General features: G+C 35.7%; 1 protein-coding gene and 2 long non-coding RNA genes across 3 annotated transcripts; 2 read left to right on the top strand and 1 right to left on the bottom strand.

The window, feature by feature from the left end:
- The first annotated feature begins 652 nt into the window (after positions 1 to 652).
- LOC128206561 (uncharacterized) lies at positions 653 to 1,682 on the top strand. The gene is made up of 2 exons (XR_008256502.1): positions 653 to 798; positions 1,429 to 1,682. It is a non-coding gene; the product is annotated as an uncharacterized LOC128206561 (long non-coding RNA).
- LOC128206562 (uncharacterized) lies at positions 938 to 1,861 on the bottom strand. The gene is made up of 2 exons (XR_008256503.1): positions 1,776 to 1,861; positions 938 to 1,525 (listed from the first exon to the last, which is right to left on the bottom strand). It is a non-coding gene; the product is annotated as an uncharacterized LOC128206562 (long non-coding RNA).
- Positions 1,862 to 6,925: 5,064 nt separating this feature from the next.
- LOC128204393 (uncharacterized) lies at positions 6,926 to 40,367 on the top strand. The gene is made up of 5 exons (XM_052905809.1): positions 6,926 to 7,046; positions 20,476 to 20,930; positions 21,126 to 21,290; positions 26,075 to 26,486; positions 39,529 to 40,367. Exons 2-5 carry the CDS (start codon positions 20,487 to 20,489, stop codon positions 40,365 to 40,367), a joined length of 1,860 nt encoding a protein of 619 aa, XP_052761769.1. The 5' UTR covers positions 6,926 to 7,046; positions 20,476 to 20,486.
- The last annotated feature ends 31,722 nt before the right edge of the window (positions 40,368 to 72,089 follow it).

The following is a 72,089-nucleotide window of genomic DNA, read 5'->3' on the forward strand; positions in this document are numbered from 1 at the left end:
CTGGCAATTCCTCGCCTTTTTAAGTATTATGGTAAAAAGGTGTTGTCATGGCACTTGTAATTCGGATACAAGGTAGCTAGGCCGACTAAAGATGGCTTCCAATTCGTTCCGTATTCGAAACCAGCGAGTTATTTAGAAAAATGAAAGTGCTGTATCAGACTCTGTGGAAGACCTCATCAACAGCTGAACTTGGAAATTTTGAAAGATCGTTCAAAGGCGAAACATCTATACGTCTGTACAAAAGTATTTTTTTGAACAAAACTACTTATTTCAATCCGCTCAAAATTTATTTAATACTGAAATTGTCCGTGCATGACCTAAATAAGTGTTACTATTTTTAAACTATAAACATCGTACATTTATGCTTTGGCTTGTGTTGTCAAATCGGCATTAATGGCCATTTAATATCAGGTTCAAAATGGACACGATTGATTTCATTCAAGATAGAGGTATTTTTGTTGATACCGTTATGTAGTTTCTATAAACTGCTTTGCTTTCAAAGTAAATCAGGAAATATCGTACAACTAAATTTTTGTCCGAACCATCGCATGCTTCCGAATCTCATCTACTCGTATGGTTCCAATGTAAACAATGGCTTTTGTAGCTGTCATTCCGACGCATTTCATAGATTTCTTATTTTCATATCAGCACTTTGTCGACGGGAAATCCAATCAAGAAAACCCTGTCCCTCAAGCAGCTACTGTATTTGACCAGCTCACACCAGCTAGGCCTCCTCCAAAACTCAGATAAATATTTGAGCCACCAAAAAACGAGAACAGATCGGTCTGAATCGTTAAGGTATTATTTTTCTGTATAAAACAATTTATTTCACTGTACATTTAAATCAATTATTATGTTCATTAGAACTTGATTCTTCCAAACATGTACTGTAAAGACTTAGACTTATTATGAATAAAGAACAAGTCAAACATGTACATATTTTCATTGTTATTCTTATGTTTTGGGCCATTTACGTAAATCTACAATATTTAATGATAGTTCATCCAATGTTCAGAGTCTGGATCACATGCACACTCGATTAACAGTATTCTTAAAGTTGCACTCTCACAGAATTCTAGTTTGACACTGTTTGTCTCAGAATCGGCTTATTTTGGCATTCTTTAAATTAAGACCTAATATATAAATCACAAAGCAAACTTCTCCGAGCCAAACTATGATAAATGCAATCGAATCCTGTGTAAGTTGTCAAAGTGATCAATCTGTGAAAGTGCAGCTTTAACAGTGAAAAATAACTTCTGCTAATGCTATATATTTTAAAATATATTTGCCATTGCAATAAAGAGATATTCACCTACAATATCATACATAAACACCAAAGAAATATCAAAGTTTAAGTAATGTTTGCAAAACAACAATGTATTTAATAAATCTGATATTAAATATGCAACAACTGGTGTTATACTCCAGAACTGAAGCTAACATCATAGAGGTACATCCTTCCAAGAATCCATCAAAACAACATGCTGAACAACTTCAAGAACTCTCTTCAAAAGACCATACTTTCCTGAAATAAATAAATTTAAAAAGATGCCAATATTAAAATAAATCAGTTACATGTATTGCTAAATATTTTAATACTAGCTGTAAATGCTACTGCCTTTGATGTTTGCTTTCTACATGTATATCATAATGAAATATTGACAAGATAATAGCTAATGTTTTGTGGTTGTTGTTTTTCTCTGGACAAATAGTCCATTACTTTTGTACATCAAAGTAAAACTAAATGTTATTAAAAGCTTTAAAATAGGTCCTACCGATTATTTGTAAAACTTGTCATCACTGGTTTTCTCTTGCGGTTGACATTGCCTGGACTGGCAAATATCATGTGTGTGTCAGGGGGGGGGGGGCGGTTTCCGGTCTTATGCTAGGTCCCCTGTGGCGGTAGGCTTGTTGAAGACAATAATAAGGGGACTTCCTTAACTCCATCAATCAGAATACTTTAATGGTGTCAACGGTAAATAGCAGGAGACCCTCCACCAGCCTTAACCGGTAAATGGGGGGAGGGTAGTGTGTGTGGGTTAGAACCAGCTGCCCGGTCAGCTTAGTTGGTTAGAGCGCCGGGCTAGTGTTCTGGTGGTTGTGAGTTCGAGCCCCACACCGGGGGCACTTTTCCTCCCAGGTCTACTTTTACAGCCAGAGTGTGTGAACATGTTCCACAATTTCTGTAAGAACAAAAATCAAAGCATGTGAATGTTTGAGCAATGCAAAAGTTACAGATTGGTATCACCCACGATTGTCACTTGTCAACTATTACATTATTATTCATAAGGGGGAGTGTTCAATCGCTTAGAACTGAAACTTTTTATGCATAACCCCAATAAACCATTTCTGCTCATACTATAGAATACAAGGTTATACTGTATAGCTGGCATGTAACTGTTATTTAATGTCACTTCCGGGTTCCCCATTCGGGCCATTTATGATTTACTCATATTGATTTGTGCGATGATTTAATCTTTGTTTCAACAATACTGTAAGAAGGACCGGTGTTATTAAAAGTTAAACTTACCCTTGTTTGCATTTACAGTATGCGTCACACACACGCTTTTCCTTTTTATCGATGTCAATGTTGACAACATGGCGGCTATCCGATTTTCTCTGACTTGGATAGATTTCACCCCGTAAATGTTAGATATCGTCATTTTCTAAAGATATATCGAGCCTTCCGATGTAGCAGCCAGTTACAAATTCCTTTGACTTCTATTTTTTCGCATTGTAATGTCACATTTATGATAATTTGTCAGGAATATCGGAAAGCGAAACGACGCGAGACGCCTTTACTTCCTCGTTTGTTTGACGGACATAGACAGAGTTCGCTCCCTTGATATCAGGGGGCGTGGCTTAGAAGCCGCTGTCGTAAGGTCAATTTAACCCTCGGTATATTATATGCATGTCTAGATTGACGTTAAATAGCATACGAATCTTGATTGTTGAGTCATTTGCTTGATTGCCTGCATTGTTAGAACCGAACTAATACTGTGATAGGATATGCTCCTCCTGCGTTCTATTCATGATCAAACATTTATATTTCAAGTCTGTGAGACGGGTATCTTAATTGAGTAAAGAAATAAAGGAAAAGAAAACATGTTTACAAATTAATACATTTATTTGAAACTTAACATCTATAAAATCAGTCAACATATGATGACACGCATTATATCACTTGAAATACATAAAGTGAATAATATGACAAATCATTTAGGTAATAAAATAAAAAATTACATAAACGGATAAGAATAATAAGTCATCATAAGTCATGCAATTGATTGTCAACACCATTCTTTTCATTTTTCTACACCACTGTTCGGTTTTCATATGCTTCAGAAAATCATTGCTCTCTAGCACAAGTTTGTGCATATCAATCGTATCCGAGGAAATATTCTAAATGTGCACAATATCTTCCCAACCCTATAGTATACTACTGTCATGAACAGCGTTAAGCATGACGCTGAAGTAAATTTCTATTTCATGTTCATCGTCATCAGGATCTGTACCAATGATACAGTCACCATTAGTTTGGGAGGGGAGATTCATCTGACAGTCATATTTGTCTAGTCACCATACCCATTACCTCACACAATGCTTTTGCCTAAACAAAGTAGGAGTCCATTAGCATCGCACTTGTAGACTCTGGGGTTGGTTGATGAATCTCTATAGAGTCCGTAACTTTCAGATCTACCTTCATTGACATACACTGTTCATCTTCATATACCTCTTGAGATAGTGCCTTGCCTTCACTGCAAGCCATGTTAAGTATTTCTGCTAAGATACGTTCACAACAAAAGCTGAAATTTGAATTGAATTTTCTGTTCAGGTCACCCGACTATATCGTTATAGTGCAAACCTGCCAGAGGTTCGCTTCCTTCCTTTTCCATGGTGCTCGGGATGAGTCATTTGGGGACGAGGATCGAACGCCCTAAAGCTGCCAATAAATGTCGTTTTTATAATGCCCATTGTTTTAAAACTTGGAGAATGTGTTCTTAGTTCTTACAACGACTCGTCCCCTTTCTACCACTGGTGTAATCTCAAACCGCAATAAAAGCATTCTATTGTGTCTTTTCTACCAATATACTAAAATCCGGCTGATGATAATTGGAACTTGTTTGGGGTCTATTTTAAGCGACCAACTGTCGAGTGTTTTAAGCCTGTCTTGGTAAAATATCATGCTTGGAGAGCATTATTCAAACTCTAATAGTTTGGAAGCTGTCATTACGACCGTCCTTTTAAGAATGAAGCAAACAACTGAACACTTTCCTTCATATCACAGAGAGTTTCAAATATATCAAATGGTAATTGTAGACTTTGATGACCATTTTTAAAAAACCCATTATTATAAGTACCTTCCATGGCTGAGAGTGTAAGATAGGTTCATTCCGACCCGAGCGTAGGGTGTTTTGCGGAAACGAGGTTTACCGAGTTTCCGCAAAACACCCTGTGCGAGGGTCGGGATGAACCTATCTTACACGAGCGGCTATGGTAGATGCTTTTTCTCCTACCTCAGTTAAACAAAATTAGGTAAAAATGTATTTTTGCCGGAACTCTTTTGTGCTTAGTAAAAATAATTGCGTACGGATATGCATTAATTCGTGGTTGTCATGGATATTCGCGCAGTGATTCAGAGTATGTAAATTGTCTGATCGGTCTTTAAATAGTTCTAAAAAGAGTGAAGCATTATTTCTTAAAAGGGGCGTGAAAACTGTTTTCTGGTGATATTTGAAGCGAGAAATAATTAATTAGCGTTCTAAATATTACCATAAGACAAGATTTCCATGATGCTATTGACGACAGTCTTCAACAAGGGAGGTAATTACAATGTGGTGACCATTAAAAAGAAGTTCCATACGGGCATTTTATCTTCGCCCGTGGGCAAGATAAGAATATCAAGCATGGTTAAATTATTGGATCTACTTATCTGAGGTGGGAGAAAATGCGTTGCTGTCTCTTTCATAATAACTATGACATATCTACCACAAAGTTATCAAGTCATTTCCCTTCTGATTGGTGACCAGGAGACATTTTCGAAATCAAAATCTCTCCAATGTCTGCAGCTCGTTAGAAAAAGGTTTCTCCCACTTCAGATAAGTAGATCAAAATTTTAACTATGCTAGAAATTCTTATCTTGCCCACGGGCAAAGATAAAACAATTACCCGTATGGAACTTCTTTTTAATGGTAATCACATTGTAATTACCTCCCTTGTTGAAGACTGTCGTCTGTAGCATCATAGAAACCTTGTCTTGTGGCTATATTTAGCATGCAAATTAAATATTATTCGCTTCAAATGTCATCATTAAAAGGTTTTCACACACCTTTCAAGAAATAATGCTTCATTCTCCCCAGAACTATTTAAATTTGACTATTAACATAATCTGAATCACTGCGCGCATATCCATGACAACTACGAATTATCACATATCCAGACGCATTTATTTTCACAACGCAAAGAAGAGATCCAAAAAAGTACTTTTTTTACTCAATTTTGCTTAACTGAGCTGGGAGAAAAAACATCTTCCATAGCCGCTCGTGTAAGATAGGTTCATCCGAACCCACGCGCAGGGTCCGCAAAACACCCGTTTCCGCAAAACACCCTACGCTCGGGTTGGGATGAACCTATCTTACACTCTCGCCCATAGAAGATACTTATAATCTGAGCTTTCAAGAGTAGTTCTGTATTTTTAAACACTTTAGTCAATGTAATTTTGAGAGTCTTGAGCAAAGAGAGATCACTGCTACACAGAACATTTTATATTCACTGTGTTGATCGTTTATAATATGTACCGATTGACAGCTGCACGGACTATGATTGTTGCAAACACAGATATCCGTTTTATTGCCTGGGCACAAAGTTTTCATTGTCTTTTATTTGAAAAAAATGTTGTTAAAAGCGATATGAAATTACACTGGTCTTGCAATTCACCACGACTATTGTAATGATCAATGATTAAATAATGAATAATCAGATCAATATATCGTAACCGAAGAATGCTATTGTTTGTAGCGTATCATATGCCCCACTGAAATGAATACTGTCAATCAATGAACCCGTAGACATTCCGCGGACCCAACAGAAACCCGTTAAAGATGGCCGCTGGTAGGTCAGACCCGCCAGAGCCGGCAAAGCTGCCAAGAGTTACCTTCTTTCACCCTACTGAGGCAATTTAAGGTATCCGACACACAAATGCCGGGCGCCCCTATATTACTTTGGTATCATTCAAAAGGATGTTGTTTACAAAAAATGAAATGTATCATTTTACCGAAATGATTGTACAACCAAGTTATTGTTGGCGTTCAAAGATTGCAAAATATGCCTGATTTCGGTTACGATAAGATCATAGATACAAATTTTAATTAATGTATGAATGATGTTACGTATGGTCATTAATTTTACATGCTAGTAATCGTTAGGCGATACCCTTCCAATTATACAATACTTGAATGAGATCAACATGCATTAAACTTTAACATTAACGTTTATGCCGATAACAGTGAACTAGTTTATTTGTTGGGTCGATGAATTATCGAACGACGGTTGTAGCTCAATAAAAAAATACGATGTGTTTGAAACAAAAGTCTCGCGCTTAACCCTTGGTTTTCAACCCTTAAACATTTCGATCTTTCAATTTTAATCTCTTATAAATTGTATACCCTTTACCAACACTTTAAACCCATAATCTATTACAAAAATCTAAGTTCCTGTCCAAGTTCAATCAACTAATTATTGAAACAATTGAATCTCAAGAAAAAAGACAAGTACGTGACTGCATTTATAACAACTATTAAATGTGGCCCTGGCTTTGTCTAGATTTCAATACAATTCTTTACAACACAATACAACGCTCTATTAAGTAGGTTGTAACTTAATGCAAGGTTTTCAAGAGTTTACAAGATCTCCGTTGCTTCTTCACGTAATGTGTTAGCACAACCTTACCGGAGATCGCTATTCAACTACGATGAACATTGGAGTATTTGAATTACAGCAAGTGAACGATCCAAGAGTTTCATCAAGATAACGTGATTCTGTAAAATGTAAGTATTTACATTTTTTGTCTTAATCTAATAAAGAAATATTTTGTTGCAAGCTTATCACAATTTCTTAGTTATGGAAAATATTATGAAATATTTAATTTCAACTTTCGTGTCAGTTTAGAAATCATCAATAGTCGTTCAATGCTAGACGACACCTTGTAAATATCTATAGTTAAAGGCTTCTTAAAAAGACTTTTTAGATAATATCTGGCTTGATAATCCCTAGCTAACAATTACCCAAATTGCGTATGTTATGTGTACTGGCTAATTGCCATTTAGGTATGTGTTTAAAAGAAATGGGCTGCGCTTCTTCTGCCTTGAGTGATCAATATTTATTAACCTGAGATCTCATCGAAATAACAGAAACCTGGGGGCACTAACGAAATACTTTGTGTTTTACCCTAAAAGTAGTTAGCCTAATGCACCGATCAATTGTAACCACGGCCCCCAGGTCCGGGGGTATACCGGGGATAGCCGGGGACATGGGCCGTGTTTTTACCTTTCAGGTGGCCCCGCAGTGCCGGGTGAATGCGGTGTTTTTTCTTCGCGCAAAATATAGCGGGGAATGGGCCTTACCTAGGGTCCCTTGGGTGCGGGGGCATTTGGCTGGGATTTTACCGTCAGTTAGTCCCCGCAGGACGGGGATTTTATCCGGGGTTGGCTGGACCGAAAGTCAAAGTCCCCGCTATTCCCCGGACCTGGGGGGGGGGGGGGCGTGGTCACAATTGCCTGGTGCATAATCTCTTTAGGTATTTATTTCCTTATGTGTCTGTATATAGCTCCCATTTTGCTTAAAATAGTAAATATTGAAGTCAAATTCCCGGAGAGTTATACGATTATTCTATTAACAGGCTGGGATTTTGCGGGGTCAACGAAATAAACAATTTGAGCTATTGTAACTGAACAATTCATCACTAGTAAACGGTTCAACAAGTATCTCGGGAATTATTGATCATGCTATGGTATTCACAGACTCGGACATCTACACCAAATATAATATACAGATACCAGGGGAAAATGTATATAATAGGACATGACTCTTAAAATTAATATCCATCTGTAAGGGATAATATACAAGTACTCGGATATTACTCTTATACATTACTAGTCATACTAGGGCAGCAAAAAAAAATATACACGTACTCCAATGCGAACTGCAATAATATATACAAACAACGTGACTCTTTATCTATGATGTGGAAAATCTTAAGAAATCGGTTAAGGGGCTAAAGAATGTCTTTCAAGGTGTATTGAATTTTTAAAAAAAGTCATGGATGATAACGCATCTTATAGAAAAATCCCCGTGACCTTAGACTTGGGCATTCACCTGGGACAATAGATTCAACGCCAAGAAGTATTATAATGTTAGTCTAGACAGCAAATGTTCTCATGTTCATTCTTCGTGTGGGTAAAACACGACCGGCAACTTATTTGAACGGGTAGAAGTCTTCTGTTTTTATTTTTGGATTGGTTCCCGACTGCTCAATGAATAATTATCTAAAAGTGCAACTGATAGTTATATTTGTTGAACGTCTGTTTTTTCATAAAATATGCTTAGTTTTTAATTTAAACGTACATGAACGAATCCAATTGACAAAATATTGTTAGATGTTCAGGGGCTTTTTTAACCTTTGTAGAGTACATATATCATCTATATTTTATCAATCAACAGAAAAAATCGAGAATAATTATTATTATAATCTATTTAACCAACCTCTAAAAGGAAAATGTACACATCGACTTGTATTTTAACAGAACTATCATAGCATGTAAATTCTATCATTGATGCGAATTCTATCAGGCTTATTCATTTCTAATCGGACTTATTCACATAACAAGATTATAGGGCTTGTGTAAAATCCCAATTTTGATCACTGATTAGAATTACACATGTAGTTGCAAAAAAAATGCATATGGCACTCTAGTTAAATCCGTGTTGAACAATCAAACCTATGCCGCCAAAAGGTGGAAGGCAAGCTCGAACGTGTCAGGTGAAAAGCTGCAAACAGCATAAAAAATGTACAAAGACATGGACCCGGGCTGTGTTATACAGATGCTTGTAGAACACAAACTACTCTCCAATCCAAGAATGACATAGATAATAATGACTCATGCCGGCTACAATATTGACTATAACAACCCGTTTAAGAAACCAGATACTTGTGATGCTTAAATCAGACAGCGACCTTCGTACATCTTGAATCCTAAGCAGATACTTCGTAAATAATGATAGACCCTTTTAAGTAAACTCGTGAATACCTTACCAACATAATATCTTTTGTCGTAAAAACTGGTAAAGATTGGAAACTGGAAACTAATGTTATCCTCTTGAAGCTTGAACACCTCAAGACCGCTCTACAGAAAAAAGGCTAGCAAATCCCCCGGTGTTTAATTATATCGTAACTGGTCCTTCTTAAGCAAAAGAAGTGACATTCTATATGAACCCTAGTAGATTCAAATAAGGCATCTAGATTTTAAGCTTCTGTTGGAACACAGACATTTATCAATAACACAATGGAAACTACAGGGACAAGCCCAGTAGTCGAAAATAAAAATAAATATACCCTGTTTGGTGGCACAAGAAACAACCAATTCGATAATTAATATCGACCGTTCGAATTTGAACTGTATTGAGCAATACAAGGTCAGTTTCCAATTATGTCTATCAATAGCAGTGCAGTATTATATAAAAACCTGTCAGGGTAAGTTGAATCAGTACAATTTTAAATTGGTGAGTCAGGTGGTGGTGGTGGTAACCATTTACTTCAGCTTGTTCCATCTGCTCATGTTATTTTCTTTGAGCATCACGCACTAGAGGCCAACAATGTTAATATTCAGTTCAACAATCAAGGAAAGAAGTAAGAAATAAGAAATGCACGTTAAATTCTATTCTTGTATCATGTTACAAATATTTATTTAGTCATAGCTCAAGAGCAAAATATCAGAAATAGCAGACAAGATTTTCTATTTAAAACAAACGTACCCTTTGAATACATTGACATATCTTCTTAAGCAATCAAATCAGTTGATTTGTTTTCTGACAATACACACCACAATGAAATAAGAAGACAATTGGACATGACTTTAAAATACGAAGTCTTCTCTTTGTTCGGCTCGTAAAGCAAAACAAAAACACAGAGGATATTTATTTTCCTTTAAAAGAACTGAATTGCAAAAATAAGTCAATAGTTGATGTTGGTTTGAATAGTATAGGATTTGTATATAATAAATATACTCCTCAAAATCCCAGTCTGTCAATCGATTAAAACTCATCTTGAATTAAAGTTTTATAGGCAAAGAAGGAACTTATATGAAAATATGAGGCTTATCATTGCAGTATATATGAGGTTTATTATTAGTTTTAATATTTTCTCAATTGGGAGGAAGGTGGTGTTTAGAAAAGAGAATTGGCCAGTTATTCTTTGACATATCCACATTGATATGAGGACAGTTCAACAGAGGGTTACAAGGATTAGGACCAATACACAACAGTGTGTTTACCATTATGGGGGGGGGGGGGTCACATATATATTAAATGGTTAGCTTAGGTCATTTAGACTGTAGGTAAAAACACATAGTGAATTAGTGAATGACACTATTGATTTTAGCCTGGTTTTCACATAGTGAAACATGGCTAATATAATGTTGCACGTCATCGTTCCGGCGGGCGGGCGGTGTCAAACTTACCTATGAAACATACTAACTTTAAGTGAGGGTTGACATATCTTGACCAAACTCAGTATATGGAATAAGCTAATGGAGATCTTTCATGGGATTGCATTTAGGACCCCCTAGGGTCAAGGTTACTGTTAGCAAAAATAGAAAAAAACGGTTGCAACTAAATAACTTTAGTTAGGGTTGACATCTCCTCACTAAACGTGGTATTTAGGAAGTGTTTATGGGGAATTTTCAGGAAATCAAATTTGGGGCCCCTGCGGTCAAGGTCACTGTTTCTAAAAATAGAAAATGGTTGAAACTGAATAATTTTAGTTAAGGTTGACATATCTTGACTTAACTTGGTATTTAGGAAGAGTTTATGGAGAACATTCAGGGAATTGCATTTTAGCTGAAACTGAATCGAACAATAAAGGCTGAAATTCTTCTGCCAATCTTTGAAAACATAGTTTCGTTGTTTTGCGGCGTTTCTTGTTGTTTATTTCACTGTACATGTTACAGTCCAAATTTATTGTCGTAGGTTAAGAGGTAAATAAGAGGTGACTTTGATAAGGGCACATCGAAGGGAACTAAGAAATATATGTGCAATGGACCTCAAACGTTTCTTATGGACATGTTCATATTGAGGACACTGAATATTTTGAATAAAAAGCCAATAGTTTGCGTTGAAGAGAATGTTAGACAGTAATAGTAAGTTGATATTGTTAAAAATGTGAACATTTGGTAAAGAATTTGAAAAGGGTACACAACGCAAACATGGTATATACTGTAGTTGGTTAATCTATTAAGGAGAATTTGTGAATAAGTTGGCTATGATGTTTATTAAAGTGATTCCTCTATAAGTTTTAGCGTCGTTTATATCACCCTTCTTAAAAACTGGTGCGATTATGCCTGTTCCCCAATACTTAGGATACTTATGTTAAGAAATATGCGATTATATTGTGACCAGACCGATGATTATCTGACCGGACTGTGCATTGCCGATTTTACTTATTGATATCCTTTGGAATACTTCTGTTTTAATCATCAGTTCAGCATGGTTTACTTTCACGGAATCTGATTGGTCAAAGGTTTATGTAACCTTTCTTATGATTGGTTCGTGGATATTTCGCTCACTGTTTCCCACGATTTTCTGCAGTCTCATTTTAGTAACTTTAAAATCCATGCGAGTCTTTTGGAGGTTTGTTTCAAGAGACTAACTAACCATTTCAATCACTGTGCGTGAGGAGAGGTGTACTGAAGCAGTTTTCAATACCACATGATATTGATTACAAATCAAGAACCTGACTTGCGTTGGTTTCTTATACCCGGATAACCATACTGTTATAACTGGCGCCCAACCAAACCAAACCCGTAAAGACCCCGGACAAAGTGAGTGACTGAGGAGCCTGGAAAGAAGGATCCTGGCAGACCCGTACAGATTGAGTGACTGAGATGTCTGGAAGGAAGGATCCTGGCAGACCCGGTACAGAGCGATTTGTTGAAAGGCCTAAAAACGAGGACGTTTTTTGGGAAGGGAGAATAACTCTAGTGATACAAGTTCCCTTATTCGAGCCAATTAGTCCTATCAACATTGTTTATATCAGAACAGAGGATTAAATGTGCATATATATACGTAACAGTGCGTTGTGAAAGGTGCATTTAATTAAGTAACAGTGCTTTTATTAAACAGAGCTATTACCCAAACTTTGTTGCCTACAAACAGTAAGCTGGAGGGATCGAGGCGTATTTCAGAGGACATTACAAGGAGGATTCACCAGTGGACCAGGAGGTTTCAGTGACCACGGACACTGTCATTACTTTTGACATTATTCAAGTGCTAAAATATTTTTTTTTATAATTGCTATATTGATTATTGTGCTAGTGGCTGTTATTCACAATTTGCGAGTGGAGTCGAAAGCATTCTACTGAGGGCGTGATTACATATATTTTGTTGTTTACCCGAAAATTGCAGTTTCGTGCATCTAAATTCACATTAATTACTGTAATTTTACATTTACTGCTGTAATCTCAGCTTAATTCAGCTGTTGCTGCCATTTTCTGGATAACACATATGTAGAAAGATATTGTCAAAAGGAGAGAGATCTCACTGCACAATTAACTCTAACATTATGGGCTTAGGAATATTTAACAACTTCAGTTATTGAAACGAATGTAGGACGAAGTGAACCACTTTCCAAGTGAACAAGGACTAAGTGGACCACTTGGTGAGACGAAGTGAACCATCTATATGTTATATAGGGACTATTATCTTAATGTTATATTACTATGTTTCAGAGTTTATTTTCCTGTTTATAAATGATTTAATATATAGTATGAATAAATTATTAATCATATCTAACTGTTTAATTATAAGAATTTTGTATTTTGATATAACAATGTTTTGAAAAAAAGGAAAAGAAAAATTAAATACCTTTTTATTTAATCCTTATAATGAATATATTATCAAATACATCCTACTTAGTTGAATTTTATTCCATATATGTTAAAACATTTCTCTATGTTTGTTGTTTATTTGAATTGTCATGAAGCTTAAAAGTCTAAGATTTTGGACATGCCTTTTCAATTTTAAACAGCTAAATAAACATCTTTAACGGTGTTGCAAATGTGTCAAGTCTTGCTTTCAAATGGCGATAATTACTAGATATTATATTATCACCTTTCACACAATAGCCACTATATAATACATATGTGGTTCACTTGGTCCTGAAATGGTACACTTTGGAACTGGTTCTCTTGTGAAATGGTTCTCTTCGTCCTGCACCCTATTGAAACTATCATTTCTGATAACTAGCTACAATAATGAGCGATCAGGGATACTCTTTTTATTATTTTGACACTTCTTATGTATCCCTGTAACGCTACAACTCTCTACCATTTAACAACGGACGAAATGATATACTGTAATAATATGCATTGATGTTGAATAATAATGACACAGTTGTTCAATTTTTATCCGACAGTGATCTGAACTCATTTAAATTTGTCATTAGAGTTGTTATTTTCGCATTAATATATCATGGGTCACGAATACCTTTATACATGTACACAACCAGTCAGATTTGTCCCAGATTTACCGATATCGGGATACTTGATAAACAATCGACACTTGTAAGTGTTTTATGATAACTAAACATGTTTTTGGGCATACTGACATCACTTAATATGTGTTTAATAGTAGGCAATAATATTTTCGTAGAAATTTAAATTTATAACGGAGATAATTTCAAAATTGTGGCCGCGATGATTCTCTGCGCAAGGACCGCTTGCTACTTTTTGCTGGGATGGTGGACGTCACGAGTCTGCCATATTAAACAAATTGTCAAAAGACTCGTTGACGGCCAATTAGGTGGACAATTCTGATAACATACTTGGTGTCTAGGAATTTCTACTTATTTCTTGTAATATTCTGCTTTTCGGACATTCCTTATCTCCATTTTAGTTAAATATTTTTATATTTAATTTCTTGTGCTAGATAAATATCTCAGCTGGGACTAAATATACATGCGTTTGTTTTGACATTTGACTTGGTTTGTCTCTTCTGATTGTCTGTTATTAATTAATTAACAGGTCGTAAACATCGGTTCAAAAACATATCTTTTGGATCGTAAAATCATTAGGAATGTGAACTAGCATGATGTATCATTGATTTTGTTTAATTGTTTACTGAAATTCTTTGACAGCGTGCTTTTTGAATTGCGATATTGAGTTTTCATTGGCTGTTCACTGTGACGTATGAATGCGTAATTAGCCCGCTGAATCTTATCTCAAATTCTATTGGTCGTTCTGTGTACAGGTGTCATGTGACGTCACGATTGCTTAGCGACAATACCGAACTTAATGACCTCGCACTTGTTTGCCATACAATATTACGGACGTAATCGAAAACTATCTTGACAATTTTGCCTATTATTCCTTCGTATCGTAGTATTTAGTTGAAAATAGTAGTTTGTAGCATACCACGACCATTTTGTATTGATAAGTTGCGTTTCGTTACCAGTTAATAATTTAGTGGCGATGTAATTGACAAAAACCTTTACGCATTTTACGATTTGCTTACTTTCGGTTTGATTGAAATTTCATTGTTATTTCCACGATATGTAATATTGTTACCCTGTAGAATCGCTTATAAACTATTTAGCTTTATTTTGATTTAAATTGTACACATTTAATTTATTTATTTAACATTTAGTTTATTTAGTTTGATTTTGTGAATTTGATGAGAAATAGCATTACCATTTAATTATTGCTTGATTGAATTTCTGACACTCTGAATAATATTTGTTTTAGTTTCAGCTTATTTGATTTGAATGATTAATTCTGTTTGATTGTGATTTAAATTGGTAATAGTCTTATTTTATTAGAATTTATTTGTCATTGATTGGAATTTTGTCCGTATTTTTTTTTTTTATAATTTTTATGATTATTTTAGGAAAATCTTTGAAATATTTGTTTGACTTAAATAACTTGAATAATTATACATTGATATTCGGTATAGAAGATTGATTTGACTCATTGATTGTGAATTAATTAATTGGTTAACTTTGATGATTGATTTGTACTTTTGCTCATTCCATTGTACTAGAGCACATTGATTACTTTGGATTGCATATTGATTACCCTGTGAAAGATGTGATTACATTTTTTTTTTTAATTAATAGTGGAATTGTGAAGTGAAGGACTCTTATTTGTTTAACACTTTCTTTGAAAGAGAGATGAACTGTGTTAATTAGGTGAACAAGTTTATCAATATAAACTGTGAATACTTGATAGTCATGGCTGCTAAAGAAGAGGCGCCTGAGGAAGTAGAAGCTTCCGGGGGTTTATCCAAAGAAGAAAGCCAAAGGATTGGTTTACTTAGGAGTTTGAAGTTAAAGGCATATGTATCAGATCCTGAAAGAGCTGCCAGACTCAGAAGTGTTAGGTGGAGTAAAACATGAACCCACAAAAGACAAAGATGTGAAGACTGAACCAACACCGAACCACTCTTATCCAAAGTTGAGCATATTTTATGATGAAGAAGGAAAGGGAGAAGGGATAGTTTTAGATACGAAATTGAAGCTTGTTCAAATTATGTTTCACGGGTAAAATGGCCGCGCAGCTGGTGTCTATAAATTTAGATAGCAATATATGGAAAAAAAAAATATCTGCAGACGCAAACCAAATTATCTCAAAATGTCAAATTATGTCCCTGGGGTCAAAACTTGCTTGCATGCCCCAAGGATCACAAGTTTTCTATATACTGAAATAGAAAAACACTTTTACATCTTCTTCTATGAGTCCGCAAAGCCTAGCCACATGATATTTGGTATGAAGCTTCATTTATTAGTTCTTTATTAAGATTAACTTCCTTAAAGGCCTAGATTAATCCTTCTTTAAGTGACCCCCCCCCCCCCCCCAAAAAAAAAAAAAAAAAAAAATCGTGTATAGTACACAACTTCGATGTATTGATCTTTATCTAATTGTATAATTGTCTTATCAGATCTCTGATCTGAGTAACCTGCTGTGCAATTTTTGAGGTTTTATTAAAGAAATGGACCCTTAATGGCCCTGAGCCAATAAACAAATACACAGGAAAATGTGAAACCAGTGATATTAGCAGGAGATGCACAGCAGGGGATTGTCATGCCAAACATTCCTTAAACTAGGCCTTTAACAACCAGTGACTGCCTTAGCTACCACCCTTCCCTAAATTTGCCACGAATTGGACGTGGAAATGGGTGGCAGTTGTTGGAGTACTGGAACAGGTGGCACTTGGTGTAAAATGATGATAAACAGAAGAAAATGGGACTTAGATCTATTTTTTCACCATTTTCCACCAAATGCCACCCAAACGTCGAGTATTGGAACGTTTCCCACCAAATGCCATGTGGCAATATTTTCCACAAAATGCCACCCCAACATGGCAGTAAATGGTGGAGTATTGGAACGTTTTCCACCAAATGCCATGTGGCAATATTTTCCACCAAATGCCACCCAAACGTTGCAGTTGGTGGAGTATTGGAACGTTTTCCACCAAATGCCATGGGGTGGGGTCTGAAAAATAATATGTGTATAATAACATTTCTTTATACATCTTCAACTTTATTGTACAAATTGAAAGATACTTTTTAAACTTAGTACATTCCTATAATGAGTATTATTTTGTCAATTCTTTTGGAAAAAAAGTGAAACATACTTGACAGTACATGCATAAAGCTTATGAATCTCTTAGTCAAGCTTTAAACACAGACTAAGAGCCTAATATGTGTAAAATAAAAACATATATGATAAGTCCTGATCTTATCTGTTTAATAATATGATAAAAAATAGTTACCTTTTAATCAATCCATTTAATTAAACAAAACTGCACGAAAAAATTCTCACTAAAAGTTCCACAAATGCTAGTAACAGTCAGAAGATTCAAATATTTTGAAGAGATTTTCCAGCAGAGAGGTCATTCTGAGTTTAAATAAAAAATGGGATCCCTGTACCTTTGGGGAAATAGCAACAGAGCACATGTACACAGAAAACTGAGTTTAACTCATCATTATCATGATCATGATAATCATCATCACATTGCTGTTGTCATCATGAACATCATCATCATCATCATCATCATCATCATCATTATCATCATCATCATCATCATCATCATCATCATCATCATCATCATCATCATCATCATCATCATCATCATCATCATCATCATCATCATCATCATCATCATCATCATCACCAGCATCACCAGCATCACCATTATCATCAACATGTTGTTGTTGTTATTGTTGTCACCACCACCACCACAATCATCATGATCACCTTCACCACCACCACAAACATCATTATCACCAACACCACAAACAACCACCACCACCAACACAATTGTCAAAATCAACCACCACCACAACTATCACCACCACCACCACCACCACCACCATAATCACCACCACCACAATCATCATAATCACCACCACCACAATCATCATTATCACCACCACCCTCACCATCATCATAATCACCACCAACACCACCACCATCATAATCACAGCCACCACCACCATCATCATAATCACCACCACCACCACCATCATCATTATAATCACCACCACCACCACCACCACCACCATCATCATCATAATCACCACCACCACCACCATCATCATCATAATCACCACCACCACCACCACCACAATCATCATCATAATCACCACCACCACCACCATCATCATCATAATCACCACCACCACCACCACCACCATCATCATCATAATCACCACCACAACCATCATCATAATCACCACCACTACCATCATCATAATCACCACCACCGCCATCATCATCATCATAATCACCACCACCACAACCACCACCACCACCATCATAATCACCACCACCACCATCATCATAATCACCACCACCACAATCATCATAACCACCACAACCACCATCATCATAAACTACCACCACCACCATCATCATCATCATAATCACCACCACCACCACCACCACCATCATAATCATCACCACCACCACCACCACCATCATAATAATCACCACCACCACCACCACCACCATCATAATCACCACCACCACCACCACCACAATCATCATGATCGCCACCACCACCACAATCATCACGATCATTATCACCACCACCACCATCCAAATCACCACTTCCACCACCACGATCATCATGATCACCACCACCACCACCACCACCACCACAATCATCACGATCATTATCACCACCACCACCACCATCATGATCGCCACAACCACCACAATCATCATGATCACCATCACCACCACCACCATCCAAATCACCACTTCAACCACCACAATCATCATGATCACCACCACCACCACCACCACCACAATCATCATGATCGCCACCACCACCACAATCATCACGATCATTATCACCACCACCACCATCCAAATCACCACTTCCACCACCAACTTTTTCACAAAGTGCCACATGTAAAAAAACTGAGTTCAACTTTACACAAAATGCCACCTCCAATTGGGTGGAAATTTCATGGCAATTGGTGAAATTCTTGATATTCCACCAAATGCCAGCCATTTTCCACCAAGTGCCACCCATTTTCCACCAAATGCCACCAAAATCCATGGCATTTGGTGGAAATTGGTGGAAAATTTAGGGAAGGGGATGGCTGTTAATAAAGTCTTTGGTTACTAAGGATGTCATTTGTTGAAAAGGTAGTCTTTGGATTTGGATACTCAAAAGGTAATTGCTAAGGTATTGTATGATTAGGACGTATTTGTTTGCAATAAAATAAGTGGTTGCTATGAAAGTAAGAGGCTGCTTATGAAGTTCATAAGCAATCAATAAATTCCCGGTCAGCAAAACAAGGGCTTACTGGATGTTAAAATTGTACACAATGAAATATATAATGTTTCATCCGCTGTTCATCCACACAGTCATTATGATTTAGGCTTACTCAGCATATCTCACAATTCTGTAAAGGCTTGACGCCAAAGAATATTCAATGAATAATATAAGTGCAAATGGGTCATGATTGCACAATTTTCCGTTAACTAAGAAGTATTTAATTTAGTTAATTGCTTCAGAACTAGGGCGCGTTTATCTTTAAGTATATGTACGAATGCTGTATACGAAATTGATCTCGTAGTTGCAGTTGTATTATTGTGTGTCTCTGTGTATGCTCAACGTGTATCCGTGTGCATTTAAACAAGATAATCACAACAAGGCTTTGAGACGCTCATGCTGTCCAAACCTTTCCTAAAGGCTAAACATGTTGAGTCCTTTTCGGGATATCCTGCCATATAATTATCCCCAATTGTATTACAGGAATAGAGTGATATTGCACAGTTTTTATGCCTCGCACTTCAACAAAAATTGTTAAAAATTAGTAAAAAAAAATGAATGTTCTTGCTATACCTCTGCATCGTCTGCAATATTCATTCGATTCATCCGATGAAAATTTTGGACAAAGTCATAATGGCATGTTAAAAGTCTTCCAAATGTCTCATGTTATGGAAGTTTATTTAGAAAACAATTTCCGGGAAATGAACTTGAAATTTTGAAACTTAATTAAACATTGTAGATTTTCCAGGCATCTTATCACAATGCAAATGGCTTCGATGGCCAAGAGACCAATAAAAAACAGTTATTATTCAGCGTTTGTTGACCAATATTTAAATCAGATTATATGACGATTCGGTAGACGTATATTACCTGTTAAACAGATGAGTGAACTACTTATGAAAGCTTTGTTATATATGCTGTCAACATTGAATGACTACGCCGTGACCATGAAGACGAATAGCAAACAAAGCCAAAAAAATACCACTTTTAAGATCTATATGTCTAAAGGATTTGAACAGCTAGGCACCTTACTGCGTGAATCTGTACAGTTTCATATCGATTAGATCAATATTACTCGTGAATCCATCTGGAATATTGTGCAAAGCGCGATTTCAAATTTAGCACCACTTGTCTACATGTAGGTGCTGCTCTAGCGTGCATATTTCCATAATGTTCAAATGACCATAGCTCTTTAAATACCAGCTATATCTTCATGCAAAACTGCTATACGTTTAAACTGCTATACATTTTTACACTAGATTTGAATGAGTGCATTGAACAGCTTCGAACCAAAGTTTGAATTAATATGAAAAAAAAAATAGAACGAATGTAAACCAAAGAAACTTTTAAAGATGAAATAATAAGAAATTATTATAAACTATAAACTGTAAATAATATTTTCAATTTCCTTATCCTTATCAGGCTATTAGAAGATGGCGGCATATAGGACATTCGCCAGCCCAGAGCCCCAAAACTGGCTGAAACAGTGGAGGGCCGTTTTCATTACGAGGAAAGCTATCTTGCCTTCTGTCAAGACAAAGTCTAGCCATCTGCACACTGATATTTTACAGAAGGCATCGAATGAGCAGACTTGTTCATTAGACCATGGTCGTATATCTGACAACAAACCAATACCTTGTCGATATCATGAAAAACTTCGAAATGAAATCATAGCTATACACAAAAGAACGAAACCATCATGGCGAAACGCTTCTACTGACAAATGGCTAGACTCGTTTGATGTCGCCAAGCTATTCATGCAGTCAGCTGGGTATGAGGATAAATCTTCATTTGATGAAATTGACTTCAACGGACTGGCAGCCTTTATATATAACTGCGGGAAATTCACATCCACTGTGGAAAAACTATCTGATGAGGTAATGATATTCTTTCTTTATCACTCGGTCCCGAAGACAATTAAACATTAACGGCTTTCACACTGGCTATTAACATGATTATAAAATCAAACATCAATTGCCAAATTTTATTTTGTATGTTCAAATGAGTTCATGCTCGATGGACAGTTTAACCATAAGGATTGAACTTTTTTTTAATGTAAATTTAACTTTCAGGCTCGGAATTTCGTGAACAAGATCCGGCATATGCCAGACTTGTGTTCAAAGGCCCTGACAGACCAAGCCACCACTGAGTGTATAGACAGCATGCTTAAGTTGCTGAACGACCCAGATTTCCAGGGAGATCCAGAAATACTGGAAGCAATCAAACAGCTGGATGAGGTAAAGTAAAACACAATAAGGTGGAATATAGATTTGGCGATGAGATAAAAGGTTGATATGCGGACAAAATAGCGACCAATAGGTAAACGATATATACGCGAGTGAAATGAAAATAAATATTTTTACATGTAAAGTGGTTTGGGAGACAAAATATTAAAATGGTGATATAAGAAACTATGACAAACATACAGGCAAGATAGCTTCATAGCTATATTAAGAAGTCAGTTTTTTTATAAACATGTATACATTAATACATTCTTTTTAGAAATATACAAATCAATTATACACCGGATGTTTGTGTCCAGAAAGACGCGGGTAGTTCTGAACAAACACAGCTTTTTCGTCTCATTTTATCAACATATTTCATAAGATCAGATTTTTGCTTAAGAGAACATGATAAAGATGACTTTAAAAGTATTTGAAAACAATATTTAAATTTAGCTTTGGCTTCTTATAAGGTAGAGAGATATTCCTGACTTACGGACAGATAGTAAGAGAGACGTAAGATTGACATACAAAGGCTGGCTGAAAAATACTGATTCTATCTTGTCGTAGACACATGTCTTATGATTGCATTGTTTATAATAATCATGTCACATTCAGAACCCGATATTGGTGCACCTTTTCAAATCCCGGGGTGCTTATATTGGTGTAACAAAGCCAATACCTGTGACACTGATCCTTAAAAATCTTTTTTCGCATTTCATTTTGATCGAAATGTTTTTTTCGCTTTTTTAACGTATATAATATCAACCTATCGTGTTACACCATGTATCAAGCCCAGACCGCTGATTTTTAGCCATCTTTGACAAGCTTCATTCCTATTATGCCCCATATTGTAAAAATCTTAGGAAATTACATATTTGTAGCTGTGACTGTAATTAATACACATAACACACGGAACTGGTTGTAACAAGATTTTATATTAAAATACATGTGCTGTAACTTATGTAGTATCAACCTTATCAGGGTGTAACAACCTGTAACAAGTCGAGAACGCGGATGTTTTTCATGGGTTTGACATGTTACACCAATTTACATCCCCTATTTTAAAAGGTTGTTACAATCTGAAAAAACAATCCTATTTGAGGTGGTTAATGCAATTGTTACGTATAACAAGAGTAGTAGTGTGTAACAAAGTATTGAAAAGAAGTGTTTTATTTCCTCAGTTGAATATTGGGTTACGCGTTTACATAGGTGTGTTTGCACTTTCCCAACCGCTTATTCTTGCTTCTTACTAGAAATTGAGGTTGTGATTGGGGGATGTATTGTGTGTTGTAACAATAGAGCTGATAGGTGATAATTGGCGAAAATTGCTATACTGTGCTGAAAAAGTTGCGTGTATAGTTTTAAGAAAAATTGTTTTTAAATTTTATAAAAAGAAAACAAATATAGAGCTGATTTTTATTTGCAATTCATGAAAGTTCATATAGTTAAAAATGCATGAATAAATGGAAAAACATAAGAATATATATTAAATTATGAATATATATAATTACTCAGCACACTATAGATATAATTATATTCTTCAATAATGCATTTTAAGAGTATAGCACATATTTAAATATTTTTAACCAGGTTTTCACATAGTGAAACCTGATTATTAGAATGGCGAACGTCGTTGATCGGGCGGGCGGGCGAGAGGGCGGGCGGCGTCAAACTCACCCATGAAACTGAATAACTTTAGTAAGGGTTGACATATCTTGACCAAACTTGGTCTATAGAAAGAGTTTATGGGTACCTTTCAAGGGATTGCGATTGGGTTCCCTAGGTTCAAGGTCAATGTCACTGTTACTAATAATAGAAAAATGGTTGAAACTGAATAATTTTAGTTATGGTTGACATATCTTGACCAAATTTGGTCTATATGAAGAGTTTATGGATGCCTTCCATGGGTTTGCATTTGAGGTCCCCAGGGTCAAGGTCACTGTTACTAGAAATAGAAAAATGGTTGAAACTGAATAACTTTAGTAAGGGTTGACATATCTTGACTAAACTTGATTTATAGGAAGAGTTTATGGAGACCTTTCATGGGATTGCTTTGGAGTCCCCAGGGATAAGGTCAAGGTCACTGTTACTAAAAATAGAAAAACGGTTGAAACTGAAAAACTTTAGTTACGGATGAGATATCTTGACTAAACTTGGACTATAGGAAGAGTTTATGGAGACCTTTCATGGGATTGCGATTGGGGTCCCTACGGTTAAGGTCAATGTCACTGTTACTAAAAATAGAAAAATGGTTGAAACTGAATAACTTTAGTAAGGGTTGACATATTTTAACAAAACTTGGTCAATAGGAAGAGTTTATGGATACCTTTCATGGGATTGCGTTTGGGGTCCCTAGAGTCAACGCCAAGGTCACAGGTAATAAAAATTGAAAAACGGTTCAAACTGAATAACTTTAGCTAGGGATGACATATCATGACTTAACTTGATCTATAGGAAGAGTTTATGGAGACCTTTCATGGGATTGCGTTTGGGGTCCCTAGGGTCAAGGTCACTGTTACTAAAATAGAAAAACAGTTGAAACTGAATAACTTTAGTCAAGGTTTACATATCTTGACTAAACTTTGTCAATAGGAAGAGTTTATTAATACCTTTCATGGGATTGCGATTGGGGTCCCTAGGGTCAACGCCAAGGTCACTGGTAATAGAAATTGAAAAACGGTTCAAACTGAATAACTTTAGCTAGGGATGACATATCTTGACTTAACTTGATCTATAGGAAGAGTTTATGGATACCTTTCATTGGATTGCGTTTGGGTTCTCTAGGGTCAAGGTCACTGTTACTAAAAATAGAAAAACAGTTGAAACTGAATAACTTTAGTCAAGGTTGACATATCTTGACTAAACTTGGTCAATAAAAAGAGTTTATGGAGACCTTTCATGGGATTGCATTTGAGGTCCCTAGGGTGAAGGTCAAGGTCACTGTTACTAAAAAAGAAAACAGTTGAAACTGAATAACGTTAGCTAGGGTTGACATATCTTGACCAAACTTGGTCTATAGGAAGAGTTTATGGATACCTTTCATTGGATTGCATTTGGGGTCCCTAGGGTCAAGGTCACTGTTAATAAAAATAGAAAAACAGTTCAAACTGAATAACTTTAGTAAGGGTTGACATATCATGATCAAACTTGTTCTATAGAAAGGGTGTATGAGTACCTTTCATGGGATAGCGTTTGGGGTCCCTAGGGCCAAGGTCACTGTCACTTAAAAAAGAACTGTTGAAACTGAATAACTTTAGTTAGAGATGAGATATCTTAACTAAACTTGGACTGTAGAAAAAGTTTATGGAGACCGTTCATTGGATTGCGTTTGAGGTCCCTAGAGTCAAGGTCGACGTCACTGTTACTAAAAATAGCAAAACGGTTGAAACTGAATAACTTTAGTTAGGGATGAAATATCTTGACTAAACTTGGTCAATATGAAGAGTTTATGGAGACCTTTCATAGGATCGCGTTTGGCGTCCCTAGGTTCAAGGTCAAGGTCACTGTGACTAATAATAGAAAAACGGTTGAAACTGAATAACTTTAGCTAGGGATGACATATCTTGACTAAACTTTCTCAAGTTTATGGATTCCTTTCATAGGATTGCGTTTGGGGTGCCTATGCTCAAGGTCATGGTCACTCTTACTAAACATATAAAAACGGTTGAAACTGAATAACTTTAGCTAGGGATGACAAATTTTGACTAAACTTGATCTATAGGAAGAGTTTACAGAGACCTTTCATTAAATTGCATTTGGGTCATTAGGGTGAAGGTCAAGGTCACTGTTACTAAAAATAGAAAAACAGTTGAAACTGAATAACTTAAGTTAGGGTTGACATATCTTGACCAAACTTTGTCAATAGGAAGAGTTTATTAATACCTTTCATGGGATTGCGATTGGGGTCCCCAGGTTTAAGGTCAAGGTCACTGTTACTAAAAATAGAAAAACGGTTGAAACTAAATAACTTCAGTTAGGGATGAGATATCTTGACTAAACTTGGTGTACAGGAAGAACTTATAGATACCTTTCATGTGATTGCGTGTGGAGTCCCTATGATAAAGGTCAAGGTCACTGTTACTAAAAATAGAAAAACGGTTGAAACTGAATAACTTTAGCTAGGGATGACATATCTTGACAAAACTTGGTCTATTGGAAGAGTTTATGAATACCTTTCATGTGATTGCAGTTGGGGTCCCTAGGGTCAAGGTCACTGTTAATAAAAATAGAAAAACAGACACAGACTGAAGTTCTTCTGTCAATCATTAAAAACCTGGTTTCGTCGCATTGCGGCGTTTCTTGTTAATGTATGTATTGGTTGATATGAAGTTAAAACATATATTAACACCTAATACAAATCTTTTATGCTACCTTTTCTCACACATTTATTACAGTTTTACTAAATGGGCAACAGCCTCAACATATGTCATCACATCCATATGGCCGTATTAGTTTTACCCCTCAACATGATCTATAGTATGTGGACTTTCATTCTCGTCGTGGTTCCAACATTTTCTTGTTTTCAAGCTGTACATGTAGACTCTGGCCTATCCTGCTATTATCAATGAAATTCATTGAACAGTATATATACTAGCGCGTTTGCCATTTTTCAATGGTAGCACCGGTTACATTGAGAAATTTGAGTATCCACTCAAAATCGAGTTTTCGGACTGGCATCAAATCGTTAAAAATCGTCATCCCTAGCTAAAGTTATGTGGTTACATTTATTACAATAATCAAATCAGGGTCAACATTTGTTACAGTATCATTACATATTTACTCTATTTTGCTTTCAGTTGAAGACCCAAATTATAGATCCCAAGGCGGACTGGTTAAAATATATAATTGAAGATGCTACTATCAAAGGCGTTCAAGAAATCACGGAACTTGCTTGTGCTAAAGAAGGAAACTACAGCGAACGTGCAAGTGAGATAAAGGGTGACATTGAAAAACTCAACGATATGTTAATGTCCAGTATAAGGGAACAAGGTGAGAGTGTCATTAACGATATAAAGAAATCTTCTGGCAATTCTCTTGCACAGCTGGATTTGTGCGTAGTCAATGCTAAGAACATTCTGAATGAGACAATCGAAGAAGGCATATTTAAACTAAAAGACACCATTGAGAAGGGGAAAAACGAACTGAGTAAAAAACAAAAGAAAGAAAGTGAAGAAATGGAGAAGCTAAAATTAACGAAAGCAAAGTCAGGTAAGGCTCTTCAAAGTAGCATTTTTTTTTAAGAATGTATAAAGCAATCGACGTGGATTACAACACGAATGTCCAATGTACACGTTTGTCGACGTGATGTTAAAATATCATAGGTAAAACTCAATCACGACAACATGACAACTAAAACAAATAAAAACAAAACGTTATGAAACATTATTCTAAGTAAGAGCTTTAGGGAAATTACTGAGAACTCATTTTTTCAGAAACGAGTAAACGTTTTTTTGAAAGCAACATTTTCACCATCACTATATAAAAAAGTTTTTTTAATTAGTTGGTAATGATTCAAACTTGAATGTATTGCTTTTGGGCTTGTCTCTGTATGCTACAAAGTAGTATTAACCTAGATGTAGACATTTAAAACATTTATTTATTTGAATGAAGCATAGTTAGCTAGGTATATATTATTGGAAACGTTTCAAGTATATTGTTTTGTCTTAACTTGAAAGCATATTCTTAATATAAAATAATAAATATACTTTCAACATTCTGGGTTAATACATAAAGTTGGGTGGTAGGGACTACGTCAATAATACACAGACCATTTCCACACATGAACAAAACACAATATATAAATGCTTATAATTCATGTAAAGAACACTGGCACCGAATTTTCAAACTCCATCATTTTTTTTAAAAATTCAAAAAATAATCTTATAACTAAAAATTATAATACCGAAAATGTGAAAAGATATTGATTTATTTTTTATTTTTATAAATATGCACTTTGTACTGTAAAATATACTAACATGGTATTGAACGTTTCGCTACCCGGGTCACGTAATCATCTAATTACTCAGTTCAAAAGAACTAATGCAGATTAAAAGCCATCAGAATTTTAGGACATGATATCCATCTTCCAAACACACCACCTTAGCCCGGGAAGAAATTCGCCGATCATTCATTTTTTTTTAACATTATTCCCATTTTTCTACTCTTGACTACCGGTTTTATTACTGTTTATCGTCCAGTTTGTAACATGACATTCGATCGGTCGAATGAAATGTCCTCCATTGTGGCGTATTTAAAATCTCAAATCGTTAAGAAACTGAAATTCTAACATTTTGGACCTTCTACTCCGTTAACAAGAACGTCCACATAAAATTGATCAATTAAACGAGACTTACCTGTAAGGTGAAGTTTGATTGAGATTCTCCGAAGCACAAAGTCATGGTGATGGGCTCAAGTGAGATATGCGTCAGCAGCCCTACTGGTCAATCTTTAAAACATCCGTGAGTGAACACCAGTCATACATTGTAGTCACAGTCGTACTTTAGTTACTAAGATATATGGGAGGGAACATTTTGGGTGTGGCACTTGAGCCCATCACCATGACTTTGTGCTTCGGAGAATCTCAATCAAACTTCACCTTACAGGTAAGTCTCGTTTAATTGATCAATTCTCCTTCAGCACAAAGTCACGTGATGGCCCCAGTGAGATTTTAAAGGGTGTTCACGAAACGTTACAAACCAAGAACATTGAAAACTATTTTGGTTTATTTTCTATGTACAGTAATGCATGTAAAATATTAATCAATATTGCATTAATCGACAGAATTAGTATCATCAGCAGCTTTCAAAACACCTTCTGCAAAACTATGATCAGTCAAAGACTGTTTATTATAAAATTTATTAAATATACATTCTGAAGACCAACCAGCGGCATTCATTAAAGTTTGTATTGATGTGCCTGTCCCAAAAGCAGCGCTAGTTGCGGCTGACCTAACACTATGACCTTTAAATTGCTTAGTGTCAATACCGGCACTGGTTAGTACTGATTTTAGCCATCTGGAGATAGTTTCAGTTGAAACTCCTTTATGTGGTTTTTGGACACTAATAAACAAATCACTAACTTCCCCAATTTTGCCGCTGCTTTGTTCTAAATAAACATCTAAGGTTTTAACTACACATAAATCAACATCATACGTATATCGTCTAAATGTAATTGGCTTTACATGAAATCCCGGCCTTGTCTGCTTAATTAGCTGATTTATCACAAATGTAACGGTATCTCCCCCATGGCCCATGTTCTTAATATCTAACATCTGTAATGATTGGGCTCTTTGACCAGAAAGAAGGGCCATGAGCATAACCAATTTCATGGTAAGTGGCTTAAAAGACAGTTTCTCTGTTGGAGACTGCTGTTTGAGATACCTAATTACCACAGACACATCCCAAGTGTTTACATAACGAGGCAGGGCCGGCCGCATGTTAAAAGCCCCTCTCATGAATCTAGAAATAATTGGGTGATTTCCAACTGAGAATTCACTGTTTTGTAAACAAATAAAGGAGGAAATAGCACTCCTCGCAGTATTAAGCACATTGTAAGTTAATCCCTCTGAGAAAAGTTTGTCAAGGAAATTGATAACATCACATACAACTGGACTAGAAACTTGAACATTATTTTCAGTGCAATACATATTCCACTTATTTATATACGTTGTATATTGCTTTTTCGTTGATTTCCTCCATGAACTCATAATTACATCAATGGTCTGATAAACCCTGATCTTTGTATTGTTCCCTGACACATGACATATTAACAAACTTAGTTTCTGGCATAATGGGTGCAGTTTGTCTTTTGCATATGGCAATGTTAGAAGACGTTTCTGTGGTGGAACTCGCCGGGGTGACTCGACTCACATTTTCATTAGAACCGGATACCACATCTGCGTTGTCCAATCTGGCACAACCAACAAACCATCCGCCTTGTCGTGCGCAACTTTTTGCAGTACCCTGCCTATCAGACTGAAAGGTGGGAAAGCATAAAATCTATATTTTGACCAGTCCCAATTAAATGCATCGACACGTGCAGACCCTGGGTCTGGTCTCCAGGAAATGTATTTGTCTACCTGGTGATTCAGCCTAGAAGCAAACAGGTCTATTTCAGGTGGAAAAACTGTTTTGAAATCCTGTTAAACACAGAAATAGATAACATCCATTCTGTATTGTCGTGAAATACTTTACTTACTCTATCTGCAAGGTAATTATCTTTGCCTGGTACATGCTCAGCAGTTAGCCAAATAGTATGCTGATAAGCATATTCCCAAATTACACGTGCAATATCATTGCATTGTTTTGAGCGGGTACCCCCCATGTGATTGATATATGCAACTGCAGTAGAATTGTCTACTCTTACTCTGACGTGCTTTTCTCTTAGGCACAATGTATAAGCTTTTAACCCAAGTAACACAGCGTTTAGTTCTAAATAATTGATATTGTCTTTAAAAGAAGCTTCTGCTATAGTCCACTGGCCACCTGTACTGTTATCTTCACATACTGCCCCCCATCCCTTTGAAGAGGCATCGGTTGTTAATGAGATCACTGGTATGTCCCTGTAAAGAGGCGCCCCGCTGTTCTTGACAGCTTTTAACCACCAATCTAGATCAATCAGAGATTCAGCACTTAGTGTCATATGGGAATCAAAATTGCCTTTATTATATTTCAAAGCACTTGTTTTATCCTGTTCTAAAACTTTTGTGTAAAGTATCCCATAAGGTATTGCTATACTATACGAAATCATTTTTCCTATTATTTCTGCTACCTGCCTAATTGTATAATTAGCAGAGTTCTATAAAGTTTGTATAGCTAGCGTTATTGTTTGCACTTTTTGTTCTGTAAGGGAAATGGTCATAGTATTTGAATTAAGAATGAATCCCAAAAAGACAAGTTCCTGTGTTGGTATAAACACTGATTTTTCGTTGTTTATAACGAAACCTATGTCAGCAAGCAACTCTTGTGTGACAGAAACATTTTCTAGACACTCCGGGTACGTAGTGCCTTGTAAATACGAGTCATCCAAATACACCACAGACGGAAAACCTTTCATACGAAGACAAGAAAATACAGGCTTGAGAAGTTTAGTAAATTTCCTTGGTGCACAGGCTAAACCGTTTGCAAGACATGTATATTGATAAAGCTGACCTCTCCATATAAATCTCAAATATTTCCTAAATTCCTCAGATACGTTCACCGTATAGTATGCATCTTTTAAGTCTATTGACGCCATGAAACAACCAGGTGTTATAAGCCGTATAGCCGCATGTAAACTTTCCATTTTAAAATGTATGTACTCGATTGACACATTAAGACATTTTAAGTTTAATATCACTCTGTATGAACCATTAGATTTTGGCCTTAAAAACACTGTTGAGATAAATTCTCAATCACAATGCTCTGTAGTCTCAATTACGCCTTTATGTAAAAGGCCCTTTATTTCTCTATCCAGCACTATTGTCTCTTTTGAATTTAATTTAGTTTCACGTACATGAGTCTGATTTGGCGTGTCAATAAATTCTATGGTACAGGCATAAACAGTCTCTAAAATACTCTTGTCAGTGGTCAGTTGTTCCCATTGGGTACCGAAATGCTTTAGTCTGCCTGCTAATTTAATGCAGTTAATGTTAGAGTAACTCACCTCAGCTACATTGCAGGTTGGGGTTAATGTTTGGCATGTTGTTTGGGAGTCGCGCTGGACTGTCCCCTGTGCGGTCCTCCTCGAGGATATCCCCTCCCCCTCTGTGTTTGAGGATAACGCGGTGGATACGGTCGTTGTCCTAAAAAAGAGCCTGATTTCCGGAAGGTACGGTCTTTCGCGTAAGGTGTCTGCCTGAATTTTCCAGCACGTACTTTGAATCCAATTTTGTTTGATTCAGTTATTGATTTCAACTGATCAGTTATATTGTCTCCGAATAACATCTGTGTGACTGGATTAGTATTGGAACATATGGCCTGATATTCCTCGTTCAAGTCGCGCTTGATTGACTCACGCCTGCAGGCATTAGCATCTGCATTTCCCACGGCAGTCAGTGCTACGGCATCCACTAATTTTGTGACAAGTTCATCGAAATTCAAACTCTCCTTGCAATCCCGTCCTGCTACCAAGCTATCAATCACCTGCATGATCGGCACCATAGCTCTTAGTGTGAACTGCTGAATCTTTTGAAGCTTCACGTCTTTTGAACGCGTTTTCGCTTCAATTATTCTCCATATTTCAGGATTTACTTAAGGAGGATTTAACTTCGTGACGTTTTCTGGCACGGGGTACTTATCTGCCAAATCATTCCGTTTTTTTTGTCTTCCATTGTCTTGTCAATGATTTTGTCCGTCAAACTGGCAAGAGGTCCCGAAACTGGTGAGCCTTTAGCCTCACTCAATGACAAAGCCGCGGCAATGTCCTCAAATATACCAGCCGCCGTAACTGGCTGGCTGCAGCTGGCCTGGTCAGCGACATCAGGCGTTGGCATTGAGGAAGACTCGTCTTCACTCTCATCGCATGGTTCTTGCATTTGTTTGCGAAGTCGATCAACGTCTGACTTCAAATGCGCAAAATTTTGCATCATCTCTTGCATTAATGCAATTTGCTCCTGTTGGCCTTTCTGAATGGCCAACAAATCATTCTGTGGTGCCCGAGAATTATCCCGTTTAGGCACGTCCGAACTGTCTTCCTGATTACAGGGTATGTCTGTTACAGTTGGACAAAGTTCTTGTGATATTTTATGCAAAATACCACCATCCATGATTAGTGTGATACACTATAACTGTTTATTTCCAAGTGTCTAATTAAAAACTACAATTATTATAACTAAAACTATTTAAATTCACAAATAGCATTTTATAAATCCAATGTATCACTAATTCTTATAATCACTATGAGCTATCACTCTACAGTAAAGATAATATTGATGTGTACTCAGCAAGGGCTAGAACGCAATTGACCAGTAGGGCTGCTGACGCATATCTCACTGGGGCCATCACGTGACTTTGTGCTGAAGGAGAATATGAAGTTGCAATGATGCAATACAATGGTAATATTGATTAAGGCATATTTATAACAGAAAACAACGCTCACATTGCACTCAACATAGCAGTTCATTTCTTATATATTGCTACATTCTTATTATTCAGAACGAAGTAAAATCAATAAATATAATGAAGACTCTCTGTTGTTCTTGATATTTTAGTGACTAACCACTAACAACTATAGGGGAACGGACCCGGCGTCCCCCCCAAAAAATAAATAAAAAATAAATAGATAATTTAGAAATATATAATACATATTCCTATAATAGGATTTTTTTTTCGAAGGAATCATCTTCTGATGTCTTTTCCAATGTACTACTCAAAAAGGGTGAGAGTGGTTTGGTTGATTAAGATGTCAGCCTCCAATCCAAGAGTTATTTGGTTATATCCAACCTGGTGACAAATGGAACATTCTGATGACCTCTTGAACGAATGTACACAGTACCCGTTTCCAGGGGCTTAGCTAGCACCTTATTTATGTTGATTCATAATTGTGCTGCGGGGTGGGGGGGGGGCATGAACATTTTGAAAACAATGGAGCAATCTGGTGTTATGGGCGTTCTGAGGTCCTTTAGACTGAAAAATGGATAGTTTTAGGATAATAAATCAACAAATTTCTTTTCTCAGCAGATTTTTTCTACAAAATAGCAAACAAAAAAGGTCCGATAATGTGAAAAACACTCAGATTGTCTTACTGAAGTTTAATTATCTGTCCTTTTTGCCATTGAAGTGTACATACTCGATGACAATGTCCATATGTCTGTTACATCATGTTGTAAAGTAAGCATAGTGATTATGTAGCTTTGGCTGAACTGTTTTATTTTTTTGTCAGAATCATGTGGATTCAACCGTGTATTTCGTGTATCTATGCGCCTGGTTTCTACCTACCAAACAGACTAAGGCTGTTATGTTATCAACTTTCATCACAATCAAGCAAATTATTTGTAATGTTTTATTAGACAAATCTTGCTATATAAGTTTTATTACAACACAGCTACATTAAAAACAAACATAAAATGGTTATAATGACTTAAACCGGACTTGGTCAAAATTTATACAGTAAGCATAATAAAAGTTAGTTAAAAATGTAACAAATCACTTTAAGTTCCAAAAGAGCTCTATAATGAAGATTATTCATAAAAAGTTTAAAAAATGCTATATTGTGCCGAAAAGAATCAGTAACACTTGATACTTTTAAGGGTGCTTCTTTTTAAGCATAAATCTTCAAAGTTGCATTTAAAAACAATATTTTGCTTTTGCTCTATAGTGATTTAAAGCTGCACTCTTACGGAGTGAATGTCTGGTAAATAGTGATAAAAGACTGCTAACAAAAGATATGAATGAAGATTTTCATGTTTTGTCAGAAAATTAATGTTTTATGGTAAGATTTGAATGCAGTTTTTCATATTTTTGTTAGAAAATGGATGTTTTATGGTAAAAAGTGTTATTAACGCTTAAAGTAAATGAATTTTTGGCGTTCTTTCAAACAATTGAGATTTGTTCTATTGTAATTTACCTTTATATAGATAACTGAATTTAACTGAATTTAAGGCTTTAATGCCAACATGAACTTATTCTGAGACAAAAAAACTTCATATCTGTGTCAAACTGTGAGAGTGCAGCTCTAAAGCCAAACTGATAATACAAATTGAAAGCAATTACCCTGGAAAAACAATAGCATTATGTGCTCCGAGGCAGCTCCCTACTGAAATATTACAAAATGGTCTGAGAAACTAAACATTTACTACCCCTATATTGAGCTTAGGAGAAAATACATACATACCTATATAGCATTATACCTATACAACATTTCATGCATTTCTAAAGATACTATTTCAGCAACTGTAAGTATCTTTTATTGACCAATGACACACAGCTGGAACAAAATACCAAGTCTTAAAAAGATAAAGACGGCAGATAGTCATTATTTAAGTCATTGTTTCCAGGTTGTAGTGATATCATGTTAAAAACTGTTAACAGCGCAATGTAACATCTGCACTGAGCCCAGATCTTGGTGTAATAGGAGATAGTGCCGGTGTATCTCAGACTCACTCTGTGGAACTGTAGTCCACAAGCCTACGCTTCAATATATGACCATCACGAAAACTGGTGTTGCCATCCATCACTTCCCTGCAAAGATATAAAAACTGATTTTACAGGTTAATTTTAACCTAGCTACAACTGTACATCCATTTTTAATCTATTAATTAATGCACAATGCACACATGGACATGAAGCATCTGCTTCATAATAAATGTTATGAAAATTAATTTATTGATATTCAACTTTTCAGCAAAAGCTATGGTATATGCCAACTCAAGTATACATGTACAGGCACATACCCTAGCTTTAGACTACCCATTTTCTAATCATTTACTTGTTTCCACGAGTAGACTCAAATCAAACTTACGATCGATCTCTTTCATTACTTATTCCCGATTTTTCTACTATTTTGATATCAAACATTGAACTATTTATGTAAATGTGATACAAGTAAAATTAATGTTAACATAATATTATTCATTTACAGTTTTAGAAAATATTTTTTTTTTTTGGTATCAAAACATGACCAAGTCCCTTTAAAAGAATTTTGGCAATTGCAAAGGAAATTGAGATGACACTCATTTCTGAGAGCATGCATAAAACAAAGCATAAACTACAAAATGTATAAAATATATAATGTTACTTAATAAATATACATGTGTAAATGAACCAAACACAAAATGCATGCATGTTTCTACAATTATATAGATTATTATTTAACCGGCGTATTGGTGAACAGCTCTTTTTTATAAATAAAACATTTTGCACTTCTTACCTGTGAACAGTTTTTGCGTCAAGATCACTGTCAAGGAAACAAGTCAATCCTGTGATGCATATTAAGCCACTTTCCGTTGTCTCATGAAATTTCATATTCGGCTTCGATGGTATGTGTAATTCCAGAACCAGCCTGACCCGAAATAAGCACGCTAAAGTCACTCTTAATGCCAAAGACTTCGCTGTGTTTAACGTTTTCGTTCCAAATGTTACAGTTGTTGACACTTGTACGCGAAACATCTCGCGGGGTTCATGAACCAATGAAATGAACTGTTATAAAACCTTACTCTGAAACCGGAAGTCAAGGGTGGAAGAAAATCTAGGAAAACAGAATAGAATAATGGGAATAAAGTAAAAAAATCGTATGATATTAGGCAAATTTCTTCGCGGGCTAAGGTGGAGTGTTTGGAAGATGGATATCATATCCCTAAATTCCGATAACTGAGTAATTAGATGATTACGTGACCCGGGTAGCAAAACGTTCAATACCATGTTAGTATATTATACAGTACAGAGTGCATATTTATGACAAAAATATGTTTCAATATTTTTTTCACATTTTCGGTATTATAACTTTTAGTTCGGAATTATAAGATTTTATTTGAAATAAAAAAAAAATGATTGAGTTTAAAAATACCGTGCCAGTGGTATCATTCTGGGGGAACGGTCACCGGATATAGCTCAAAAAGTGATAAATCGATAAGCGTTTGACACAAGGTAAGTTTTCTATCATTTTTTGTATTTTATGGTTATATATTTATCAATATCGAAGAGTTTCAAATAACTTGACCCTGTGCAATACACGACTATGATGGAAATGTGTTTCCTCTTTTGTATAATAGCCCAATTCTCGCCGAAAGTTGCATGATCGCTCACAAATGTTCATTCATGTGGTACGATTTCAAACATTAATCAACAAATTGAAAATAAGAATAAAATTGAATCGAGCGATTTCATTGTTATAACATTATCTAGTAATGTGTAAGATTTCAATACGATATGTTTTGTTGTTACGGAGATATTCATACCTTTTGATGCCCTGGCGGTGTACTGGGGATAGATGAAGCAAATAAATAACTGCACAGGGAATAGCTATTAAGATGACTGAGGATAGTAACGATGTAATTAAAATAACGAGACTGTTATAATGATAACGGCCATTTACCTTTACGCGAGCTCGAGGGAAATTGTTTGATGTTGTCCATATCGAGGGATGAGAGCAAAAAAAAATTGCTGTTTTTTTGTATCTGTATGCACTTAAAACTGATTCATTAATATAGATTAGTTAACCATGACGTGTTTTTCACAAGCATCAACGTTCGAGTCGCAAATATCTATATCTAAATAATTTAAAATGCCGGTAATCTGATTTATTGTGGAACACAAAACATATGGACGTAGAATTTATGTGGTGCTGTTCATATATATATATTATTGCTTTGTAAATCTAGTAGGTACGTTTTTGCACACAGAAAGTCATCAGTAGGGAATGCGATATGTGATCAAATGTGGAACACGTGAAGCTTTTTTTAAGCTTGGGTCGATGTTGCTAATACTTAGAACAGAATAATGGTCTCTACTCGTTCACTTCAGTGAGAAAGTATGTATTGTGACCAACCCTGATATTTAAGCAGCTAGCATATACACGTTCATTTAGAAGAGCATGGATCAAACTCATTGTTAACTTAAGTTTGCTCAATAATTTCCCATCAAATTGTACTCTCACTTTGTGCAGATTATTTGAAAGTTCGAAATAGACATACATGTATATTGTATATTAACAGTGTTACTATCAATTGTTGTCCCATTTTACATGTTATCACCAAAAAACGTTTCTCAACTTTGAAACTATCCTCAGTACATAATACGGCTATCCCCAGTACAGTACTGTGAACATTTCTAAGGCCATATCTTTAACAGTTTAAAAGTTACATTGCCAGTTCTAACAATAAAAATAGTTGAAATTATGCTTGTGAAATCCTTCGATTCGGATTTTTTATTCGATATTTTTCCTAAAAAGAACAATACTTGTCAAAACTCTGTAAGTTTTGAGGTGATCATCTCAGATTTGAAGAAACATTTTTCGAGGTCTGCTAAATCGTAAGCACTTTAAAGTATTACATAGGCCAAATTTAGCATTCAGCTATAAGTTCAAACACTTGTTTCATTTGTGGATACGGTAGATAAGCGTTAACAAACCAAGATCTTACCTCTGGTAAAGAAAAACAACTGCATATTTGTCTGTTTTCTTATCACTTTTTGAGCTATATCCGGTGTCCGTTCCTACACAGTGGGTATAGAAATGCTTCAAAATACCATAGATTCACGCTCAACTACAAACGAACTATCGTGTGTAACAGATTGGAAAGTACTAGCTTGTGAGGTTAAAGAAAACACATGTTTCAGCTGATAAGTATGCATTTTAGCAGTCAAATCCCTTATTTATTGATAAGACTTTAATATAAGAATAATGTTTATTGGAAAATAACAAATGGTTACAAAGTCCCCATAATGAAGATTTTATTTTTTGGTTTTCGAAAAAAAACCTGACATATATTTGTGCAAAATGAAGTCAATGTCAATTTACTTCACTGTTGAAATATAAGGAAATATGTGATGGTTGTATAACAATTAAAACCTGCACTGTTCTGTGATAAACGTTTATCTTCAATGGCTAAACTGACCGTATAATTATGGTCTTAGAATATACATATATTCTTTTGGTTGAGAAAATAATTCATTATGCCTTAATAATAAGAAAAATCATCGTTTTACCTTTAATTACATTAATATACTTACAACATTAAATTCTCATCAAATTCAAAAGGACCTTTTTCTGGCGTCCTAAAGCAAGTTTAGGTCGATGTAAACAGGATGACATTGAATGTACACCGAGCGAGACGTGATACCAGTTTTTAAAAAAGCGTCTAATTATAATTTTCAGTTTACTATATGACCCATTCGTTTAATTCCATATATTGATATACTTGTTGTAGTTATATTGAAACAGAAGCATTACAAATAATCGTAATTTTACAACATGAAGGTAATTGAAATGAAAATAGAATGTATCTGAAATATAATTTGAATTAAACTGTTATTCTGACAGTCAATGACAGCTCACTCAATCGTTATCGTAGTTTTTTAATGTAAAATTTGACTGATAGTATAAATCTTACACAGTCATTTAATGCCAAGGTTCAAAATTATCAATATTTGACGCGTGGCAATAAATTATTTTATCACTCATACTATTAACTTGAGGTCAAGGTCACAGTAAAGGTTAATCTGCAATCGGCCAAATCGTAAGAACTGTTGACTTCCTGATCCTATCATATTTCTTGAAATATTTATATTAACATTGCCGTTTTAAACGGATAGAAAAAAACACCGTTTGCACCGCAATGTTGTGCCGTAATGAAATGGCTCATGTGACATGGACGCATCAGTATGATAGAGTAATAGTGTAAACGTCAGACAAGCTGGAAAAAGTCGTTCTAACGCGGCCATATTAATTATTATTAAACTGCTTAATCATTTCCAACACTCAACTGTTAGTGTAAAAGAGCAGCCTGCTTGAAATTCCCATACACTATTTATGTGTAGATTACTATGACAGTTGATGGGATTTTATTTGTATACCACAAAACATATTTATCATGTTTTTTGAGCGGGCGTTTTAATTGAGCTTCACTATACAGTTATATTGAACTTAACTGATGATTTGCATGGTTAAATAGACTAGTGAGCATTTTAATTTTATGGCACCCAAAGGGTGAGATATAAAAGTCGCACTGTCCGTCGGTCCCCATTTATTACTCATGTTTGCTCAGATGTAACTTACTCAATTTTATTCGAGATTTACTGAAATGTACAACAGAATAGGAATGTGGTTGTCAATAAATTTTGTGATTTCATCATGTTTTATTTCAATCAATCTTCACACAGACATGTAGAGCACAATTAGAAGTATTTTGTTGAAATATATTTAATTCTAATGAAATAAAAGTTTTTAACTTGTAACTTTTATTAGACAATATAATAATAGCTGTCCATCTAGCATCCCCATATCGGGGACATTTATCTATTTCATAAATGATGACAACCTTGTTACTTTTTACAAAGATTGTGTTTACTGTGCAGTGTAAATTAGCTTCATTTCATAACACAAGCTAAGTCATCATCCCACCTAAGTAATGGTATATCAATGCAAGTAATTGTTCTTATCATATATCGAATTATCAACTTCTTCATTACACAAATTGACATGTAAAATTGATAACAAGGGTAAACATTTGTTTTTTTATTACTTTCTAACAGCATCGAGTACCATAAACATTGTTGGGTGTTATTTCTCATTTCTTATTGTGAAGCATCTTAAACAAAATATAATAATCATTTTCCAGATTTACACCAACAATTGCTCAATTATTACCAGACAAAGTCTCTCACAATGAACGTTCGATTGGACATCGATGCAGCCGTAGAAGACATTTATGAAAAGCCCAAACTTATATTGAAGAACAGGGAAGACAAAGATGGTAAAGTAAAAGATAAAGAGATACCAGAAATAAATGATATGTTTCTGAACAAAAATGGCACGATGGCTAAAACAGTATTCGTGGTGGGCGAACCGGGCCAGGGCAAGTCCTCGCTCTGTAAAAAGATTGTCCATGGCTGGTGCGAACTGCAGAAGAACGGAAATAAGAAGAGAAAGAAAGAGAACATCTTAGGCCAGTTTGGGTTCTTATTCTATATAAGGCTACGAGAGGCTGCTGATCATTGCAAAATCAAAGATATGATATTACTCTGTTTGATTGAACGGATTCATTCAGATGATAAAGAGTCAAGAGAATTGTTAACAGAGATTTTGAAATCAGAATGTTGCCTTCTGCTTCTTGATGGCTTAGATGAGTGGACACATTGTAGCAAATGTAACAGCGATGAACGAATTCCTCATGTTGAAACAAGTTGGGTGAACTGTACGACGTTAATAACAACACGACCATACAAACTAACGGAGCTGAAAGTGAAACGCTCACTATTTGGCAACCATGTGCAGTTGGAGGGCGTTCAGTCACCTAAGGAACTTGTTCGGAGAATACTTGAGGAGTTGAAGAAATATCAAAAAGAAAACCGTCCAAATACCTGCGTTGAAGAGCTAATAAAAAAGGCCTGTGGCATTTTAGCAGTATTCCAATCGTGCTTGTTCAAATTGTTTGGCTCTGGTACAGAGACCAGCTAAAGGCAAACATGTCTCTGACTGAAGTTTACAAGAAAATTATAGAAGAAAGGTGGAGTGAAATGAACGATAAGAACAAGATAGAGGAAAACGATATTCCTGAGGAATTTCTTGATTCTTTGAGCAAATTAGCTTTCAATAAACTGTTTTCAGCAAATGAGGATGATACCATTGTTTTCGGCATTCCAAAGGATCAGTTAGAGAAAAAGTACCAACGATTGTCTCTTGAATCTGGCATCATGTCCTGTAGTAGTAAAATAGGTGAAAGATTTGCGTCCTTCCAATTTTTGCACAAAACGCTTCAAGAATACTTGTCAGCATTGTATTTGGCGAAAAGCAGCAGATCAGATCTGATCAAGCATTGTCAACACGTCAAGGAAGTGCATAGCCATAACAGGGGGGAAGGCGTGTTTAGCATGCGTCAGATGTTTCTGTTTCTATGCGGCATGAACATTACTGCTGTCGAAGTGTTTTCGAAGACATTGAATGAAGTATTCACTAACAGCTTTTCAGACAATGAAGCAGACCATTTCCAGGATATGATACTGGAAGGCTATGAGGAAGTGGAGAGAAGCGGGCATGCCGGAGCAGAGCTCTGCCTGCAGCATTTCACCCTCGGTTGTATTGAAAACCTGTTTACGGATCGAGGAGAACACAGGATATTGAAACATTGCTTGGATAAACAAAAGCCCACTCTTGTATCATTATATATGAAAGGCGAAAGCAACATTTCTGATGTGTTGCAAGACAAGAATGATTCAAGTGTTTTAGATTTAGCGACTTGCAAGAACCTAAAATATGTTGTAATAAAGAAGTGTCCATATACAGATATCAACTTATTGAGCTGGAATGGATTATTAAAATGCAAAATACAACTCAACGATGGACCAGCAAATAAACTGGTAACTTCAATTCTGTCCTCAGATGTGACATGTTTGAAAAAACTCTCAATAAAATGGACTGGTTGGGAGCCGAAAGCCCAGGAAATCATCTCGAAATTTCAACACATTGAACATCTAGACGTCATATGGCGTTACCCTCTACCAAATGATTCGAAATTTGATCTTGATCTTCGACATCTCGAACAACTCAACGCACTTTCCTTACAGGGACTTGCTTTCTCAGACGTTGTTATTCCACATATGCTCACTCTTCACAAGTTGAAGGTTAGCTTTAGCACACAAACAAGAGCATCACAGTTAATGGCGGCGTTATTAGCACAAAGCGACGATTCACTCAGTCCAAATCTGGTAAGCACAGTGACTACAATTACTATTGAAATTATTTCAAAACACCAATGAAAATAAGAAAGAGTTTAATCTCTAATCATTTTTTTATTTATTTCAATGATTGGAAATATGAAATTCAAGCATAGCATCTTAAATGAAAAACACACCACGATCGATAGTGTAAGTGATATGTTGGCCCGAGATATTGCCATAACAATCGTTTTAGTATCTGTTTACCTTGATTTAGCAGCACGGCATGAGAACGGTTTAACATCGATTACAACATCAACCCTGTAGTTGTCGTTGTATTAATGGACCGAATTATTTTATCGACATATGTCCTATATCAAATTTAATGTCGTTCCTGTCCTGACATCGGCTAAACATCGGTTTATAACATCATGCCGACATCAGCATGAAGTTGAATCGATATCTTTTCGAAATATGTCCAATCTGAAATTGGTGTCGCCAATATCGGAAATGTCTATGGTGCTTTGGTTTGATAATATATATCAGCAATGGATATAAAGTCTAGCTGTTTCCCTTAATTATATAATCAGAATATATAAGAAGTGTAAATTTATCATAATTAATCTTTTAAAAGAGAAATATTATATCAAGGGGCATGATGCCTATCTGACATGAATATATCGACCGACATTATGCTATAAAAATCGGCCTTACATCGGGTAAAATAAAGGCTTGACATCTGATCGTCTTGATTTTGCACACGTTAAGTTTAATGAAATATTTGGTCGCTGTTTTGTTCCTTTTGATGTGTTTATATCGATTTATCCAACAAGTCAGATCAAATGCTATGTTTATATGACAAACATAATTACCTATGTAATTGGGTGATATTTTATCAGGGATTGGATAAAATAGGTTTTCCGTTCTATTACTATAAAACGTTTAAATAACAATGTTATTCACTTTTACTTCATGTCATTTCTTGAACTATGAATGTGGTGGAATGGTACCAATTAGGCATGTCACGAACAACCCTCATATTATACATGACTTACGCAAATATAATTTTTTATAACTCTGGTTAAAAGTTCCTTTAATACTACATTATTTGTTTTCTGCTTTGTTGGAAGCCACAGAGGTACAGCGGTGAAATAGTGTGTTAAAACGAATAACACTACCAACCCACAGAGTCATCGCCGCGTTCATCTGCTGCTATCGCGTACGACTTGCATGCGACGTATCGCCGCCACGGGCTTACCGCGATATGCAAACATTTTAACGGGTAAAGGTGGTACAAAAAGAAGATTGTACATGTAAATTTAACCGTGCTCGCTGAGTGTTTTTCACTCGATTGCGAAGGTAAACATCGCCCAAACTTTAATATAATAGTGTCACCTGAATATTGAGTGTTGGTTTAAGTATTTTTAATAAATTAATTCACTCAATATAGAATTTATTAACAATCACACAAGGTTACGAGGGCATTCGAAATTTATTTTTTTCGCACAAGGTGACAAAAGAGCACAAGTTATTAAGTCTTACAATTATCTAAGTATTTTATAACTTAGTATGTTGTGTGCACGAGATAGATAAAAACATCCACATGACACCCCATATGCCACCGTTCGCAGGCGACATGATTGGGATAATCAGAATTGCCTGAACTGCCTAAATCATATCATCTGAAACTAATTCAATTAGGCACATTTATTAAAGTATACTCCAAAGCAAACACAAAAATATAATCGCTCAGAGGAAGAGCGTCCGCCTTCCAACCAAGAGGTCCCGGGTTCCAACCTAAGTTGGGGCAAGCTCTTATGGCCTCTCTCACGGACATTCAACACTTGATTTACAACGTAAAAAATATACCTGGTGATTCCATTGCTTATTCTTCTCTGAATGTTAGCGGTGCTTGTATATCGACATCAAAACTTACAAACTCATCTAAGAAAGGAAATGTGCATGCATTTATAAATGTGATGGCGGAGTTTATCAAGTGATGGCGCTGTGGCGTTGTGGAGTAGTTGTGGTGCTGGCGAATATGATTCGGGGAAGGTTCATATCATATAAAGCCTTTGAATGGTAAAAATAGGGTGCCATTTTAACCATGCATTGTTATAATTGTTTTGCCTATTGTGGAAACAATATACTATGCAAATACCTTTTTTTACGATACTCAATTGGCAATTTTAATGAAAAGTCTTGCCTACTTATTTATTTGATTGCGCTTTATTGAAATGGATTATATACTTTTTTATAAACCATACAATAAAATAAATAAGAAGTGGCGAATTGTTGCGCGTGACTCTTCTTCCATTTGGGTGTAAGACGGGTTTTTCCAGCACTGGTCACATGACCGGCACCACGTTTAGTACGCAAGAATATAAGTATCTTGTGTTTCCGGTATGGATAGAAAAATCAAACCCGAGGGCAGGCGCGTAAGCCGGTTACGAGGCTTACCGGGTTACCTGTAACGCCCCGTGCCCGAGGGTCGGAGTTTTCTATCCGGAACTGAAGAACATGATTGTTCCTTTTTATTATTGCATAACTGAAATTATCCATTTGTGTAAGAATTGACGTAGAAAATGCATTTTCGTATGTTTCGCCAAAAAGCGTGTGCGAATAATTTTATATCACTACTGACGTCAAACATTTCCTCTAATTTCGGGTATTTACGATGTTTTTTTTTTTCGATTCTTCTTAAAAGTCTTTCCTAATTATATATTTCATTTAAGTCAGCAGCCTAGCAGCGTAAAATAGCAGCATAGCGGTGTTGCATCGGGGCAGTGTGAAGTTAGCAGCCTAACAGCATGGCAGCCTGGCAGCCTGGCAGCATGGCAGCGTAAATTAGCAGCCTAACAGCATGGCAGCCTGGCAGCCTGGCAGCCTGGCAGCGTTAATTAGCAGCGAAACAGCATGGCAGCCTGGTAGCGTAAATTAGCAGCATGGCAGCATAGCAGCCAGGAAGCATGAATTTGGCAGCATAACAGCTTGGCAGCCTGGCAGTGTGAACATAGCAGCATAGCAGCCTGACAACGAGAACATAGCAGCAAAGAAACGTGGCAGTTTGGCTGCGTGAAGTTAAAAGCCCAGCAGCATGGCAGTCTGGCAGCGTTAAAAAGCAGCATAACAGCTTGGCAGCGTGAAGTTAGCAGCCTAGCAGTATGGCAGCATAACAGCTTGGCAGCCTGGCAGTATGAACATAGCAGCATAGCAGCCTGGCAGCTTGAACATAGCAGCACAGCAGCCTGGTCGGAATTACTAGATATTAGGCACCATAAACATTTTCACGAACACCGTGTTAAAATATTGTATCTTTCGTCAATTAAAATTGTGTATATTTTTAAGACGCAGCTAACTTGATCCAACAATCATGAACACTAACTAACACACATATTCCGGTTATGACTTACACCATTTAATCCATCGCATGCACTAAATGTTAATGTAGAGTTAATAAAGGTATCCCCAAATCAATGGACTGCAGTATGGCTTGATCAGTTGAGAAGTCATCACGACTTGTGTAAAACGTTCCCACAACTGCAGTCAAATCTAGATATCAGAAGTATTGAAACACTGTTGTTAATATTGTTATTGTGATAATCGAGCTCTATTCAATAGACCCGTGTAAAGTAGCTGCACAGTGTATAGTACCGACACGCGTGATACACTTATAACATGGGTAAATACTGAGCGCTCGAAACGCACGGTCTTGTTGTGGAACCTTAGTCTTATGGTTACACGCTTGACTGTTAATCCAGCGGTCGCAGGTTCAATTCCCCGTCGCACCACTTTTAAAAAATGATCGTCTTCTGGGAGGGACGTTAAAAGGGTGTGTGACAGTGCTATACTCTGGTGCACGATAAAGAACCAGGGTAGCTCTTACCATGGTTACATTCTGTATGTACACTTTTCTCCAAAATCCTAAATGACGAACAATCTTATCAAGTTCGTACATAAGTGCATTTCACCACGTGGTAATAAATAACCCATTTTTTTGTTAAAGCATTTAACACATTTTAAGCTCATTGTTATAGGTGAGTTATTGTCATCGCCCTATTTTCGGGCTACGGCGTCAATATACTAAAACTTTACAATATTTTTCATCTCTGAAACCCGAGGTCCATACTTTTTTGACATTTTGTGTGAAGCTTCATGAAGTGGTCTTTTACAAAGAATGTTAAAACTATGATCCTGAGGTCAAAAAAGGCCCCACCAAGGTTTCCCAGGTTTTCTATACATTTATATAATAAAACCTTTGAAATTCTACGTGTAAACAAATTGGTCGAGACTGTTGTAGGTAATTGATTAATATGAAGTTGGAATGAACCAGACTTGTTCAAATTGTGCCCCTAGGGTAAAAAAAGTCTCGCTCCTGGTGTCGGTGATTTCCTATATACTTTAATTTAAATGATATTTTTGAAAATCTTCGCTGAAAAAACATGGCCAATATCATTTTAGTTTGGTATGTAGCCACATGAAGTGGCCCTACCCTTTTTTTAAAAAAATGCCTCTGAAATCAAAGCTACCCCCCCCACACACCCGGACTGATATTCATTAAACTTAGTCCCTTCCATATACAAGGGATTGCGTATCACGTAACAATAATGAAAAAAGTATCTAAGATATCAGTAAGTTAATATATCGTATGACCAGTGAGATACTTAAACTTGCAAAGTGATTTTAGTTGTTTTATGAATACTAGACTCAAGGTGCATATTTATATAATAAAATCTTGGAAATCTTCTCTGAAACTGCAAGGTCCAGATTCTTAATAATTGGTATATAGATCTGTGTAGTGGTAAGAAACTTCTTCGTCCATTTATACTAATGACTTACTTAGCAATCAGTGGCTTCCTTAGCACCCAATGACTTCCTTATCAGCCCTTCACTTACTTAGCATCCTATGATTTCCGTTGCAACCTTAGCAATTACTTTCTTTTTAGTAACCAGCGACCTCCATAGCAACCAATAAATTCCTTAGCGAGAAAGGACCCCCTCGGTATCCTTTAACTTACTTAGCAACCACTTACCTCTTTAGCAACCGGTGACTCCCATAGAAACCAGCGATTCCAGAGCAACCATTTACTTCATTAGCAGCTACCTGCATCCAAATCTACGAACGCCTTTCTAAGCAAGCAATGACTACTTTAGCGACCAGTCATTCCCGGTCAACCATGATTTACTTATCAACTACCTTCATTCATAGCAACCAATGACTTCCTTTATAAACCAATGACGATCTAAGCATCTCATGACTTACATCCATTGCAAATAATGACTGGCTAAGCATCCTTCCTTAGAAACCACTTTCTGTGTTAGCAACGAATGCTTTTCATGCAATCAATCTTTTCGATTACCAACTGCCTTCATACACTGCCACCATTGTCTTCATGACGATCTTGTGACCTACTTAGCAACTAATAATTACTTTAGAAATTACCTTCATCCAGAGAAGCCAATGAACAACCATAATTTACTGATGTTTCAATAATAAAGAATAACGTTGACGTGGGATTATTTTAAAATTATATATACCGACCCGGTTGGCTTCTTTACTTTTTTCAGTGCCTAACTCGGTCAATTTTTACATTTGATAGCAAATGTGAAATTCTGATGTTTCATTTGAAAATATTTAAGTGATTGCCACATTCAGCACTTTCAGTGCTTTGATTTTATATTTTCCAATGTCCAATGAACTTTTTTCTTATTTCTCACTCTTTTTCATCAAAATTTAAAATTTGCTTGTAAATGACTATTTTGTCAGAAAAAAATGCTTTGTTTAGCCGAAAAGTGTTTGAAACGCGTTGAACATTTGAATAAGTTGAGGATGGAACGCATGCTTGTGTTTTGGTTGAACATGTTCATCGTTACTGTTTTGAGTTTTGTTTTTGGTTTTTAACCAATGCTTAAACAAATTGTTATCAGCATATAATATGTGAGTTCGTCCCTTACTGAAAGTATTTTATTTAATGTTAACTTCAAAATATCAGGAAATAGTTATAAATTTTGAAGAAAACTAATCTTCAGACAATTAAACAATACAACAGCCTGTGGATTGCACATTTCAAAAGTGAAAGCCGTTATTATGTTAAGATATCACTGTCAAACGCAGAAACTGTGTTTTTCGATTACTTTTGGAGTTTATTATAACACTATATACACACGCATAGCAGTTTATAAAAGAAACCATGCTTCAAGCTGATGTAAACACATTGTTTAATCTTGCTTAATCTAAGGACGACTTTCAGACACAAGCCATGGTGCTTATCGGATTCCACTGATATTTGCACGTTAAATTTTATTTTTTGAGTCTATATCTATTGTCAATTTAATCTAAGTGATATAAATTAATTTCTTTCATTGAATAACTGTGATCAATAAACAATTTTTAAAATCCGAAATGGATTGTTTAAAAAGTCAAAATACAAGGGAAACGAAGTAATTTTGCTGCATGCAAATATTAAATGAGAAAAACGTTTCAGTTCAAACAAAATGGCGTATGGCGGATTTGTAGGGAAAAGTACAGATTCTGGTACTAAATTTGCCTGGTAGATAGACTTTCTCTATACATTTTGAAAAAAGGTATGTATATACGTCCATTACGTGGCGAAAAACAAATTCTTCGATCGGCATCTTAGTTCTGTATCATAACTTTGGAAAGCAGTTATTGAACAGATTGTGGGTAATGATGCAATGTTTACAAATAAACGTGTTGATTTAATCCACAATATATCATATTTTCCCGGTAAATATGGCATTTTCTATGTTATAACTGTGCTATCTTCCTATTGTCAAACTTGATGGTAATCACTTGTCTGTACAGGCTTCCTGGTCGACCTTTTGTTCCTTGGAGTACCAGGTAAAAGTAGGTACCGGAATCTGTGCTTTTCATTACAAATCCGCCATTTTGTTTGCACTGAAACATTTTTCTCACTTAATGAAACGAAAGTAGCCACACACACACCCCCGCCCCCCCCCCCCCCCAAAAAAAAAGAAAGAAAAAAGAATTTTCAGTTTCTATACCATTTAGAGGGACTCGCTCATTGTTTTGTAAAAATGTATTTGTTTCATGTCGAAATAAAACGTTGCAATACATGCGGATTTGTTGTTGCGTACTTGGTTAATTGACATTATCATGTAATGTCAAAAAAGGTCGCAATATCCTTCACATATCCACTTCACTGGTGGTCTGGTGGTGAAGGTGTTTTTTTTTCTTGACCTGACCGGCGTGAGTTTGCACCACTTAAACCCTCCAAATTACTTTTTGTGTACTATATTTGTTTTTGTTTTCTGCAATTTCGATATCATAGAGTAAAATGATGATACAATAAGTGTCTCAGATGCATTATCGGCAGCAAATTTTTGGTGGAACTGATAAGTGAAAAAGTTAATAAAGAGTATTGACCAAAACGTTGGTACAAAGTCATTGCAGTTAATGGAGTAAGGGAAGTAACTTCAATTTCTTTAAACTGTGATTGACTTGAGTCAGTTACTTCCATAAATAGAATCAATAATCCGACACTTCAACTGTATACATGTGGATGTGTTGCGACTTTTAAATATAGGTTTGTTGTATTAATTATTTATTGTTGTTTTGTTCATAACTTTGCTTTTTCATTTAAGAAACGAGCTGTTGCTTCACACCTTGGTATTTATTGATACAAATGATTACATTTGAAGTAAATTGAATTACGAGTTCTTTTTGAGCTCGTGGAGCTGATTTCACTTCCAATTGTGTTATTATTATGTTACTTACTAAGTAAATGATGTAGTATCATTTTTGGTATTTCTTGTATAACTTTTTATTTAGTTTTCAATTGTTTGAAGATTCGACCTGTGGCAACATAATGGGCACATGAATTGTCGTCATAATTCATATTATAACATAACTTACGGCGCAGGAGTGATATAACCCTTGCAATATTTTTCATTTATTATACCTCACGTGACCTGCCCATGTTCATTTCTCATATACGCATCATGGGCAATTTCGTATTGTCACACACTGACAGTACCGTTTTGACCGGGTGACATGATACTGTTCTGTCACATAGCACGCGCGTCTAAAAATAGGCATTTTGTGGTTTCCCAAGGCTGAGGTGGTAAGCGCTTATTAAAATGTGTTGTTAATCTGGTTACAACCGGTGTTTGCATTATTTCTTAACGACATTTGCAACAAAAGGACAGCTACTGTGAATAAACAATAATTACAGGATAAATTGATTAAACTTGAAAGTTGTGTAATGGTAAAAATCTTATACGGGCTTGAAGACAAACGCGAAGCATTTGTCTGTACAAGCCCTCTTACGGTTTGTACCTGTATGCAAGGGACTACTTCTTTTTTGCCGGAGTGATAGGCATTAAAAATTTGGGCACCACTGATCCGTGAAAATGAGAACCAGAAAAGCTCGTCATACATTGTTCATATAAAGCGCATTATTATTATTATTATTATTATTATTATTATTATTATTATTATTATTATATACCATATTTCTATAGCACTCTTTTCATACATAAAGTATGTTCAAAAGTGCTTTACAATGTAATATAAAACAATAGACAAACTAAAATGCTTATATCAATATTAACACTAGTCAATTAAAACAAAGTGTTTATGCATAGTACATATGTACAAAATTAATATAATATAAAATGTTTGAAATAACTATAAAATAATAGAATAATTCAGAGTTAGTGAAAACCAATAAAATTTAAAGATAAAGTATCAACAAGCTGTTAAATCCCGGATAGATCCATGCACTCGGAAATAAAATAATAAAACACTTATCGTCCATAATACTGTTTAAAATAGTGGGTTTTCAGAGCCTTCTTAAAACTTTGCAAGGTGTTACAGTCTCTGATGTCAGATGGTAGGGCATTCCATAACTTAGCTGATGCTGACTGGAAACTTCTGTCACCATAACGCGCCGTCCGACATTTAGGCACAACTAACGTCAGTGACTTATTTTTCGACCTCAGATTTCTGGATGCTCTGTATATTTCTAACATGTCCACAATGTACGCAGGCGATTGGTCATGGAGCGCTTTAAATGTGTGTGTTAGAATTTTGTACTCTACTCTGCATTGCACAGGGAGCCAATGTAGTTCCTGTAGCACGGGGGTTATATGGTCGTACCTTGCTGTCCTCGTAACAATTCTAGCTGCCGTATTTTGAACCGTTTGTAGTTTGTTTAATATCTGCTTTGGAACACCGTACAGGAGAGCATTGCAGTAGTCTATGCGAGATGTAACAAGATAGTTTACCAGAGATTTGGTTGCGTTCAGTGTTAGATAAGGTCTTATATGGCCAATGTGTCGCAATTGTGCGTAAGAATTTCTACAAACACTATTGACGTGTTGATCCAGCTTCATGTTTGAGTCAAGATAAGCGCCCAGATTCCAAACACTTGGTGATTGTTTGATTACAGAGCCATCGACGGTGACGGAGACATTTGAAACTGTTTTTGAGTTGTGCTCAGATGAGAATATGATTAATTCTGTTTTGTCCGCATTTAGCTTTAACATGTTGTTGTTCATCCATTTCACTATGTCATTCAGACAGTGTTCAATGCGATTGACAGATTCTTCAATTGAAATTGTGTTTAATGGTTTGAACGATAAGTATAATTGCAAATCATCCGCATAGAAATGGTTGTCCAAGTCATGGTTTCTACAAATAGCTCCAACAGGCTTTGTGTACATTGTATAGTTTTGGGGGCCAAGAACAGACCCTTGGGGTACGCTGTACTTCATCAGCACTGGGTCCGAGAGTTCACCATTAATGGCTACTGTTTGATAGCGATCACTGAGGTAGGACCTCATCCATGTAAGTGGTGTCCCTGTGATAAAAGGCATGCATGCCGGCAAGCAAATTGTACATGAATCAATACGGAAATACCCGAGGTACATGTACAATCCACCTTCGGCACTTCCATAAAGGGAGTGGAGAACACATAAATGAATACACGTCTAAAGAGTACTTCTTTTGACCGGAAATTATATTTCATAACTCTGCAATAATAATACAAAACGAACTGGGTTTGTCATAACAATTGTTTTTTTACCCCACATCTTAAAAAATACCGTCTAAACCGGATATCTAAATAATTAAGATAAATTTATGTATTTATGCGCATTTTAGGACAGTTGATGTAAACTATGATTTGCATATCCCGGAACAACGGGTTTTCGACCGCTTAAGGATTATTTACATTTTAATCATAAATAAGTGATAATAAAACATAAATGTTTGTGTGTACCATATAAAGCAATCATTCATCTTTCAAAAAACAAAAAAATAAAATCTGTTTCAATCGTCTGTTGTTTACATTTTGAATCCAAAATGGCGGCTGTCACATGTTGTATTTGACCTAGATACAAGATGCTTTCGACCATGACCTTTAACTATACTTCGCAACAAAAGTTTGTGCACAATATTTTTTATTTTAATTTGTATAACTTGTTTAAACTGTTTAATGTATTTTATTTAAAAAAAAGTAATTAAATATTTACATATTTGCCATACAGTCACTTTTTAGTTACTAATCACCACAAGAGAGGCAAAGGAATGCATCATCCCTTCTAATGGCTTTCACATGGGTACAAAATGATAAATTCACCCATCATGAACCCTGTTATCACTGGTCCAACTATGAATGAGCCTCATATGACCTGCCTAGGCTGCAATATGTATATTTTTATGGTAACTGAGCGCCCAAATGCAATTCAATATAGTTACCTGTACTGTAGATACATTTCTTTAATTTTAGAATATGCAACATACCATATTTTGATGCGCTTTTAATGTTGTGCACTATACTTAGAAAACAATAGGGCATAGGATTTAGGCTTTGGTAGATATGCAAGATCTGGCAAACAAAAACAACACGATTTTAAAGAAGTATTTTACATGTGAAATCATTTTAAACGAATGGTCTAAATTGGCATTAATTAAAAATGACAAATTGGTGTTGTTTCAAGTATAACTTAAGTTTTTTAACACTACCATTCCCATTCTTTTTCAAAATAAGTTTTCTGACAGTTCTACTGTTATGGTTAACAATTGGAGTTTATTTTTACCGGAAGTGACGCAAAATAGAAGTGTTCTACCCAATTTCAGGAGGCGGTCGAAAATAGGTTGTGGTCGAAAATAGGTTGTTCCGGGAATATATCAATATCATGATGCATATAACACGGATTTAACGTTGTTTTTACGGTGAGTTGAACTAAGAATTATACTTGTTATTGTAAATTCAATCGTTCATACGTTGCTGTTTGGACACCATAATGACACAACGTTGGTTTTTACCTAATGAACAAGCTAAAGTGATGCAAACGGTATCCACATCAATTCCAAAGTGGGTGGGGAAGGTCAAAAACTAAAACGTTGAAAATGCTTGTTTTATTTAGATTTGAGAAACGATCTTTTTTGGGGTTGAAAGATTTATTCTTGGCGACATGTTTGGGGTTATTTAGGAGTTGGAAAAATTTTACAAAAACAGATTTTAACAGATTATGGATTAAAAAGCATTCACATTATTACGAAAAAGTCTGTCGACATAAGTCATTATGTCAAAATGCCACAGAATACTTATCCATCAATGTCTTGAGAGATCCTGATAATATTTTGTCAAATAAGTATGTTATTCAGAAAAATAATGAATTTTCGACAACCATCAAATTCTGCATGTTTGACCTGGTTTCAACAAACATAATAATGTGAGTATTTTAGATTATGAACCCAGGGGAGATTTCAGCATTAAAGGCAGCGTTTCTTTTTGGCAGAATTACATGATAACACTATAGCTACAGCGTCTTACTGGTGATTTTTTTTACCAAGGTTTTCAAAAGGATACCTTTAGGCAGATGAAATGTGTTGACATGTCTCGCTTAAACTGGCACAGAATTTATTTAAGTTAACCTCTTTTCAAAATTATTCAGCTGAAGGCATGTATAAGCATGCAAGACAGTTTTAGACAAACTCTTTCCTACAAAGTAAATAATTTAAGTAATTAATTATTTAAATGGGGTGGGTTCGGGAGGGGTTTCCCCTCTCGACAAGCAATGTTTATAATACCTTTTTTCTTCTGCATATAATCAGAAAATGCGGGGTCATCAGTTCAGCACAAAAACAGTGGCGGTTTTCGCAATATTTTTCAGAAGTTTTTAACATGCTTGTAGATTAGTGATTTTTCTTCGTGCAGCGTGCAATTTTCACTTCCTAACTGCTGTTTCGACTTAAGATAGAATATGGTGGAGAAATATTTTCTTCTCATTTTTTTCTTCAAACACAATCTATATGAATTACTTAAAAAGCGATATATTGTTCATGTAAAATTAACAAGACATTTACAATGCTAGCTCTAATACAGTAAAGCATAGGCATAGCAAAATTCATTTTTTTTATTGTATATGCTTTGTGGTGATTTATAGACATTTATAAACAATAGAAAAACAATCTTTCACTGTTTCAAACATATTGATATATTTTTTACTGTTTGAAATTTCAGCCAGCTCTCAAATAAATATTGAATGCCAGTGCTAAGAGGGCTAGGACACAATTTGAACAACTTCATTACCAAAATAATGTAACCTTTGTGTACAAATTATAATTTGTTGCCCTACTTCAATAATTATAATTGAATGCCATTTTATACACTTTTAGGGTCTAAAGTTAAATTGTTATTTGTGATAATTCGCAAAATATTTCAGTTCGTTACTCTTAAAATATAGCTTTTGATTCTCACTCAGTGAAATTCATGTACATCAGGATTTTACACTAGAACAAAACAAATTCACTATTTATTCTTTCTTTAAGTTATCACACATAGGTTATGGCATGGTACCATCCTCTTTATTTAGATTGTCAGAAAATGTGAATGCATCTCAGTAGCTCAGTTGGTGAAGAACTCGCCCTGTTAGCAAATGCATCCCGAGTTCCAGCCCTGCAGTTGTCGTACATTTTTCTGTCCCAATTGTACTTCAATTGATAAATTCAAATTCTGACAATAAATAATGTCAATTTAGCAGGTGGAGCTATAATCCTATTCATGTCATGTATTTTCATTTCTCAGTGATTGAATTTAAAGCTGCACTCTCACAGATTTACCGTTTTTACATTTTATTTTTTTTTGCCTTGGAAAGAGCAAATTTTGCATAAATATCTGCAAACCAATGATAAAAGATTGCTGATAAAAGATCTGATTGCAGATTTTTATGTCTCTGGGGTGCGGGGGCATTTGGTCGGGGTTTTACCACCAGTTCGATCCCGCAGAGCAGGGATTTTACCCAGGGTTGGCTGGACCAAAAGTCAAAGTCCACACTATTCCCCGGACCTGGGGGGGGGGGGGGACGTGGTTACATTTGACTGGTGCATGAATGTTTTATGTTTTTAAAACGTTACTAACCGTTTAAGAAAAATGAATACAAAATCATTTTTTTGAAATAAGATATAAAAATCTGCGTTCAAGTCAGCAGTCTTATATAATTTGTTTCCATGCATTTACACAAAAATTTGCTCGTTAAAAGACAAAAATAAGAAAGTTGTCAAAACGTTAAATCTGTGGGAGTGCAACTTTAAGGGACACCAGATTGTACAGTTGCAAGAAAAAAGAAATAGTGAAAACCTTTGCTAATGGCGCAATATTGCTTCTTTCGCTGTTTTTTGTCTTTTACCAATTTAAAATTAACTGTTTGTGTACCATATAAATACCTGTTGATTTAAAAATATTGTCAGTATATGAGACTGTTCGTATCAAGACACTTTTACATGCTAAATATTCACAATATGAACTGGGAAATAATATATTTGCTGATTTTTGGACCATCTGGTGTCTATCCTTTCATAAACCATCTAGTTGCCAATGTGAGTTTTAGATACATATTGGACAGTTTCATTGGAATTTAGTTAGTATAAAAAATATGTTTCATGGCTAAAAGCGTAGTACTTACCCAGGGCATTTTCTATAGTACCCACGGGTTCGACTTTCGGACCCATTCCCAAAGCGAAATATAAGATGTTTTTCCCAATCTTCAGAATACTTTTTTTAGAAAGTCTTTTAAAATGTACTGGTTCATTTTCAACATCCTAATAAATTATGTGATGAAAAGTTTTTTTGATAATTGTACTCGGAAATCATTGATTTTCATCACATTCAGATATATATCTGTATGAAATATTATCTGTCATGATTGATTAATTGCAATAGATATTTACACCCAAGGATTGATATTTCAGCCATTTTGGTTGTATTTAAGGGAATTAAACTAATATAAAATCATTTCCTTATTCCCAGGAGACTAGACAGCTTTTTCTTTTAACAGTTAATTTTCCCAATTTCAGCATTTTCACGACGCAAAATTTTCCAAAATGTCTAGGGTCTTTTTCCCAAATTGTTACTTAATAATGTTTTAGGAAAAATGTAATTCAAGGGACATTTTCATACACTTGAGATCTGTTTTTGTAATGATACAAAAATAAGCTGATTCTTTCATCTAATACAAAAACTAAATAATGTCTAAACTGTCAAATGTGAGGTTGCATCTGTAAACTTTATCTTTGTTTAGGAAATCTGTGAATATAACTTTCACCACCCAGAACAATAAGTATCAATATAAGAAGTAAAAAATATTCTAGTTACTATTTCCTCATTAAATTCAATTAAAAAATCAATGGAAAAAACTGTTTAATGCTATCATGTTGTTGTTTTTTTTCTAACTTTTAATAATATTTATTCCCTGTGGTCGGTCAGTTTGTTGGTCGGTCCGTTGCAACTTTGTCCGGAGCAAAACTTGAAAACTACTGGATGGAATTGGATCAAACTTCATACAATGGTAGAGCATAATGAGAGGAAGTGCCATGTACAATAACCATAACTCTATTCTTGCTTAATACTGAGTTATTGCCCTTTGTTACTTTTTTGGTCTGGAGTATAACTTGAAAAGTAATGAATGGTAAAGCACAATGAGGGGAAGTGCAGTGTTCAAGATGCATAACTCTACTTAAGCTAATTACTGAGTTATTGCCCTTTATTTGTTTTTTTTGCTGTCAATTTTTTTTCCAGACATTAACTTGCAAACTACTATATGGATTTTATTGAAACTTCATACAATGGTAAAGCACAATGAGAGGAAGTGCAGTGCACAAGAACCATAACTCTATTTCAGCTAATTACAGAGTTATGGCCTTTAAAACTTTTTTCTTGTCCCGAGCATAACTTGAAAACTATTGGATGGAATTTAATAAAGCTTCATACAGTGATAGATCATGATGAGAGGAAGTGCAGTGTATAGGAACCTCAATTTTATTTCTGCTGATTACAGAGTTACTGCCCTTTGTTATTTTTTTCTCGTCCGGAGCATAACTTGAAAACTATTGGATGGAATTTAATAAAACTTCATACAATGATAGATCATAATGAGTGGAAGTGCAGTGTATAGGAACCGCAATTCTATTTGAGCCAATTACAGAGTTATTGCCCTTTGTTACTTTTTTCTTGTCCGGAGCATAACTTGAAATCTACCGGATGGAATGTAATAAAACTTTATACAATGGTACAGCAAAATCAGAAGGAGTTCAGTGTACATGAATCATTACACTATTTTAGCAAATTACAATGACAATAGTCCATAAAATAAAGTTGTCATTTATAGGTTGGCTTTCCAAATAGTTGACTGCAATTTCAAATCAGGGCGGGGATCGGGGGTATTAATCACCTTCAGTGATAGCTCTAGTTTCCTAGGTGGCCCTGCAGTGCCGGACGAATGCGGTGGTTTTGTCTTTGCGCAAAATATAGCGGGGAATGGGCCTACCAAGAGTACCTGGGGTGCGGGGGCATTTGGCAGGGATTTTACCATTTGTTCGTCCCCGCAGGGCGGAGATTTTAGCCGGGGTTGGCTTGACCAGAAGTCAAAGTCCCTACTCTTCCCCGGACCTGCGGAGGGATGGTTACAATTGACTGGTGCAAATATGCCAGCTTCACCAACCCAACTCGAAGCCTTTAGTGAATGTCCTTATGAAAATAAAATATTTAGTAATTACATCAACCAGGTATATTGCAAATTTTAGTAATCCAATTCCTTAATAACTTATTATTATTTTTTATTGTTTGCAACAGGTTGGAGATGGGGATGATGACAGACCAGCCAGCTGAACTCAAATTGGATTAGACATCATGCGGTAAATTATTAGTATTTCACAATCACTTTATGAAAATGTATCCAAACAGTAGCGGGTTTGAATCTTTTAAGTTTATCTTTTCTGTTTGTTTCATTTCTAAATAACATTGTTTCATGCTGGTTGTTTATTTCCGGTCACGGCCATGAGATTATATAATTTTCTAATGAACTATTTTCTTTGCTTTTTTTTTATAAATTTCAGGTTTTTGACTTATCCCTCAATACATTTCAACATTCTGTAAAAGCTAAAATGAATTGGTTCTTTTTTTATAGCCACCTGGTTGCTGAAGCTCGAGAGGACCTTTATGGATAAAAAATCCTGTTCAAGATAGTTCTGTCTGGAATTCCATACCACTTCCAGAGAATGGAAAATGTCTTCAAGTAAGAAGAGATTCTAAGCAAGTGCATTTCTGACTCCTCCAAACTGCTTCTTTGTAGTCATTTACCTTGGAGTTGTTTAATACTCATTTCAAAATATTCAAACATAATATATTTCATCAATTTTGTCTTCATCTTTGAATCCGTCAAATTACACTACATGTATGACTATCATTATGTGACTATATCAACGTTATCAACGTTGACGTCATTTGATGTTGACGTCATTTCCTGTTCATTATATACATACAACCTGATAAAGGCTGAATGGCCGAAACGTTGTTTCATAAATAAATAATTTGTGTTGAAGTTGGACTTCTTTAATTATCACCATATGTGACTATATCAAATTTATGGTTACATAAAGAAGTGTGTATGCCTCAAATGATTGTTAACTGGTATACCTTCATCGTAGTAGCTAGTACTTTTATTCTGTTAAAAACATTGCATTTATGTTATTTGCAGATTCTGATGTGCCAGCAGCCTGAAGTGGTCAAACAATTTGTTACTGGATGCAGCACAGAATCCCATATTTCAAGAGAATGCAGATGTTAGTCACCCCTGTCAAACTTGTTTGTGTGAATAATACAAAATGTGACATTTACAGCAAATATGAAATAATTGAGCAACGTATAGACAATTGCAAAACTCTGTTCTGTTAATTTTGTGCCATGTTTAGCATTTAAAACCAGATACTTTCAGTTTTTGCTTTTGTTCGGTTTCTTTTATTCATGATTTTTTTCAAGAAGACACCAGTTCGGTGTATAGTAGTTATGGTGTTTTAACTGTCAATGAATCCAAATCACTGTATGTTGTTGAACTGATATATATGTTAAACATTGAAGATCCAGCTGTCAGTACAGAAAACATTGATTGTGCTTTTGAGAACACTGAATTTTATCAACATAATTTGACACTGTACATATTGCAAGCATTTTTTCAAATCTATATAAATTAATAGTAGATAATTGTAGCCTTATTTTGTGCATATTAACATATGTGAATAGTTTAATTGCCTCATGATGTAATTCTGTATAAATTATATAATATAATCATTTTAATTGTTTCAATTGTTTTCATATATAATTGGTTTTGGACCTGAAATTTGGTCTTGCTCTATTGGCTGGTACACTCAACAAATATAAAAAATATATGAAATAGTGCTTAGTGAGCTCAGCTGACAGTTTTTCACTGGGTTCTTATTACGGTGTGTTCCAACAATATCATTGACTTGATTACTTTTATTGTATATTCTATATAGGTGCTAAATTTGGAATATATTTTCAGCTCTGTTGAATGTTGATTGTAATTGCAATTTATCATTTCTTTTTAGATCACCCTGTGGGTTAAACATTATGTGAGGGTTAGAAGTCATTTTTTTGTAATTACACCTTGATAAGTTTAATCTTTAATACACTGGGTCTTGAAAGTCCCATGATATGAACAATTGGTTTTGACTATTTTCATGCTTCATTTAGAATATACCTCATAAGAGGTCATAACATATTGGGCCTTTAAAAGTTAGAAAATTTTAACATTAATTTATTCATACAATTTTATTTCCCACCAGATGTAAAAAACATCAACCTTTTTATCAAAAAGGTCACTGTTGGTGATCTGTAAAAAATACATGTGTTGCTGCATATTTAACTGTCACAGGTCTTTTGGTTTATACCTGATTTTAGCAAAGCTGTTTACAATATTCATTAATTGAAATTTAGATAATTTTGATCATTAGACATGATGTTTGTCAGATTTGTCATTGCAAACACAAATTATTTTAAAGTTTATTGAAAGCATCGTTAAGATAATTCTGTAATTAAAGCAGAATTGTATTTGCGCTTAAAATCTAAACAACACATTTATTCATAATTAACATTTTGCAACTTTTTTGGCGGGGTTGTGGTGTATGTTTTTGTAACAAACAAATAAGAATATATTCTGTATTCTCACTGAGATAATTTGCAGACAATTTTCCAGAGCTGCTTGGCTACAAATTGTTCATATACAATCATAATTATAAGTAATTGATTAAATGTTTTGCCATGTTTTACCATCATATCTAAATAGATTTTTGCCCATTCAATTCTAGTTAAAATTATAATTACCCCTGCTTGTAATATACTTCAGTGCAACATTATTGATATGTGATAATTTTTAGCTTGAATATTCGGTGAATAAGGAGAGGTATCCTAGTCACCCCAGTGTCAGTGTCAGCATTACCACTTATGTTAAAGTTTGCGTGCCACCTCAAATATTTTCAAAGTCCATTGACATACTGTTTTGAAACTTCGCACGCTTGTTCACCATCATGCTTCCAACCTGTACACAGGAGGAGGTCACTGTATCGAGCATTTTGACAGAATTATGCCCCGTTTTTTACTTAGAATTTACGTGTAAGTTTGCGTACCACCTCAAATATTTTCAAAGTCCATTGACATCTGGCTTTGAAACTTTGCACGCTTGTTCACCATCATGCCCCCAACCTGTACACAGGAGGAGGTAACTCTATCAAGCATTTTGACAAAATTATGCCCCTTTTTCAACTTACAATTTATAGTTTGCGTACCACCTCAAATATTTTCCAATTCAATTTATGTAAATATCTCAGCACATCATGTATTGCATTGAAATCTAATATAACAGTGATCAATGCATGTTTCTCCAAAACTTTTCAGTCCATACACCGAAAAGCGGCGGAATAGTCGAGCGCGCTGTCTCTGTGACAGCTCTTGTTTTTATTTATTTTCTGTTTGTAACATATTCCTCAAATGCGTTTGTGTACTTGATCTCAAATGCATAGTAGCTTTATTTAAGTTAATTAAGAAGATTAACTCTAAACTTCATATAAGATATAAAGTAATGCATTATATATAATGTATACACTATTATTGAAGATTGTTGCGTATGCACTAAATAAATTGATAACAGCAACAGAACTGCTTGTTATTTAAAAAGTTTTATGAACATATACAAAATAACGTGTCCCTAGTATGTTTCACTTAGTCATTTAGTAAACTTAAAGTGTCCGGCAATAACACTTCAAGCCCGCAGAGTCTCGTTTTTATCGTTTTAAAATGAACTCGTTTAATAAATTCGATGCAAAATAAACACACATTTGAGATCCTCTATATACTAAGGGTCAATATTTACTTCCTGTCAGTCTATTATTGCAGTTTTGCATACTCTTTGAATTATTGGTATGCTTTTGTTAACACATGCGGATTGGGATCGGTGTGTGTGTGGGGGGGAGGGGTACGAAACCGCCCCCACTAAAAATTCCAAGTACACTTTAAAAATTTGATATTCACGTACGAGAAAAAAATAATAAAACACATATATGTTGCATCATGTCGGACTAGATATTGTTAACTGTCAATCATTAATTTAAACAAAATACACTTCGGTTCTGAGGGAGGGGCGCAAGTCAAAAAGTTACGCACCCTCTAACATTGAATCTTGGATCTACCCCTATTATCTTTATGTTCAGTGAGTGTACAATCACACTGTATCTTGTAAATGCACTGAGGATGTTTTTGTTTAACATGTCATCTGAGTATTTCTCAGAGTTTAACTTGTATTGTTTAAGCTGAACGATTCCAGGCCATTTATTTATTCTGACATATCAAGTTTTATTATACATGTAATAAGTGCGTTCTATTTAATTTTTACTGGGTTAGTTTTACCTTTTTTAATTTTACTGTTCAACGACTGTGAAGAAGTTTTATAAAATTATGCTAAGTCACTCTCGTCCGGTTTGGGAACCACCATCCAATTTAATATGCGCCAAAGCGCATATAACAATTGGGTTTTCGTAAGCTGTGTGACACCTTCAGATGTCCACTGTCAAATGACGTGCCATTAAGATATTTGATTTTGTATATCCAATGTCCAATGTTTTGCCGACACGTCATTCATTTTGATCATGTCCAATATTCAATGTTGTACCAGCGGGCCTTTCATTTTTTCAATACCCAGTGCTCAATGTCGTGCCAGTGCGACTTTCATTTTTAATGTCCAATGTCGTATTATCCTGATTGTTATTGTGTATTTTTTATATATTATAGAAGTTTTCTGGCACTTTGAACATTGCTAAATTATGGCGGTCTGTGGCATTTAATCCTTGTTTTACATGTATATGCTTTTGACCTTGCCTTTCAATAATTGTCTCCGTGAGTCTCTGAAAGGTCGTTTGATTTCTTTCGGACAGCTCTTAGGGAAGTTGTATATATGCGGTATGCGTCATACATGAGGGTGTTATTTTCATGGTTTTAAAAAGTATTAATTTCGTGATCTTATCAAAATATATGATTTCTATTATCTATGAAAGTTCTTTGTTTTTTTTTTGTGCTGGGATTCATACCATATGATGTACGTGAAGTTTGCGGCCTAGCGGTGTGAAGTAAGCGGCCTAGCGGCCTAAACTTTATTTCTATTTTAAAGCACGTGGACAAGTTTTGGAGAAAATGCAGATATTCGCAAGGCCGCTAACTTCACGCCGCTATTCCGCTGAAGTGCTTGATCGACTTTTTTGAAAACATGTTGAAAATTGCTTCAAATTGATGATTTGTGCATAAAAGCGGTAAATATATCATTGTTTTAGAAGAAAAGGCATGTATGCATGCTTTGAAATAGGATGCCATTTTAGGCCGCTTCAGATTGATAACTTGTGCCTTAAAACAGTACATTTATCAACAAACATGCTCTGAAATAGAAAACAATTTAAGGCCGCTATGTTAATGTATGAATAAAAAGCATTGATTTACCATTGTTTCCAAGAAATTGCACGAACTATTCCTTCGAAATAGAGAAAGAAATTTGGGCTGCTAGGCCGTCAACTTCTCGCCTCTAGGCCGCTAACTTCACGCCGCTAGGCCGCTAACTTTACGCCCAAGGCCGCCGGGCCGCTAACTTCACGCCGCTATACCGCTAACTTTACGCCCCTAGACCGCTAACTTCACGCCGCTAGGCCGCTTACTTCACGCCGCTAGGCCGCTTACTTCACGCCGCTAAGCCGCTTACTTCACGCCGCTAGACCGCTAACTTCACGCCACTAGACCGCTTACTTCACGCCGCTAGGCCAGTTTCTTCACGTACATTACCATATGTGAAAAAAACACAACTTTTTTCATAAAACGGCAAAGTAAATAGGTGTGTTTATGATTACTGTTAACAAATGAAACACATTTAATACCTTTAGTTGGCCTATTCATATTATCGTTCTGGCAATCATATTATTCATCGATGCGGTAATTCAAATAGTGTGTGCAGATGACTCGTGTAACGTTATAACAGCTAAACAATTGTATGCAACGTGATAACTATTCTCCAGAAACGTGTGTTCCCTTTCGCATTTGAGAAAGCCTGGTCTTTTTCACATATCAAATATTTCACATTTATTTCGTCATTTACTCGAACGACTAACGAACTATAGTATTTGTTACTTAGATATGTACTTACATTGTTCACATGACATTTCAGGACGGGACGCCTTCTACCCTTACGGATGTTCAATTGGAAAACATGATCATATCAGCAGGAGCGTTCAAACGTCTCGTTAGATTTGTGATACAGTCGGGACATTATGTGTACTGTAAGTTATCGGAATGTACAATAGAGCATGAAGAGGACGTGAGACAGCTGCAGGTGGAGATGGAGAACCAGTCCGCTCTTCAGTTGGTTGCTCAACAGCCCGTCTCATCTGACTATACAACACGCATAACATTAGAAAATACTACCATTGCAGCAGGGGTGCTCAGACGTCTCGTTAGATTTGTGATACAGTCGGGACGTTCTGTGGACTGTGAGTTATCGGACTGTACAATAAAGCCTGAAGAGGACGCGAGACAGCTGCAGGTGGAGATGGAGAACCAGTCCCCTCTTCAGTTGGTTGCTCTACAGCCCGTCTCATCTGACTATACAACACACATTACATTAGATGATACAATCATGTCAGAAGGAGTGTTCAGACGTCTCGTTAGATTTGTGATACAGTCGGGACATTCTGTGAACTGTGATTTATCGGGATGTACAATAGAGCATGAAGAGGACGTGAGACAGCTGCAGGTGGAGATGGAGAACCAGTCCCCTCTTCAGTTGGTTGCTCTACAGCCCGTCTCATCTGACTATACAACACACATAACATTGTGTTATACTACCATTGCAGAAGGAGTGTTCAGACGTCTCGTTAGATTTGTGATACAGTCGGGACATTCTGTGAACTGTGAGTTAAATGAGTGTACAATAGAGCCTGAAGAGGACGTAAGGCAGCTGCAGGTGGAGATGGAGAACCAGTCCCCTCTTCATTTGGTTGCTCTACAGCCCGTCTCATCTGACTATACAACACACATAACATTGCGTTATACTATCATTGCAGAAGGAGTGTTCAGACGTCTCGTTAGATTTGTGATACAGTCGGGACATTCTGTGAACTGTGAGTTAAATGAGTGTACAATAGAGCCTGAAGAGGACGTAAGGCAGCTGCAGGTGGAGATGGAGAACCAGTCCCCTCTTCATTTGGTTGCTCCACAGCCCGTCTCATCTGACTATACAACACACATAACATTGCGTTATACTATCATTGCAGAAGGATTGTTCAGACGTCTCGTTAGATTTGTGATACAGTCGGGACATTCTGTGAAGTGTGAGATATCGCGGTGTTCAATAAAACCTGAAGAGGATGTGAGACAGCTGCAGGTGGAGATGGAGAACCAGTCCCCTCTTCAGTTGGTTGCTCAACAGCCCTTCTCATCTGACTATACAACATACATAACATTAGAAAATACTACCATTGCAGCAGGAGCGTTCAGACGTCTCGTTAGATTTGTGATACAGTCGGGACATTCTGTGAACTGTGAGTTATCGGGATGTACAATAGAGCATGAAGAGGACGTGAGACAGCTGCAGGTGGAGATGGAGAACCAGTCCGCTCTTCAGTTGGTTGCTCTACAGCCCGTCTCATCTGACTATACAACACACATAACATTGCATCATACTACCATTGCAAAAGGAGTGTTCAGACGTCTCGTTAGATTTGTGATACAGTCGGGACATTCTGTGAACTGTAAGTTATATATGTGTACAATAGAGCCTGAAGAGGACGTGAGACAGCTGCAGGTGGAGATGGAGAACCAGTCCGCTCTTCAGTTGGTTGCTCTACAGCCCGTCTCATCTGACTATACAACACACATTACATTAGATAATACAAGCATGTCAGCAGGAGTGTTCAGACGTCTCGTTAGTATTGTGATACAGTCGGGACATTCTGTGAAGTGTGAGATATCGTGGTGTTCAATAAAACCTGTGAAGGATGTGAGACAGCTGCAGGTGGAGATGGAGAACCACTCCGCCGTGAAACTTGTGACCTTTCTACTTGAATTTTATTGTAATTGGTCTGTTGAGTTCAACGTAAACGTAAAAGGTAGGTGACATTCTCACAATTGCTTGATATAAATGAATGATGAAAAGATCTAAACTGAAACTGGCTAAATGATGAAAAGGTCTTAACTGAAACTGGCTGAATGATGAAAATATCTAAACTTAAACTTGCTATGATAACTAAATATATTCTGCTAACATTTAGATTTTCTTTAAAAAGTCATTTTTGTGTCAATCTGCAAATCATTTCTATTTGCAGTTATCATGTTTAAAAACGAATCAAATTAAATTATTGTTCACAATTGTTTCAAATGATGATGTTTTATATATATATATATATTGTACTAACTGAATAAGTGTATTTTGTGTGCCATCGTTGTTAATGTATATATTTCATTAACACGTATTAATTGCACGTACCAATCAATAATATTCCACCTTGTATCCTTTCTATAATTAACAAATAATTTAATGCCAATTTCTGGAAACTTCCTAAGCTAAACAGGCTTAAGTAGCTTAGTTCAATTTACTAAAATACATATTTAAATATATTTTGATAAAAAAGAAGAAAAATGGATCATTTTAAATATCAAAAAGATAAACTATTATTTAACTCTATAAAATCTTCAGATAACATATTTCAACCCCTTTTAATTAAACATCAGACAATTGCTGCCACTGAAAATAAACGCTTATATGATTTATATATGTTAAGCTTTTATATGCAATACGTGATTTCCTTACGCTAGTTTCATGTTGTTGTGTATATATCATAGATTTCTTATATTCAAGTAATACGTTTCCAATCATTAAAGTAACATCAATTTTACATGAGCGCTGAGCACGAGTTATGTATACTTTAAGACACGAGGGAATTGGGTGCAGTAACTGTTTTATCATACTGTCCGAAAAAAATATCAAATAAATGACCTGTGTATATTGGAATAGCGCTCGAGATTATCATAATGTAGGTTTTGCTCGGTTTTACTGGTTCTTATATCATAATTTATGCATAAATGGAAGCAGCCAAAACTCTACCAATATGGTACAAGTAGCATGAATGATTTATTAATCAACTTGATATCGTAAAACATGAATACGGCCACGCCAAACTGTTTATAAGATTACCGTCATTGAGATGGTATGTTGTGAGCTCTGAAAATAATGCAAAATACTGGTCGGTAATGAAAAATACTGGTCGGGTATGAAAAATACTGGTCGGGTATCTCAAATAGGCCACGTTTTCATGTTTTTCTTCATTTTTTAACTGAATGCCGAATTCATGGAATATTGGCTTGAACAGTGTTTTGGTACATAGCAACAATGAAGACAAAATAATAATATTCAGACGACAACTACTGAGACGATAATGATGATCATTATGCGACGACGACGACTAAGATGATAATAAAACGTTTGATAATACGACCACGACGACTATGATAATCATAATAATAATGTTGATGATTCGACCACGACGACAACACACATTACATTAGATGATACAATCATGTCAGAAGGAGTGTTCAGACGTCTCGTTAGATTTGTGATACAGTCGGGACATTCTGTGAACTGTGATTTATCGGGATGTACAATAGAGCATGAAGAGGACGTGAGACAGCTGCAGGTGGAGATGGAGAACCAGTCCCCTCTTCAGTTGGTTGCTCTACAGCCCGTCTCATCTGACTATACAACACACATAACATTGTGTTATACTACCATTGCAGAAGGAGTGTTCAGACGTCTCGTTAGATTTGTGATACAGTCGGGACATTCTGTGAACTGTGAGTTAAATGAGTGTACAATAGAGCCTGAAGAGGACGTAAGGCAGCTGCAGGTGGAGATGGAGAACCAGTCCCCTCTTCATTTGGTTGCTCTACAGCCCGTCTCATCTGACTATACAACACACATAACATTGCGTTATACTATCATTGCAGAAGGAGTGTTCAGACGTCTCGTTAGATTTGTGATACAGTCGGGACATTCTGTGAACTGTGAGTTAAATGAGTGTACAATAGAGCCTGAAGAGGACGTAAGGCAGCTGCAGGTGGAGATGGAGAACCAGTCCCCTCTTCATTTGGTTGCTCTACAGCCCGTCTCATCTGACTATACAACACACATAACATTGCGTTATACTATCATTGCAGAAGGATTGTTCAGACGTCTCGTTAGATTTGTGATACAGTCGGGACATTCTGTGAAGTGTGAGATATCGCGGTGTTCAATAAAACCTGAAGAGGATGTGAGACAGCTGCAGGTGGAGATGGAGAACCAGTCCCCTCTTCAGTTGGTTGCTCAACAGCCCTTCTCATCTGACTATACAACATACATAACATTAGAAAATACTACCATTGCAGCAGGAGCGTTCAGACGTCTCGTTAGATTTGTGATACAGTCGGGACATTCTGTGAACTGTGAGTTATCGGGATGTACAATAGAGCATGAAGAGGACGTGAGACAGCTGCAGGTGGAGATGGAGAACCAGTCCGCTCTTCAGTTGGTTGCTCTACAGCCCGTCTCATCTGACTATACAACACACATAACATTGCATCATACTACCATTGCAAAAGGAGTGTTCAGACGTCTCGTTAGATTTGTGATACAGTCGGGACATTCTGTGAACTGTAAGTTATATATGTGTACAATAGAGCCTGAAGAGGACGTGAGACAGCTGCAGGTGGAGATGGAGAACCAGTCCGCTCTTCAGTTGGTTGCTCTACAGCCCGTCTCATCTGACTATACAACACACATTACATTAGATAATACAAGCATGTCAGCAGGAGTGTTCAGACGTCTCGTTAGTATTGTGATACAGTCGGGACATTCTGTGAAGTGTGAGATATCGTGGTGTTCAATAAAACCTGTGAAGGATGTGAGACAGCTGCAGGTGGAGATGGAGAACCACTCCGCCGTGAAACTTGTGACCTTTCTACTTGAATTTTCTTGTTATTGGTCTGTTGAGTTCAACGTAAACGTAAAAGGTAGGTGACATTCTCACAATTGCTTGATATAAATGAATGATGAAAAGATCTAAACTGAAACTGGCTAAATGATGAAAAGGTCTTAACTGAAACTGGCTGAATGATGAAAATATCTAAACTTAAACTTGCTATGATAACTAAATATATTCTGCTAACATTTAGATTTTCTTTAAAAAGTCATTTTTGTGTCAATCTGCAAATCATTTCTATTTGCAGTTATCATGTTTAAAAACGAATCAAATTAAATTATTGTTCACAATTGTTTCAAATGATGATGTTTTATATATATATATATATTGTACTAACTGAATAAGTGTATTTTGTGTGCCATCGTTGTTAATGTATATATTTCATTAACACGTATTAATTGCACGTACCAATCAATAATATTCCACCTTGTATCCTTTCTATAATTAACAAATAATTTAATGCCAATTTCTGGAAACTTCCTAAGCTAAACAGGCTTAAGTAGCTTAGTTCAATTTACTAAAATACATATTTAAATATATTTTGATAAAAAAGAAGAAAAATGGATCATTTTAAATATCAAAAAGATAAACTATTATTTAACTCTATAAAATCTTCAGATAACATATTTCAACCCCTTTTAATTAAACATCAGACAATTGCTGCCACTGAAAATAAACGCTTATATGATGTATATATGTTAAGCTTTTATATGCAATACGTGATTTCCTTACGCTAGTTTCATGTTGTTGTGTATATATCATAGATTTCTTATATTCAAGTAATACGTTTCCAATCATTAAAGTAACATCAATTTTACATGAGCGCTGAGCACGAGTTATGTATACTTTAAGACACGAGGGAATTGGGTGCAGTAACTGTTTTATCATACTGTCCGAAAAAAATATCAAATAAATGACCTGTGTATATTGGAATAGCGCTCGAGATTATCATAATGTAGGTTTTGCTCGGTTTTACTGGTTCTTATATCATAATTTATGCATAAATGGAAGCAGCCAAAACTCTACCAATATGGTACAAGTAGCATGAATGATTTATTAATCAACTTGATATCGTAAAACATGAATACGGCCACGCCAAACTGTTTATAAGATTACCGTCATTGAGATGGTATGTTGTGAGCTCTGAAAATAATGCAAAATACTGGTCGGTAATGAAAAATACTGGTCGGGTATGAAAAATACTGGTCGGGTATCTCAAAAAGGCCACGTTTGCATGTCTTTCTTCATTTTTTAACTGAATGTCGACTTCATGGAATATTGGCTTGAACAGTGTTTTGGTACATAGCAACAATGAAGACAAAATAATAATATTCAGACGACAACTACTGAGACGATAATGATGATCATTATGCGACGACGACGACTAAGATGATAATAAAACGTTTGATAATACGACCACGACGACTATGATAATCATAATAATAATGTTGATGATTCGACCACGACGACAATGATGATGATAATTATAATGTTGATGATTCGACCACGACGACAATGATGATAATAATTACAATGTTGATGATTCGACCAAAACGACAATGATGATGATAATAATAATGTTGATGATTCGACCAAAACGACAATAATGATGATAATTATAATGTTGTTAATTCGACCACGACGACAATGATGATGCAAGGAAGGCAACTAATATGATGAAAATAATTATGATGATGCGACGACGACAACGACAGTGATGATAGTACTTATAAAGATCATGCAACGACGACGAAGTTGATGAAAATGCAACTAATTACAAAGCGAAAATGCGTTGATGTTGATGTAGTTGTTGATAATGATGATGATGAAAATGATGTAAAATAACATTGAGTTAATTGTAATGTATGGCTTCCGGCCCATATTACAGGGACCTATGCAAGTATTTTTAACAACATAAACAATAATGCAATGATGAACAAGACATATTAAGTTATGATCAAATATTATCAAATATTTAATTAAAATCATTTCACTTATGTTCTAATTTAAGTTATATTTATAAAATGTACTTGTACATCGATATTGCACCTACGTCATCCGAAATAGAAATATATTGTCATAGAAAACAGGCTATTATTCAATAATAAGAATTCGCAAATTGACTTAACTGCTATAAGTATTAAACAAGCAACGCTCGTCTGTACAACAAATAAGTAGGCCAAAATAGTTGGTGCAGATTTTCATAGTGGTAGTTTGTTTAGAGTTGCTTGCATTTATCTAAATTTACTATTTATATCATGTTTTGACATTTGGAGTATAATCTTCAAATAACAAGCTGTGGATGTATATGTGCCAATGAAAGAAATCAACATGTTTTTTTTTTATATATAAATCAAAACATTTTTATTATATCTATAAGAGGGTAGTATGAACATTTCATTGCTATTTATTTCTAGCGTTTTCAGGGATGAGGACCACCCCAACCATCCCCCTTTACACCGTCTAAAACAACCTTTTATCTCAATTTCGGAGGAATAAGGTTATAACATACGCTAAAAATGCATCATTTCGGACTTGAATTGTTTAACAAATTCATGGGGGAATGCCTATCCTGTTAAGGACTCGTTTGTTGTTGTTTTTATTTATTTAAAATATAACCACATGTATCTGTTCATTTATTCAGAGTCAACGGAACCGGAAGTGCCCCTCCAGGCTTTCAGAAGTAACTCCCCTTGCTCCGACGGTAAGTGTCCGTCATTTGATTTTAAAAACCTATTGCTGGCTTGGACTTAAATCTTCACTCTTACAGTTATACCATTTTTTTCAACTTTGTTATTTTTTGGCTTGGAATGAGCTAATTTTTGCGTAAATATCTGCAAACCAATGATATTAGATTGCTGGCAAAAACAACAGATCGTAGATTTTAATATTTCCGTTCAAAAATTAATATTTTATGGCTTAAAGCGTTACTAACGGTTTCAGAAATAAGCATCAATTTTTGAACTTAAATAAAGAAATATGTTATCTAATTTTTGTCAGCAGTCTTATATAACTGGTTTCCATGGATTTTTGCAAAAAATGGCTCGTTAGAAGACAAAAAATAAAAAAAAAACTTGTCAAAACGTTCAAGCTGTGAGAGTGCAGCTTTTAGAATAAAAATGAGAAAAAAATGATAATAATTTTGATGCTTAATTATGCTGTTGTTGTAATTGTTGTTGTTGTTGTATCATCATCGTGGTGGTGGTCGTGATGCTGATGATACTGCTGCTGCTGCTACTGCTGCTGCTGCTGATGATGAATATGATGATGACGACCACGATGATGATAATGGTGATTCTAGTTTGTTTTATTTTCATATATTTGAAATAATACTCAATGCATCTGTTCCATAATTCAGCGTCCACTGAACCGGAAGTAGCCCTACAGGCTTTCGGGATTAACTCCCCTTGCTCCGCCGGTAAGTGTCCGTGATATTATTTTAACAACATATTGCTGGCTTGGACTAAAGGATCAAAATGAGAAAATAACTAATGAATGGTAACAATGTTGATGCTTGATTATGTTGTTGTTGTTTAGCATCATCTTTGTGGTGGTGGTGGTAGTGGTGGTGGTTGTTGTTGTTGTTGTTGTGGTGTTGGTGGTGGTGGTGATGATTATGATGATAATGATGATGATGAT

This window comes from Mya arenaria, chromosome 10, assembly GCF_026914265.1.
Source record: "Mya arenaria isolate MELC-2E11 chromosome 10, ASM2691426v1".
In the NCBI taxonomy this organism is placed as follows: domain Eukaryota; kingdom Metazoa; phylum Mollusca; class Bivalvia; order Myida; family Myidae; genus Mya; species Mya arenaria.

Coding starts and splice junctions, on each gene's coding strand:
- LOC128204393 (XM_052905809.1), top strand. CDS start 20,487: ATGGCGGCATATAGGACATTCGCCAGCCCAGAGCCCCAAAACTGGCTG. Junction 20,931..21,125: donor TGGAAAAACTATCTGATGAG/GTAATGATATTC, acceptor TTTAACTTTCAG/GCTCGGAATTTCGTGAACAA. Junction 21,291..26,074: donor CAATCAAACAGCTGGATGAG/GTAAAGTAAAAC, acceptor TTTTGCTTTCAG/TTGAAGACCCAAATTATAGA.